This window comes from Thermobia domestica, chromosome 7 (genome assembly GCF_964235325.1).
Source record: "Thermobia domestica chromosome 7, izTheDome1.hap1.1, whole genome shotgun sequence".
In the NCBI taxonomy this organism is placed as follows: domain Eukaryota; kingdom Metazoa; phylum Arthropoda; class Insecta; order Zygentoma; family Lepismatidae; genus Thermobia; species Thermobia domestica.
In genome coordinates, this window is record NC_137460.1 from 234,588,879 (window position 1) to 234,642,577 (window position 53,699).

Here is a 53,699-nt window from a genome sequence, read left to right on the forward strand (position 1 = left end):
ACTTAAGCGTTTTCCACAATTTCCTTGAAAAGGGTTGACCGTTCTAGTGCATTGAGTCCCTGATTTGATCACAGCCAGCGCCAGGTGAACGTCGTGGATAATTACAGTGTGCATCGGTTTTTATGGGTTCTCTCGTTTTCTTTCCAACTCATCATCACAGTATTTCTTAGCCTCGGTTCATAATTACAGGACATTAAAAAATATCCCAGGTTTGCATCCTAGTCATGCACTTAACTCTCTGTGCATCATTGAATTCGCTTCTACTAGAGCATTTGGTTAAAGAGTGGTTGTTTCCTCTTTTCGTTAATATAATTAAAAAGATTAGACGCAAAGTAATTGTGAAAATACACCGTGCTTTCAGAATATGAAATGTTATTAAATAAGTGGTAATCACACATAGTACTCATTTGATAACACGAATCTTACAATTTCCTCAAAGAAGCTGTTTAGAAATAACGCTTAAGGTTTTGTATTAATTTTTCACCAACGCAGAAACTTTTTGAAACACCACACTTAGTAGGGTAATGAGACTTTACCGAATTTGAATAGTCTGTCACATAGGTTATTATTCGTATTATCATTGACATACAAGTGACGAAGACGTTATACAAATCTTTTCTATAAATCTAATCTTCTTTCAATAGAAGTTATACTATTGACTTCCCAAGTTTATGTACTTCCTTATTCCAAAGCACACGTCTGTTGAATATTTGATATATTCTTAACACTGCATAGTTCTTATTATCATTAAGAGTTCGTATTGAATAACTGTTATGCTTTCGTGAGCTGCATACAAATCAGAATGCTCGCAAAATGATATCAGCAAGTCATCATAAATAAACAAACGGAAGAAATGTAGCTGTAATTCAAACTTGATATCCTTATCAGAAGGTTTGGTAGGATTACACTCATACTCGGAAGAAGTACGAGATCCCTTTCCTTTCTTTTTTTTAAAAGAGGATTTTGTTTATCGCAACATACGCCGACGATACCACCTTTTTTACAAGTAGTAGTTTACTTGCACAGTGTTACGTATATATGCAACGTCAATTAGACGGTTTTCAGGAATGGGCAAGACGTTGGAGAATTCATGTCAATGCCGAAAAAAGTTTGTTCTCTCAGCCACAGTAGAAGACGCATCCGTTCCCCTCAAAATGTAATCTAGGACAACGCACACATTCCTCACGCCACACACGCTAAATATTTGGGTGTGACTTTAGATCGGGGGCTAACTTTCGCCTCACACATCAAAGACTTAAGGCAACGAGCATGACACAAAATCTCAGCATTGTACCCCATCTTTCGCTGTAGTTTAACTTCTCATGAGGTCCGCGTGCACATATTCAAGATGATAGTCTTGTCCACACTTTTGCATGCCCTGTTTGGAAGCGTGCTACTAATAATCATCTTTAAACACTCGAAAGTGTGCAAACGAGAGTCGGTCGTATCATTACTGGTCACGACAGGTATACACCCAACAACCAAATTCTGGAAGATTTAGAGCTGCCCCTTGTTAGGGAAGTTCTACGGCATTTCCCACATAAGTTCTAGTATATTTTACCAAGATATGATAAATCAGCTATAGCTACTATCGGCACCGAATGCGCTCTACGCAACGTTCATCCTACGTTACGCATTTAATATATTTCCATAGCTCGTAATGACATTATCATCAGCTACTCTGCGACAGTTGCACATGAAGACCTCCAGACATTACAAAACAATAGTAATAACCAACAAGCTAATTGCACATCAGTATATATTCTTTACGCCATGTTACTCATGGAGTCTGAGACTTCGGCCCGCTATTCTTCACAAAACTTCAACATTACCGTGACGGGTTTGTTCTTGTACTTTCCTTTCTTCTTTTGTAACGTACATTAACTGATATAAGGCACTCAGCTCAAACCGAAGGACCTGAACGATTATGAGAAATATTTTGAAACTTTACCCCCAAGCGAGCATCACTTTCTATGGGATTGTAACCATACGCAATTAGCAATTTACAGCTTGCAAACACTTCTCCTTCCCAGCTGATTCTAGTTTTGTTATGGCATATACCCGATTTCTCACTACAATCGTCTGTCTTTTTCACCAAATTGGCGGGAATACGGAAGAGAAATGCTGTTTTCGCTCACCTTTTCTTTTGAAGCCAGCACAATTTTCTTTATAGTGAAATTGAAATATAAAAATTCCATATGATGGACTTTTTTTCAATTGAAATACTACAAGTTAAAAAACTGAAATTGAGAACACTCCGAAGGGCGCAGCATACTATCGTTTAAAATTATCCAAGTTAAATGTATATATTTAAATACAGCTACATTCACACACATTTACCTGCATAGTAAAGCGGATTTTGATAATAACTATTTGAACTAAAAAGAACAAATGCAATAGCTGTAATAAGGAAAACAATTATGATACACAAGCACCTCTATAGTTGTAAACCATACGAAAAGAGCTAATACTTTGCACCATGCAGTATATAGACGTCAAGCATTTTAATTCTCTAGGCTAGTTGATTGAGTCGATTTCAACGTCCCTTTAGCAGCGAGGCTAGAAACGGGAACTACTGATTAACGTAGAATCTGAATCACGTGTTTCCGCCCGGAATTGAACCCAGGTCTCCCAAGAAAAAGATTTTCTAGGCTAGTTTAACAGAAAATATGCTAGGCATTTATTTACGAAGAACATTTTAAGTATGTGAAAACAATAGGTAAAATCAATAAATATTAAAGCATTTTATATAAACAAACAAAGCAACTCCCTCGTGCGAATCAAGATATTGTTGTTGCTGATGTAGTGTAATTTTTTTTCCTTTCTTTTCTCTAGACACTGTTGCAAACACGAACACAATTTTGCTATTTGCTGTAGGAAGAAACAGACATGTATAAACTAAAACTTTAAGGAGTCAAAAAGAAGATGGATTTATTAGAATTTGATCTTATGTTATGGAATAGTTCTTTGACCATATATATGTAAAATGAAAATCCAGCATATACACAGAACTGTAAAACTGTCCGCATATGAAAAATATATCTTCCTGGTTTGTGAATAGATATTCCTTCCAAACCGGATTACACCACCAATGCTTTATCATATAATTCTGTACACTTGATTGCCATTGTGGAGCCTAATTTGTAGCCTGTAATGAGAATCAAGAGTTGAAAAATATAAACAATTCTTAATACTTAAATCTATTTTTATTTAACCAGCTTAAAATTCGCTTTTAAATGTTAATACTGGAATTAATGCGTTGTAACACTTTTATGAGTCAAAGTGTGTTTCTGCAAATTGCACTTTTGGGTGAACGCTTTTCCACAGTGATGACATAAATGTGGTTTATTTCCTGTGTGGATAAATGTATGCTTTTTTAAATTACTTTTACGAGCGAAAGTTTTGGCACAATACATACATGTATGAGGTCTCTCACCTGTATGTCTCAAAATATGTTTCCCCAAGTTAGACTTATCCCTGAACGACAGACCACAGTCCTTACATACATATGGTTTTTCTCCAGTATGTGTTAAAGTATGTTTCTTCAAATCAGATTTTCGATCAAATGTTTTTCCACAATCGTCACAAGAATGTGGTTTCTCACCTGTATGCGTAAATATGTGTTTGTTTAAGTTAGATTTGTCGGCAAACATTCTTCCACAATAGTTACACGAAAATGGTTTCTCACCTGTATGTGTTAGAGCATGTTTCTTCAAATCAGCTTTTTCAATAAACGTTTTACCACAATCATGACAGGAATGCATTTTTTCACCTTTGTGCCTTTGTGTATGTTTGGTGAGAGAAGACTTTAGAACAAACGTCTTTCCACAATAGTCACACATATGTAATTTCTCAATTGCATGTATTAAAGTATGTTTCCTTAAAGATGATTTTTTAATAAAAGATTTGCCACAATTTCTACAAACATGTGATTTGTCATCTACAAGAGTCGGTACATGTTCGTAAGTGAGCATTTTGCTACTCTCCAGAAGGTAGTTGCGGTTTCCATAATTATTATTTATAAAATGCCCTTGTGAATCAGCAGTGCTGAAATAATTTGTGTCGTTGGAACACTCAGTTGGAATAGTAGACCTGAAAGTTTGGAGAACAATCGATACATACAAAAATGTTGACTGAAAAATGCAATTTTTATTAAGGGACTAGCTGAAATACCCATTCTTCGCATGGGAGCTGTATTCGAAAATCAATGTCTTTGGGAGTATCACCATTTATCTCAGAGACCGCGAAAACTACGGATATGACACTAAATGTTGATTAGGTTGATAAATGTTAATGTCTAAAAGATAAAGTTAACAAAGACATTAAATTGTGATAGGCACCGGAGTGTTGTACAGGGCGCTCTTTTAGTAACTTTTTAGCAGCCACTGATAAAGACTATCAAAATCCATCGCTACCAAGTTCCGATACCAAAATTCAACTAAATTTCATGTAACCTCACTCCCTTTTATCTTACCTTCCCTAACTGCGATTTATGCCAGAAACTAGATCAGGTAAACGAACATACAGATCAGGAGAGAATAACACAAATACGACGGAGGGTGCAACTAATATATCATTTAACATGCCACATTTGACGAAGTATGCGGGACACAGGCACGAGGACGCCGACAGGTTTTTCATGCCATTTGATCATATGGCAACCATGCAGTCATGGTCCCCAGCTAAGAAGGAAATTTTACCGATATATTTACAAGACACAGCACTAGATCTCGCGCTGCAGCCTCAAAACCGAAATCAATTTATACGATGTCCTACGATGATTTAAAATCTAAATTAGTAGTATTAAGTGGGCCAAAGGTCCCATCGTATAAAGCAGAACAGGAATTATTCGAGGACCAACAAAAAACGGATGAGTCCATAGACTCATACTTTTTAAGTAAACTCCGAGCAATGACGCAGTTAGTACCGGAGGCGACAGAAGATCAAAAGATCCATCATTTATCCTTGGGATTACAGAGGGATTTCCTTAATAAGATAGCATTGCAAAGGTTTGCAACAGTAGACGCCTAGAGACTAAATTTAACTCTTTGGAAGCTGCTAATGACCTTTTAAGAAAAAGAGAGCTTGCAGAGCTATCACAAAACTTACACATGCTATACGGCCAAAATCATAAAAATAACCTGCAAAATATATCATTTGGCTTACAACCGAACCAAAGACAATGTCTCCTGTACAACAGTTACATCACAATACCTATCCTATACAAACGCAAACAGTCACACAACCAATGCAAAGCTAGAAGAAAAATTTAGAAACAGCTTTACTTTTGATGTGACATTTATATTGCTCCCCGTATTATTATCTTATACAAAAAAAAAAAAAAAAAGATATGTATAGTCAAAGCAAATCTAAAAATAGTATATTTTATAGCTATTCTTTGCAGGAAAAGGAAAAGATTCGAACATGAACCAGCAGACTTCTACGTCAGAACGACACTCACTACGCAAGATATTTCACATGTTGCACTCCTGCGATAAAATTTAAATATTCAAGTGCTGTTTACATTTCTATTGTGTGAAAATAAACATATAAGAATGTGAATCTCTCATTATGCCAGATATTTCATGTGCTGCACTCCTGTGATAAAATTTCAACATTCAAATGCTGTTTATATGTCTATTATGTGGAAGTAAACATATAACAGTCTCCTTTTTTTACTTCTTACACTATTGTGTTATATGTTGTGCAGAGCGTATTTTCAAACCTAATATATTTATTTTATCAACATTTAGAGCTTTAAAACTTTTAATACAAAGAGTTCAATACTTATGAGAACTGATTTTGCCACACCTTTCATTACTACAAAGCCAAATATATTGTAAAGTACCCAAAATTCAAACATGTATTTTGGTAATTTATTTTGATTATCGCTTCCTTGTTTTTGTAGCACACATTCTGAAAAAAGTCAGATAATATCTATTTAGACTAAGGTCATATGTACTCACTTTTATTAAAATACCTCCCCTAAGCGGGCGCAAGGAGTTTTATTTACGAGCTCACCATGTTAGTGTGATGAAACTTGATGTACAAATTCCTTACTAAGAAGGGGGGCGCGGTGGCTCAGTGGTAGAGCGTTCACCTCTGGCGCTTGGGGTCCCGGATTCGATCCCAGCCCCCGCCAAGTGAACTTTGTGGTGGACAAACACCGTGCTCGTGGGTTTTCTCGGGGTTCTCCCGTTTCCTCCCACTAACTTCATTCTACCATTTCACTCATCTCTCATCACTGTCTCCTTTAGCCTAACCGGCATAACCGTGGGACGTAAAACTCAAAGATTTCATTTTTTTTTTCCTTACTAAGAAGGGGAGATGCCTAAATGTTTTCGAGAATTCTGCTTTTAAGGGAAACGGAAATGTCCGATATTTTATTCAGTACATCAAAAATTACATAAAGATTGTCTGTCTGATATTCATGGGGAAACGGGTGATACGTTTGACTCATTTTTTAATTGAGTTAGTGCTTGGCTCTGGTTGAGTTTATGTCATACCATTTTTCGTGAAGTGCATGTTTTGTATTTAGAAAATGGCCAAAAAGATAACAGTTGAACCGTTTAAAAATGAATATTTGATTATATACCTAGTTAACACTTGTGTCCACTTGGGATTTTATACCTCGACAGAAATGTATATCACAAGAAAGCAAGGGTGTTTAACTATAGCTTTGAAATGTTCTCCATATATCTTTCCTTTGCCTGGGAAGTACGTGCATTTCAGCCAGTTAAATAAGACTATCCAATTTTTTTTACACATAAAGACTGAAAAAGATCTTTTACTTGATGGTTTTGAAAAATTTTGAATTTTTTTTTTTTTTTTCAAATTAGTCAATTGCGTTCCTAAAGTATCAAAACTAAATACAATGGAAAATATATGAGTAAAAGTTACTAGAACTCGTCAAGCCAATTTCCTTGTAAATTGACCAAGGAGAGTTGCTGGGAAATAGTACTTAATGCATGGGAAGAAGTGGCACAAACACAATGATATGTTGCCAGCTTAGTTAAACTCCGTACCAAGGCGACTAAGAGCAGCAATAGAACAACACACGATACTAATCTTGAACAAAGTCACAGCCAGCAGCAAAAGTTCTTTATAGAGGTACCTCCTTGCATCAATTTCAATTGAGACTTAAAATTTCCCAGCGTATTTCTACATTTAACGACTACTTACTACTAATTGTCAGATTCAGTGTTCTACGTGGAAAAGTAGTTAGTGTTCTCGCTTTCAATGCAATAGATCTAAATTCGATTCCCTGTGTTTTTTGTTCTTATTAATAAGTAACATTTTTTCAAAATCATTCTCTCATGTGCGGAATACTTGTAATGACAACATAACAACGCATCAGGAGAGTAATCATATGTTAGCGTTCCTTAGAGTAGACATTGATATCGATACCATCAACAAAAAATGCAAACTAGTAAACAATAAAAAAATGTAAAGGAAATGAATACAAATACACAAAATTAGATGCAAATAAGCACAAAGTTGTTTAAAAAATGTCCATTTGCTGTACCAAGAAGATACAATGGTATAAGTAATTTTTTCACTTATATACTTGTCAATCATCTGAAAGAATGTATCGTCTGCAGAATGCTTCCTAATGCAATCAAAAAGTTATTGTAAGTTATAAAATGCATCACTGCTATGAAATGTCACCTAAACAACATTTCAACTCTATGATGTACACTCTTGAGCAGAAAGCAATATAAAAAGACTAGCTGAAATATATGTTCTTTGCACGAGAAAAACAGATTTATGCAAAATATTTGACAGATATAATTGAACTATTTTCTTCCCCTTAGGAGGCGTATTTGAATCGAAATGAAATTATAAAAAATCCAGTTCGACTCAAGTGCAACATGCTACTTTCCAAAATTCATCTGAAACATTTCAAACATTTTCCTGTGATACTCAAGGGACAAGGTTGATACTGATTTTATATATTTAGTAAAATATTATAGAAATTGTCCCTTCTCCTCTTCCTCTTAGAAACGGAAATTTCTCAGACGTTCGGCACGTCCATTGATGTAAAGAATTTATATTCCAAGTTTATGAGAGGGCTCATGAGATATTCTATTCCGGTATACATTTTGAACCTTTTCCTTACCCTCAGGATACACATTTTCATCAAAGATAGGTGACACAAATTCCGGCTCGATGTATAACCAGAGTGACATCAGCTTGTCAATAGTCCTCATCGGTTTATCTTATCATCCAACCAACTTTAACGTAACTTTTAGAATCGTCCGACGCATCTTATGAGTATTTAGTCTAGTTCCTCTAAAATTCAAATAGACGAACGACTCGTACCTGGCTTTTTAAATCAGTTGCTTGAATTTTACAGGGGATTATTGTAAATGATCTAAATAATTGAAACTAAAAAAAAAACATTGCGCTTCCTTTCTAGTGCGACGTCGGTGGAAGTAGACCACATCCTTCAAATAGCTCATAGGAGAAATAATCGGATGGTGATAAAATGTGGGAGCGTGAAAGCAAACCAAAGTCTTCAAAACGAGAGAGACTATTCATTAAAAGCAATTAAACATGTGTTCCAGTGTTTTCGAAACTTCGCTTCTAAGGAGGAAAGGTGTATCGTTTCTCTAATATTGAGGAAATAACGAATGTGAAAATTCGCGTAAGTTGGAAGTGTAGAATTTGGCATATTTACAACAATGAAATATATTCCACTGTTTTAGAAAGATTAGCTCCTAAGTGGGTCATTTCTATATCCAAATTTCCCTTTCTTGCCTTTATTTGCAAATTGCCCAATGTAAAGATTTGTTTTACATGGAAGTGTAAAATTTGGTAATCAAATTTTTAACAAAAAATATTTAACTAAATTTTAACTTGAATCAAATTTTCAACAATGAACCAAATTATGAACAATTTAAACAAGCTCAAGTCGAAAGTCAAATTGCGTATATGAACTATTAATTAAAGGTACGGGAATACAAAAATGAAATGAAATCTTTGAGTTTTACGTCCCACAGTTATGCCGGTTAGGCTAAAGGAGACGGTGATGATGAGTAATGAATGAAATGGTGGAATTAAGAAAGTGGGAGCAAACGGGAGAACCCCGAGAAAACCCACGCACACGGTGTTTGTCCACCACAAAGTTCACATGGCGGGAGCTGGGATCGAACCCGGGACCCCAAGCACCAGAGGTGAACGCTCTACCACTGAGCCGCCGCGGCCCCCAAAAGGGAATACTTTCCGGATAAAAAAAAGAAAATTTCTAACACATTCATATTTATCTTTCTTTATTCCGAAAGTGCTCAATACAGGGATTGGCTTAAAATTTAGTGTGCTTTGCGGTACACAATCTATTCATTAAAAATATGTGATTGAGCATTTAAAGATTGTTGTTGTTGATTTTAGTGTAGCGTCCCTTTCAGCAGCGAGGCTATATGAGACGTGGACCTACTGATTAACGTGGAATCCGAACCACATGAGCTCCCGCCGGGAATCGAACCCGGGTCTCCCACGCCAAAGGCGCGTACGCTAACCGCTTAGCCACGGAGGAGCTCTGAGCATTTAAAGAATCCACACTTCAAGTGTAAAAAACCCCTTTCTACAATACCCAAAATTCCGGTTTTATATTTATTACATCTCCCTTACGGTGTTAATGTTGATAAAAGTTAGCGACCGTTTATTTTCTTACACAATTATTTCCCCTGCTGGCTGTAGACATTTCAAGTTTTTGCATGGGTGGGGTAAGGTGGGTAAGACTCTCCGATATAGAAGTTTCACGTTCAATAATAATATATTATTATACTCTTAATCAAAATTTATAAACACAAACTCAGGGTGGCAATTGCCTGCTCGCCACCCAGAAATAACGCCCATGCTTGCGTGAAGTACTAAAGAATTAGTTTCTAGGATGAACATTTTTCCATATAGTTTTGCGTTCAAAAGTAAACATTGAACTGTGTTGTAATGGAGTTTAGCGTGCCTCTTAACACCGAGATTATATAAGACCTGGATATATTATTTGTGTGAATCCACGAGAGTTTACACCGGGATTCGAATATGGGTCTACCATGCTGGAGTAAACGCTAGTGACTAGAGGATATCTGATTTTGTGTAATATATATATATTGCAATGTACTCTATTGCATAGCTGTAATATATATTTATAAATTTCTTGCATTCAAACATAATTGCTCTTTGTCAGTCAAATACAGATTATTGAAAGTAATCTAACCATGTTTCAAACCCATTTTAAAACTAAATATTAGCACATAAATCCATTATGTTATGCACTACCAAGAGTGCATGACTTTAGCCTTTTCCGTTTGTTTCTGTTACTGTTGGTTGACAATGTATTTTCCACAGTCTTTAATCTCGTATCATGTAGAAGATGGGAATGAGGAAAACTTCATTCAGGATGGCTGGCTTGAAGAAGCTTTTTACACTTTTTCGATCGAGTGCCCCAACCGGGCTAAGGTCTATACTGCAGTTAGAAATCGTTCTCGTTTGTAAGCAAAACTTGTTCGTTTAACGATGAATACACATTGATAGGTAGATAAGATTTATTCCCGGTACGGAAGGATTCCAGTTTGTGGTTTGCTAGCTCATCTTCCGAACGAACTATTTCGGAAGTATACATGTGTGAATGAAGATTATTTCGGAAGTACAAATCTGTGAATGAAGACTTAAGTTGTTTCCTGTTAATTAGCAATAAGCTAAACACTGAACTATTGTATCAGTGAATAGAATCCTAAGCTTCTTCCAGAACGCAAAACAATTACGATTTCTTAGAAATAATTAACTGGCAATTGATGATTTATCAGTTCAAATTTATTTTAATATATATATATATATATATACTAACTACTGTGTATATTTTTTAATACCGTAAATATTTATCGTTCTTAACAATTTCTGGAAAAAATTAAAGTAGAACCTACTATTGCTACAGACCATTTACTCTTCCTAATATTCCAATATTTATTGTTTCTTATTTTAACTCTTGCCGTTCTGCGAAATACCCAACGATGTCACACCCACTATTCGTACTTTAGTTCATGGCGGTATCAGTGAAACTGCTATGCTTGATTCCTTACAGTAGAATTGCCAATAACCAAAGTATATCCTTCGTGGTTAAGGTCAGCGACAATTTTAAGACACTTTACGGAGATGATTATAGGAAAATATACATATTTCTCTGACCACACTATGCAATTCAGAGCCAAAAATCATGGTCAAAGAACAGTTTCACAGAGGTGATTCAAGAATTTGTATAGAAGCATAGGTGAGCTCGATTAACAATTTTTGTTAAGGATAGCAAGATTAGGCAACTCCGACAATAAAAGCTACACTAATGCCCAAATATTCGTAGAGTTGTTTTGTTCTTTCAACCGTGAGTAATCGAATATTGGTGATTGAGACCATAGAATGCACTTTACTCAATCCTTGAGAGAAAAAGGCAGTCGTAAACTTACGAATAAAGGCTAAGAAAAGGAAACAGAAAAATATAAAATTAAAAACGTTAAATTTGATTCTTAGGTGACAAAGCTTTCTGAGCATTATGTTCAAGCCATTTGTAAATTTGAACTTACAGTGTTAAGTCTCACCGGATTACAACTTAAAGGGAAATAAGATAATTACAGTGTTCTTCTTAAGGCTAAATTACATTTTGTAAAGAAAGAAAAAAAGAAAAAATATGAACAGCTGTTTTATAATAATGTAGAAAAGTTTAAAATAAAACATTACCTTTCGGGCCCATGATCATTTGTACTATCATCCTTATCTTCTATAGCGTTATTCGAAAAAGAAGCAGGAAAATGTGAAGAAACATTGCATTCTTCCACTTTATATTCACCATCAATTTCGTTAACTTCGTCAATTTGACATTCAACTTTTACTACATTAGGTAAACTGGAAGTCGAGGCACAACTTACACTATCATACACCATAGGATTCTTTTCTGTGAGTACTGACAACTCCACGTTTTTCGCATCCACTGTTTCTTCCTCAGCAGAAAAATCATAATTTTCAGTTTTAATGAAAACCTGGTACCCCATACAATCTGATTCATATTTTGTGACATAATTATCTTCCATTATTACACTCAGTTGTGGTACATAATCAGAAATATTCAGTACAGATTTTGAAATTTATTTCTATCGAAGAGTTAAGTATTGTTTAGTTGCTGTCTTGCTTTCATGAAAACAGACTTCTCTCACACACAACCTGAAAGAAAAGATAAATCGTAATCTTATTCTATTAATTGGAAAAAAGGAGTAAAAGCTAAATAATTCTTTTCTGTTAGCACAGTAATCCGAAAGTAGAACCTTCAGCTCAGCATATTGATTTTGTAACACACACTTTCTGCAACTTCCATACTAACTGACCTAATTGCTTATAGCAATATCACGGTAATTCAACGAAGATTAATTAATGTTTTAAGACTGTTTTTTCATATACGTATACGAAAGTAAAGCAGGCAACTATATTAACTGCAAACTGAATTAGATATTTAATTATAAGAACAAAATTGAGGGTAGATATTAGCCAAATAGAAAACAACATAAAAGCTCCCAGGATTACAGACCAAATATGATGCATTATCATCTCTCGTTTACTGTTCTTTGGACGATTTTGCAAACATTCAGAAATTTAAATACCACTTACGATTCCTCGTTTGTTCATATTTAGTCTAAATTTCCTTCTCTAACTATTATACTTCGTAAAGTCTTTTATATTTATAACCAAATATTTCTTTTCTTACCATGTTGAAAATTAATATTTACGTGTTTACATCTACCTCTTACATATAATTTTAAGCAAAAATGTGCACTCCTCTAGAGCTTAGCTGAGCGGTGATTTTTTGATGTTCCTAAAGTGCTGCATTTTGGCAACGAGGTTTCGAACGGGAAATCATAGGGAATAAATGAAATGAAATGAAATCTTCCGCGATTATGACCTTTAGGCTAAGGGAGATACAAAGCGAAGAATTCACAACAAACCTCGTTATTCGCGTTGTGATTTATTTACCTTCTCTTACCAATAGATACAACTGAAGCGTATTTCTATAGATGTTTGGACAGTTATCTGTGTTATTTCTTTGTCCCGAATCAACGCTTTTCAACCTGGTTCCAACCCCGTTGGGAAATTTTCCCGTCTCCGCTACTATTGGGCTACAGTTACTGATTTCTTACTTGCATTCTTCAGAAAAGGCCTCGCTCTAGAAACTTGCTAACTATTCACCTTTTTTCTTTGACGATTTTCCAAATATTAGAGGACTGGAGTTAATGGCAGAAAATATTAGAGGCGGCTGCATGTATCGGATGACTCGATGTTGTTGGGTTTAGCCTGAACAAATAGACTCTTTATGAAAATTGTTGGATTGTTGTGAGGTAGGTTTAATATTTTACAACAAAGACTTCAGGATGATCTTAAGTATTAGGAGTTCAAGAATAACTACGAGTTTAGAAGATTGAGGACTAAAGGTCCACAACGGTTATTTGGGTTTTAAGATTGCGTTTTATTGTAAACAGATATAGTACAATAAAGATGAATTCTATTACTCATACAGAAATATCTTTCTGTCGATTCCGTGAAATAGCCTGATGTTAGTATTACATATGTGTCTGTCAATTCCAGTTAGTTTAAGAATCTTCTAATACGAAAGTTCCACCCTCCCAAACACAGCAAAGCTGTCAAAAGAAACTAGTTTACGGTGAATATTGATGTTGGAAACTCATATAATTTAAAGTGAAAATATAGTTACCTTGGTGATGAAGCAAACAGTTACAGATAGACAAACAGAATTGTGTGATTATTCTATGGAAAAATGTTTATAAGTATATTAATCCTGTTTTCATTAGTAGTTTGAACCAACAGGCGGTCAATGCATGCAGTATTGCCATAGGTATCATACTCTAATTGGTAAGTAATTTTTTGCAAATTTACGAGCTCCTGTGTACCATTCTTCCCCGTTAAATCTTCGTTTTCATGTAAGAAATATCCTCTTGAATATCATCTACCAATTGCAATCGCCTTCCCTCTACGTTCTCTGCCGTAACTTCTATCAGATCTGTAATAAGTAAATTGACCAAATATTATACTAACAATTTGTCTACCTTCTTCTAATTAGCTTTAATATTGTTCGCACCTCTCTACGCTTGAGAATGTGTCAACATTTTCCCCATTTCACTTGGCGGAATTGTGAACCCTATCAGCTATTTCAGTTAATCTCTCCACGCTACTCTTGTGTAAAATTCAATACTTAAATTGCGAACTTTTGCAACTCTATGGAAATGTGTTGAAAGTACACTTGTGAGAGGTCGATCTCACTATCCTCCTTCTTCCTCACATAATAGGGTTTGGTGGTAGTTCAATTAAATTAGCAAATATGGTAAAAAGCTTACATTACAAGGGTTAGGTCATAATTTATGTTTCCCTATTTTCTCTCTGTTTCTCATCTTCCAAGTATGTCAAATGGAAAATAGCATTTATCGCCAAAAGACTTTCATTGCGATATAATGGCTTTTACCTGAGAAATTTCCTATCTGGGACAACTCAATCACTACTAGTTTCTCTAGGTGTGTTATTAACTTATTTATGAATTTTCCATTTGAACGAAGAATATTTTCTCCTGACAGAATAAGTAATAAATAAAATGTACGAAGAAAAGATACGCCTCTATGCTTTTGGTTCTATCTTTTCTATATTTCATGTTATGTAACTCCTGATTATTTCTTAGGAATATTAATGCTGTACACATTTTTATTTAAATGGAAAAGCGAAATATAGAAAACAAGATCAAGAGCAAAAGTGTTAACTGTGCCTTAGTGACGTTTAAGGTTTATAACAGTGGTTCGGAGTTCAACGTTCAGTTTGAGCATCGAGACTATATGAAACATGAACTTTGAGCTTCCCGCGGGATCTGAAACACATGGAAAATCAAATGAAACCTTATGTTTGACGGTTATGCCGGCTAAAGGAGACAGTGATGAGAAATGAATGAAATGCTGAAAAAGAAAGTGAAAGGAAACGAGAGAATCCTGAGAAAACCCACGCACAAACTGTATGTTAACGACAAAGCTCAACTGGCGCGAGCTCAGATCGTACAAGTCCTATGCACTAGAGGTGAACGCTCTACCACTGAGACACCACGGCCCCACCAAAAAACATGAGTTAAAACCAGGAATCAGACGTCGGTTTTCTGCACCGCGGGAGCCTCTCTTAATCATAGTTACGATGGAATTTGTGTTTCATAATGAAAATATTTTGCTAGGCGTTGTTGGTAAATAATTTTTAGAAAAATTTTCTTAGTATACATATTCAACAACATTTGCACGAAACAAAAGATTAGATTTTTATTAAAACTGCACTACTTCTTACGTCACGAAACGAAAAACGTAATATACACATCTTTTCTGTACATATTTTAAAACAGAACGTTAGAAGAAACAGACTGTGCGACTATATATAGTTATTATTAAATATTTTGACTTTTTACAGGTTCTTTGACTAATTATTCTTTTTTTTTTTAATTTTACGTTTGGGCCTGGAAATGTTTCGTCCACGTTTCTAGATTTTCAGCTTTCTCTTTTAAGTCCCTACATTTTCTTTTTTTTAAACCACCGATCAGTTGTGTTTGTCTTTCTTCTATTCCTTACTCTTCTATTTTCTATTGCGGTATGAAGAGGACACTTTCTTCGTAAGATGTGTCCAATCCAATTGTCCATTCTATGAAAGATTCTAGCTAGAAGCGTCTTCTTCTCTCCTATCCGCTTCAAAACATCTCTATTTCTTACCCTATCACTCTACCTTCTTCCTCTTCCTCCAACATTTCGAACCTCTCAAATTATTTTTTCTCAAAGTCCTGTAATGATCGGAACTCTGAACCAAACACTCTCATGTTCCACACATAGCATTTGACTAACTTCTTCCTTAGTCCAATAATAAGCCTGCTACTTAAGTGTTATCTTCTTGAATGCTTTCTTCGCTGTAGTAGTTCTTGATCTGATCTCTTTGATACAGTACGTGCCTCTCGTCAAAATTTTCTCCAGATTCTTAAGAGTATCGACCTCAGGTCGCGTTTCCACGGGATATTTTCTTGTCTTTCGATTTTGATATGTTTATTTTTTGTATTATAGGCTATATATTAGACACAAAAAATTTTCTTGCTCGCACTAAGTTCTCGTATAGCTCATATAGCTCGTATACTACACCCTTAATGTAGGAGAAATTTTAACACAAGCAAAACTTTTAAGCTGAGTGCAAATTTATGTACGGATTTATATACAAATTCGTTGTGTATATAATTCTATTTCATTAAACCCACCTTCAGTATCGGTACGTTAAACAATCATTTTTCTAGTGTGGTCACCCACTCTTTACTGATGGTTCATTTTAGAAGAGCCTCAGTGTGCGTATGCCATAAAAACTTACAGAAAACGCACTAACCAAATTGTGCTTGCCTGCCACTCAAAATTACTAATGCCACCTAACCGAGTAAGGCCAGGAGCGCAGTAGAGACGCTCACGCGTCGCGTGGTGGTGCATGTGTAGGGAGCAGGCGCTTCAGTGACGGCGAAGTTACACGCAAATGAAGATGGCACAAAACGTTGTATATGGCATAACAAACTTACTTTACGTGCTATGTCTGTACGTTATTTTGGACATCATATATACCATTCCGAGATGTTTCCATTGCTTCCAAACTAGTTTCCTAAAAATAATATGACATATTACCTAACTAAATTCCACAAAAACACAAGGATCCCTTAACTGTCGGACACTTCTATAGTTCCGCATTAGTTAGCACAGTGCCTTCAGATACTTCACTTTGTATATTGTGGTTAATGGCTAGCTGTCTTTACATAATAGATTACACTTTGAATAATGTATTTGGATTATGTGTCGCAGAGTAGGTCTAGGAATATGGAACCCATCCAAAACTAACCTAACCCAACCTAAAATATGCTACACTACCTTAAAGTATCCTATCCTAAGCTAGTCTACGCCTGAAACATAATGGAGCTACTCTGCAGCAAAAAGACAATGTATTTCTACGTAGATAAATATTTTACAGGTAAGACCTGAATATATTTTTATTATTTACATTGTTATATTAAAATATTATTACAAATTTCCTCCGTAGATTCTAAAAATATTGGTCCATGCACTAAACCCTTCTTTACACGTATACACTACCTGCAAAAATTAACGGAGGCTAGGTGGAATGACCTCACGATATGTCTTATTTATAGCTTTGGTTGGTAGTGTAGTTTTGGCGCACAACAGGTAAAATTCAATACTTTGAATGAAAACACATGTTTATAAGGAATAAATTTCTGCAGGTGATACAAAGTATTACCGACATGGATATTATGACGATATGGCTTTGAGTCCATCTTGAGTAAAGGAAAACACAGCTTCCTTACAAGGCTGGCTAGAATAATTATTATAAAAAATAAACTAGAAAAGCAACAGTTTCGGCAGTATAGCACTTCATTCCTCAAACTATACTCTACAACTGAAATCAGAAATAAAATTATATACAATAAAGAAAGAAGATCATTAGTTCTTCCCACCAATCAGGAATCACTACTCATTAAAAGTTCACTTTTCATTTATAGCACTACCTCTCGCCCGGGGGCGAGCATAACTGACTTTCACCTGGCAAAAATGATGAGTCAAAACAACGAACAACGATGAACTGATAATAGCCGGAAACAGCTTTCCAACAATTAAATTTGTTAAAGCAAGACCTTGGAAACACCTGCTTGAAATGAAGACCTGAAAAAATTCAAAAATTATGAAGCTTGTGACCTTTTAATAACATTAACAAAATGCAGAAAACCATAAGTAAATAATGAAAACATAAAAAGAAGTAAATACCTAAATAAATACAGAAAAAGATATAAAAGAATACATAAATCAAATAAACATTATAGTGTACTTATATTTTACCACTTTTCTTTCTCCGTTCTTCCTTTTTCAAAATGTCCTCCCATTCTTCATTAATACTATAACCACTATTCCAGTTCATAGCTTTATCGGCTACCTCTTTTATCCTCTTAGCTTCTTTCCATTTCCTAACCAGTTGTCTCCACTCATACTCCACTACCCTTGATCCCTCCCAGTTCACTTCATAGTCGGTATCACTGACGCGCTTCAAAATAACATTAGTGTTTCTCTCCAATCTGACATCATCTTTATGTTGCTTAAACATTCCTGCATCCTCTTTTTGGTTTCCACTACATGGCACTTCATACATAACCCCCCTTTTACACGATTTCACCGAAGTTCTCATCTTTTTTCTAATGATATGCAGTACCATCATGATATCCAGTATCGAGTATCTTTATTAAAGTATTACCTTTGTATTTTAGGTCTAGAAGTGCAGGGATACTACTTTAAAATCATTACAAGTGCTTTACAACGGATAAAATAAAAGGTTGCTAAAGATAGATGATTCTATTATATGCTATTTTCCACTGCCGCTATACTTGTGTACAGTGCACAGAACCTGAATTTCTTATTTAGAAGTGGAGTGTTTCCAATACGAAACCGTAATAAGCACTAGTCAAAGTCGTATCGTTTCGAAAATCAATGTTTTCAGTGTCCACACATAAGCGCATACCTATCACGATGACGCGCCTACTCCTAACGGCGCGTTCATTTTTACAGCGTCACTGTGACAAGGTTGGACAGCATTTGTACACTTTAGTGGCCACTTAGAACAGGCTGCTTCTTTTTTGTACTGTAGCTTTTATGCCACACATCCGAAAACCGTATTTATACGCAAATCATAAAAGAATTGTAATGTTTCAACATGCTTTTGGTGGCTCCCTTTTATCTATGGCAAGAAAGATATTTTCATGTTACTCTGTGGAAACCTTGTAAAGAACAATAACATGGTGTCTAGCAAATAACTCTCAGCAATTCCCCGACTTTTTCCAGACTTTTCCCAGTTATTTCCAAATTTATCCCCACTCATTCTAAAAAAATGTTTTCGTAAAATTAGGAAAGGTAGAATGTAATGGAAAAGTGTACAAGTTCTTACCTGATCATAGAATGTCTCCTTCTTCATATATGGAATGAAACAATCTAATCATGCAATTTTTTGATCTCCTCCTCTATGGTAGCAACCTGTTCTGACAACTGACTAACGACTTTCTGTTTCAAGTTCCTTTCGTCTTTTTTCAGCGGCCCTGGGATCTTTCTCTGATATCACTTTTCTGCGATGTTCTTCGCCTTCCTTGAATCTCGCGTATGCGATTCTCATTGATAGAATTATCTGCTTTGGGATAGGAAGCGCTTGTATGCCACCAGCCTCATTGACAGCATCATACACTACACGCTGCGCCACTAAAGATTCCTCTGACAAATATTCAACTACTATTTCCCTGTTTACCGAAAAAACCCTTTCTAATGCTGCATTACCGTGGGAAAGAATTAGGCATATCTTTACTATTTTGCACAGATATACCTCATTTGGTGGTAACACATTCATCCAGAAGTCATCAAGTCTGTGTTCATTTCTTTTGTACGACTCCATTTTCTCCCGTACATGTGTCTGATCTACTAGAGTATTGTATTCTCTGTCTGCCTTTTCTGCATCAGACGCTGAGACAATATTACTCTGCACTAAAATTTCGAACGTTGCTCTCATTTGTTTAACAGCTTCTTCCTGTGAATGACCAACGGTTAAGGGATTAAGAAACGTCAGCGCTTTTGTAAGAGAATATTTTAGCGGGGACCTCTCCTGCAGCTCCTACACTAAATGTTGATAACATTCACATACTTGCTTTCGGATACACAACATTTCCTTTTCACTAACTTCTGTACATCTCCTCAGTGCTGACCTAGTTGCATACCCAAGGTCAATTTCCTTGATACGAATTAACCTAATATATAAGTTTTCACTTTTCTCCATAACATCAATAGCATTGATACTCTTCCTGTCCATTATTTCTTTTTAACGAAACGAGACATCAATACTTTCAATAACTGAGTAAGGCTACCATGCAAAAATGGAGTCACAGGAGTGTCTGACTGATATTCAGTCAGGAAAGTCTCTCAGTCCACAGCAAGAGATTGAAAAAACGCTAATTTTGCATAGAGCAACTTGTCATTCAAATTTCTAGCTACTATTCTGAAACTGTTACAGTTGGGTTCTTCGTCTGTTCCCTTAACTGTTTCAACATACTTTCTCACATGCGGTAATATTTCTTGGCTTCGCTTAGCTACCTTCGCATTTTCTACCCAACGAATATGGCAAAATGGAAGTGGAAACAATGACGAACATGTTATTTCAGAATGTTAGGCATTCTTTGCTGGTACCATTTCGTACAAGTTATACAAGGCTCTAAGAAAAGAAATCAAATTCCATCCAGTTTTTTGTATGCGTCTTAAAACCACCGTGAACAACGTAAAGACCACACGAGCCAAGTTCAAGGAGCTGTGGAGCGTCTGTACCAAGGGAGGCACAACGTTCCTCTTTCATTAGCCGTAAAAGCGCCCAACTTAATTTGGCCCATCCATTGAAACGCAAAAGCTTAAATGGATCAAGCGATTGCAATACACTCTGCAAACCTTGTAGTAGGTCTGTAGCTGTACTATGATCCATAAAAACAATTCAAATACCGTGTTCTGACTCTGTTCGTGTTGTCTCAAAAGCGTACACTTACATCTTTTGAGTTCTTTGCGCAACACTATTTAAACTTTCATCAAATCCAATGACATAATGTTCGCACTCTTGTAATACGGATTTAAGTTCACGTTGAAAGTATGGACACAATCCGTAAACGATGTTATATGACACTTTATCCTTTGCAATTTCATCTCGCTAGCAACTGCACTGTCTGGAAACATCCTAGTGAAAAGAAGAACACTACTTTCAGCCCTGCATAAAGAGTTGTGATTCATCACCTCGTTTATACACCACAAAATCTCCGCCTGTGTGACTCTATCTTTTAGTTCATATTTGTCCATGGTCGAAGTAGACCTACGAGTGGGAGAGCATGTTTCGCTGGATGAGCGTGGAACAGGACCAGTGCTGGTACCAGGTTGATCTGTATTTAATGAAGACGCACGAACATCTGAAATTTCCTTTATGTTTTGTTGGGAAATGATTCATTGCGAAAGTCTTCTGTCGAGTCGCTGCAAGGTTTTGATGCAAGGAACACTTTAAAAAAAAAAACAATGTAACCGTACTATATCGCGATGCATTTAAAAACGCGAGGTTTATCGGAGTCCAAATTTAATTCCATTTTTCCCGACTTTTTTCGTAAATTCCAGACAAATCCCCGAATTCCCGACCATTTTTTAAATTTATGACAAATTTCCGACTGCTAGACGCCCTGAATAACAAGAAAATGGGTTTACTCGAGCAGTTCTACAAAACAAAATTTATACGTAAAATACGATGTGAAACATTTTTCATGAAGGAATGAGAATGTGAATATAAGTGATTACTATCTGTGCATAGCATATTGAAATGAATTTTGAGTAATTATTATCGGTACGTATAAGTGTGCTCTTCCACTATCTTCGTTTATGCATATACACCCTGTCGCTGACGCGCCTGTTCTTTATGGACTTACCCCTTCGCTTGCGCTCGGTAAACCAACTGCGCTTCTGCCATAACTCGGTTAGATAGCATCCGTGCTTTAGTGACCACCTAGCCCAAGTTTGTTCCTGTTTTACGTACTGTAGTTTTTTATGCTATACTTCAACACTGTATTTATACTGTTCATTCATGTAGTTAATCTGCAACTAAAAATGGAGCTCCTAATTTAGTGCATGTTCTGCTAAAACAAATACATACAAAGTTATAGCCTGACCTGAAACCAGGGTTGGCAAAAACCATGATTTTTATTGAAAAACAAAAAAACTTTCTTTTTGTATTTAAATTTTTTTTTTGTTTGTTTGTTTTGTTTTGCTTAAACCAAGTTTTATTCGGTTTAAATAATTTGCCCTATGCATTTATATCACATATGGACACAAATAATTTTGTTTCAGTTTGGTGTTACTCTGCACCAACCGGGTAGTGCTGGAAGGGGTCAAATAAGCTTAAAGCGGAGTCCAAACCGTTTCTCGGCTTACATCCGAAACAAATTCTCCTTCATTTGAACTAGACAACGGGACTAATTGGTCGTGATACGTCTGCCGAGTGACTTACGAAGGATTCCTGATTCGTTGTACTAATCTTTACATACTTTTAATATAATTGTGAAATTGTCAAGAGTCATTTGAGAAGGACAAAAAGATAAAAAGTTGCACAAGTGAAACCATTATGCAGAATTACATATGGACAATTTCAAAATATTGCAGAGTACAGAAGAACTCATTAAGAGCAAGATAGTTCACAACTTAATTCGCATATCAGTAAGAAAAGGAATAAACGTAAGAATTATTTGAGTCCACTTTGGCTCCGACCCATTTATACATAAATAGAAAACATACTTCTGATTTCAGTAAATGCCTCTCATGGGGCTTGTATGACCCCCTCCAAAAAAAAAGTACGGTATTTCGATGTATTTTATCAATAATAAACATTATTAAAGCGAAACAATAATTAGAATTTTTTTATTGCAATTGCATAACAATAATAAAAACAACAAAAAAACACATAAGAAACATTCATGAACTTATATATGCAGAAAAGTTGATTTTGTACTATATTCTCGTTTTAACAACTACAAGCAAATTGACGTTTGGAGAAGCACGTAGTACGCTGTTGCCACTTTGTCTGCACCGCGGTGAGCTCCGGGAACTGTCTGTGAATCTTAACGAAAATCTATAAATATTGGTTTGTTTAGATAGATGAAAGGATATGTTTGTCGTCCCAGTTTGTGCATGTTGGGAAGGGGGTAGTACTTTGTGTGTGTGGGTGTATGTGTGCTTGTGTATGTGACAAAGAGAAAGAGAGGAGAAATAAGATCTTGCTTGTGATTGTAAAGAAAGTAGTTTTTATATGTGTTTTCTTTAAACAACAGAATGCTTTTAAATGCCTATAAGAAAGAAAATACATGAAAAATTAAACAAATCATGAGGATAAAAAGAAATTATAAAGCACTTCTGAATGTCCGAGTTCATCTGGAATTTGGAGCTGGGGGAGATATGATTTTGTTAGGTATTTGTCTACAAATATTTACAAATAAATTGTCTTGATTTAGCTTGATTCTGAAGTTTCAGTGCCGAGGCTATGTGAGGCTCAGGTGGAATTTACTGCCTGTTGGATCAGAACCTTGAGAGGCAAGTGGCTCTCCGAGAATCAAACTTAGAGACCGCGTGTATCAAGAAATCGTAGTCATTGGCGTCTTGGCTGCGAAGAGAAAAGGTTCATTTCTAGAGTTTAGCGTCCAATTTCCCGAGTATATATTACTTGTGACTCCACAGTTCAACGTAGAATTTGAAACATTCTGTCTTTCGGGAAGCGAACCCTCGGTCTCTCACTAAAGACGAAAAATCACGTCACCAAGTAACTCATAATATATTGAATATACACCGTTTGCAAATGTTGACTACTATTGAATTTTTCGAGTGAAAAGCTGTAAAATCTAGAAATAAGGATGATGCTTGAAGCTAACAGCCTATCTTATTACAGCAGGGTTGCAAATAAGCAACAAAATTTTATTAGCTCAAGAAAAAAGCTACAAGTCCACATCCTAGTCTTTACTGTTGGAATATTAAGAATTAAATTATTAGGAATTAAACGATAATTAAATGATAGTGATATTAAGAACTAGCCAACACCGATGAGTCACTCGCCTTGAACGAGTAGTTATTTGCCTCCCTGCATTACAGGGATGAATATACATAACGCAAAGGAATGTATTCAAATCGTTACTATAAACCGTAATTACATAACATTTTGTTTCCAGTATCTATTAAGAGGAAATAATTAATACACTGAGTAAACCTGCTTGCAAGAAACATATATTTTTTCAATGGGATGAGTATACAATTTTTGCTTTATGAAATGAATTTTCTGAGTTTCATGAGTTAGGCCATTTTGCATAGAGAATGTCCTCTAGTTAACTGGGCATTATTAAAAATATGTATTCGTTACATATAGTGATGGGTAAATTCCCGGGAAGATATTTTTTGGGAATATTCCCTGGGAAAATTACGAAAAACGGTAATATTCTGGGAATTTGTGTACAAACACAAAAAAAAAGTTAATTCTATTACTATATTACGATTTCAAAGACAAATTCATTTCTTTTCTCCGTATACTATTACTGTTATGTCCAGAGGAGTCTTCAAAATGTATATTCTTAACGGTATTATGTTGTTTTATTACTATTCTATTATATGTAGAGAGTACGCATAAATGTATATTTACTTACAACATATTGTATGCAAGTAAATATGTGAAAAAATGGTATAGTAAGTCCACATACTTTTACACCGCTAAACAGTTTAAATTAAATGTAAGTGGATTTTCTAAACTTGACTCTAATATTGATATTATAAACATATTAAATTTTTAAACGTTATAAACAAATTAGGTTGGCTAACTGTCAGAAGACACACGTCTCACCATGCATTAGAATTCACATTTGCGCATATACATTTATAGCCACGGAGAGCTCTTTTCACAAATTCGAGTCAGAGACAGAAGACAGATTGACGTCTATTACTAACGGTGGTTCGGGGTGCATTGATAGTACTTCATTTCTATTTCTACTTAATTTGTACTTAATTCGTACATTAATTTACAAACTGACTCCTTCTCATCATTTGTAAATTAGTACTTTGCTACTTTTCAGTGAAAATTGAAATATAACTTAAAATATATTATTATTTATAAAAAGTACTGTCAACGAATTTTATTTTTAATCTCCAAATTATTTAAAACATATAAGTAAATAATAATAAATGAAAATACAGTAATTAGACACATGGTTCTTATAATTTGGAAAATAAAGTAAAGAAATGGAAATAAATTCATTCCCAGGAATTTATATGCCAGGGAAAAACCCGTGAATATTCCCATTTCTTCTTTTCCTTCCCACCGGGAATATTCCCACTGCCCCCTACACAATGTGTATATACATAAACGTAAAACACATACACTAACACATGATATATACAACAAAAGAACTCACATATACAAATATAATTACAGGATTGTATACGCAGATAATACTAGTATATGTATGAATATAAACAAGTAAACTAAATCTAAAAATCACTTCCATGCACAAAGAAACGAAAGAATAAAACAGCATCTTTCCTTCTGAAAGCACGTGTTTACAAGCGCCAACATTGGAATGTTAAGGTCTGTTGACAGGGAAACACTTCATCCACTGTTACTTAAAGGACGTTTATAATTCGACCTTCGCTGAGTAACCGCAATAACTATGTGATGTAGATTCCCCACTTCGAAACAAATCTAAACGTGTTTTTGGGCTGTCAATTTGTTTCTAGTTTTGAAAACATTTTATATCTCTACCTGTACAGTGAAACCTCCCTTAACGGACACCTCTCAATAACGGAGACCTCTATAATACGGACAGATTTTTCTGTCCCGGCAAAAACATATGTTCTCTTACGGAACAAAACCCTCCCTTTTACGGACACTCTCAGATGGGGATGCGGACAGTTCTTTTTTTTTTTTTTTTCAAACACTTCAATAACCTCTTCATAACAGACACAAGGTACTCTCGGATCTGCGATACATAAACACACACATGTTTCTTCTGCAACCGTACTGAGGATTCTCAGTGGACACTTGCTAAAGAGTTTTATTACCCTTGTAGAAGAAAAAGCATGGATTTTTCGCTAAACAAAAGAGTTTCGCCGATTAGTTGGTTCCTAACGCATCTTTTCAGAGGTTCTGAGAATTTGAAATAAATGAAAAATGCTTACAATGTGATGACATGTATTTAAGAAAATGCATTATCTTTTTCAGTATACGAATATATTAATACATCTTCCAGCAATAATATTATTTAACAGAAATGAATTTCTGCTTCACTTTCCCAGTAACTCAAATACGTACTAAATAGAGTATTTCCATATTGAATTTTACGTATTCACGCTAAAAATAATGTATTTTCTGTATCTTACTGCATAGCATTAACGTTGTGAGAAATTAAATTTCTGTAACCTCTCTGTAACGGACAAAAATTCATGTCCCATTGGTGTCCGTTGTTCAGAGATTTCACTGCATTATAATCTGATGCTTGAGTAATGAATGGGGAATTTAGATCTCGATATAATACGAATAATAAGCGGAAGTGACACGCGATAACCCGCGAATGTGTGTTTATCAAGATTTTACGAACACCTACACGTTTATTTATTTATTTTTTTATTTTTATTTATTTATTTTTTTATTTTTATTTATTTATTTATTTTTATTTTATTTATTTATTTATTTTTATTTTTTTTAAAAAAAGTTGCTTTAAACGAAGGTTTAAACCAGCCAACCCTGCTTGAAACTGTTAAGAAATGAGTCAAAACTTGCTAGAACCGTCTTCTCGAGTACTGTCAAGGAATTTAGTGAACTATAATTTTTTTAAACAATTCTTTCTAGTGCTGCGGAAATATACCGCGGTGGAAAATTGTTTCTAATTGTTATCATTCATATGTAATCACTTATTTTGTCTGCGCTAAAGCAGTTGTAATGATTTTACATTACTAACCCTACACTTCTAAAATACAGGTATAATATTTGTATTTAATTTTATTGCTTGGAGAAATTTGGGGGTAGTTTTGGAACTGGGAATCAAAGTCAGGTAAAATCACGATGTTTACAGAAGAAATCAGTTGATGTTCCGTAAGTGTAATTACTTAAGTACTAGCATACCTTCAACCTAACCTAACCTAAACCAACAAAAACACAGAAAATGACGTACGAATTTTAAGCAAAGAATTCTGGCTCCCTAAATCCAAAAATCCTAATCAAACTTAAACCATTAAAAATTACAGAAAATATGGCAATAAAGCACGAAATCTAAGCAAAATATTCTGGTCCCAAGTTCCAAAAATATGCCGAAATCTGTTCTTTATAAACATGTCTTCTCAAGTAAAGCATTGAATTTCTCTGTAGCTCTTACAAAATGTGGTACGCCAAAAATAAACCAGCACCCAAAATTGGTTTCTGAAAAATGAATTACTTGTTATTTTTTTAAATTAAACTATCTGTAAATCATACCATTAACGATACACTTATTTTTTGATGTGCTTTTCTCAATTGTTTGTTGTTTGTAGAAGCGCCACGTAAGTGGCGCAAAAGACCGTTGCCACAGTCTTGAAAAAGACTTATCTGCAATTTACAAAGGTAATTAAACGTGTAAAGTGTAATGATTTGATTAGTGGAAAAATGATAAAAAGTAATGAGTACAAAGGTATATGACATGTACAAAGTAATAAGTATGATAAAGTAAAAAATACGTGAAAAAAGTAATGTCATAATCGGGAAAAAGTCAAATCAGGAGAGAAGTATGACACAATAGGGTAAAGGTCAAAATCGGGAGATAAGTTCGAACAGTTAAAGAGGCTGAAGGCCAAGATGGACAGGGCAAAAGGCTTTTCTCAATTACGTACCATATGGTGACAATTTTGTGCAACGGATGCAAAAGACATGTAAACAAGTGGAATGCAGTGCAGTGATGCCAATTCCTTCAGAGCCATTTTCCCTTCACAAGCTTCAGAATTTCCCTTTTGTGGACAAAATTTCCCTTCATCCAAACCGTTCAAGTACTGTATTTAGTAAACGTATTTTTAATCGTTTACGCTTCCACCCCCTCACTGCAATCTTATAACCAGATACAAGCAGATACCTGACAGCCTTCCTTTGAGCTTACACAGAATTTGAACTTGATTTGTTGATTAGGTATCTAAGGCGTCGCGATAGAGGAGGGGAAAGGATATGGAAAGATGTAGGTCGGACCTATGTTAAAGGTGCAATCTCTGTATTTTCCCGGTGTGACTGAGGAAAAACCCTATAAATACCTCGGTCAGGACGGACAACTGAAATAAATCATAAAAAATATAAAATAAATATCATGTAAATTTAATTTTTATCCTAGATATCATTATAGATTTTAATATTAATGTAATCTAAGGTACAAAGAAAATATTAAGTGTATATTTGGTATATATTTAATTAAGAACAGCACTCCCATATTTACTGAAGCGAATACAAACAGTTACAAAGAAAACTCTAGCTGCTACTGCCTTTGGCTGTACACGAGGAATGTTCTAAGCAGAATACAAACTAAATCAAAGTTTAGAGATGCGGAATTCTTAAGAATTTATAATTCTGTGCGCACAGTTACCAGAAAATTTGTAAACTTACACAAACACACATACACTAATGACCCAGTATTCGCCTATATTGAAGAGAGGTTCAAATTTCCCTGCAATATTGAAAGATTGCAAGCAATTTCCCTTTTTCCTTTCTCTCCAAAATTTACTCAAAATTTCCCTGCGCCAAGGGAAATTTCCCTTCAATTGGCATCACTGATGCAGTGTGACCACCCACCATAATATTTCATACAAACCTGTGCAGAAAAAAACTACTAGATCTGGGGAAAAGGACCAAAATTTTATCTCCTATTTCACCCTATTTATGAATTTTACAATATTAATATTAGTGAATTTTCTAGTGGTAACCCGTGTGCAATTTAATGGTAGAGTATTGTGAATTGTATCATTTGTTCCTTATAAGATACGGAATTAGAAAAGTGGTGGTGGGTATGTTAGACCCGCGATTGGGAGGGGTTGGGGGAATGATGAGTCGTCACTCGCTAACTCCTTACAACTTCGCTCCAAATGATTCGATTTTAATGCTCTTTTTTTTAAAAAGAAAGGCCTAAGTACGTTCTACATAGTGTGCGAATTAGGTAATTTATATTGGGGGGGGGACGTAGAATCTGCTGCTACAATAATTAAAAATGAGACAATAATGCCTTACCCACATACACATAATGATGGGTGAATTCCCGGGAAAATATTTTTCGGGAATGTTCCCTGGGAAAATACCCGGGAAGATTACCAAAAATGGCAATATTCCGGGGATCTATGTACAAACACAAAGAAAATTGAATTATATTTTTATATTATCTTTTCAAAGGTAAATTCGTTTCTTTTCACCGTACTTTATTACTGTTATGTCCAGACGATTCTTTAAAATGTATATTCTGAACAGTAGGGCCTATGATGTTATTTTATTACATTAGAAAGTATGCATAAAAGAATATTTACTTAGAATGGGCCTTATGCAGGGTCGTTCTGACACGTGATTAGAGCTATACTAAAGAATTCGACTAACATATGTTTCCTGCAGTAGTCAGACTTTTAGTATGACTAATCATTCGTCAAGATAACTCTGCATAAGACCCAATCCTCCTTATGCAGAGTCGTTTTGACCCTTGATTAGCGTACTACTAAAAACCTGACTGGTAAGGTAAAACAAAAAACGAATAGACAAAGAAAACAAATATCTAAAACGAAAAAAGCACAAATTAAAATTGAATTCCCAGATCAGAGTTCGCTTACATGTTTAACAGTATCAAATGACTACACGATCAATCCTAAAAGAATTATCATATCTGAAATAGTTCTACTGTTAAAATTTTTTATTGTTGTCATACTGGAAATCAAACCCGGGACAAACATCAACATGTAACTGACCTACGATTCTGTAGTGGTAAAAAGAATAAATGAAGTTGATTTCTAACTGTGCTGAGAGAATCATTGTAGTAAGCATTTTTCCCCTCACACTGAACTTTGAAACGCATGACGAACATGAAACGAAAACAAAATCTCATGCGTCTGCTTTATATGCACTCTATTTCGAGCTAGGCGCTTAGCGTACATGCCTCTGACAAGGAAGACTCGAATTCGATTCTCGGCGGGAGATCAGATCAAACATTAAACTGAAGGTCCACGTCTCACTGTTAAAAGGCACGTTGTAGGGGAACAAGTTCATGCGTAGTTTTTTGAAAAACTAATATTTTGTAATTTTAAAATTACGTTAATGGTAACTTTCAGAAACTGAACTTCCTCATAGCTAAGTGGTTAGCGTTACGCACCTCTGGCCCGGGTTCAACAACCAGTATGCGCTCAGATTCAACATTAAGCTGTATTCCTAGCCTCACTACTGAAGGGACGCTAAACCAAAATTAACAAATCATACCATTTCTCGTGCTTACTCCTAATGTGTGAGATTCCTAATTCGAACCCAGGCCAAGTAAGTGAGGGTACTCCCACTACTATCTGCTTTTCGAAAAATGTGTTTTTAGAGGAGCTAACTACTGGAAGAATAACTGTAATATACAGGGGATAGACAAAAAATCTAAAAACACTTCATACAGGACAAGTAAGTTTTGCCCTCCACTGTACAACACTTGTTGCGGTTGCCGATCTTTTTTGCTTTCAATGTGTCATGCGGACCTTCCTCTTCCGTCAGCAGTAATCAGTTCACTTGTGAGTGTCGTGGGTGTAAGTGGTGCGGTAAAATGGGCGACCTAACAGACTTCCAGAGAGGCATGATCGTTAGTGCCCGTCTGGTTGGAGCTTCAGTGGCAAACATTGTGGGGGTATCGAAAGGCGCTGTGTCCAATGTCACGAGGGCATACACAATTCATGGGCAAACGACGTCTGCAAAGCACAACCGTGGTCGAAAGACAATCCTGTCAGATAGGGACCAGAGGTCATTAAAACGGATTGTAGCACCTAAAAAGAAGACAACTGCAATTAAAATTACATTTGAACTCAATTCCGGCCTATAGAGCCCGGTTTCATCAAAAGCAGTGCGACGGGAACTTCATAAAATGAAAATACATGGTAGGGCCGCTATCGCCAAACCCCTGGTCACAGCAGTAAATGCGAAGAGGCGTATCCAGTGCTGCTAGGACCACAAGGCGTGGACTCATGAGCAGTGGAAACACGTAATGTGGTCCGATGAATCGACCTTCACCTTTTTTTCAACAACCGGTCGTGTTTACATATGGAGAACACCGTCGCAGGACAATGATACAGACTATCTGCTCCCAACTATAAAGCATGTGGCTGGTTTTGTTACAGTACGGGCAGTGATATCGTGGTTTTCTGCAGGTCCCATCATAGCCCTGCATGGAGTGATGAATGATCAGCGTATGAGGCCATTTTGGGCTACCAGGTTCTACCCATGGCTTAAATATTGTTCCCTGATGGTGATGGCATCTAGCAAGATGATTTGGCACCCTGTCGCGCTGTAAAAACGGTGAAATCATGGTTTGAGGAACATGACCAGAAGCTATCACACCTCCCCTGGGTCCCACAATTACCAGATCTGAACATCATTGAGCCATTGTAGTCAGAGTTAGTAAGGCGTGTTCGGTCTCATTACCCTCCACCAGCATCCCTTAAGGAACTGGAATATGTTTTGGAGGAACAATCTTACAAATTCCACACACCGCGATTCAGGAGCTGCATAGGTCCATTCCACGTCGATCCAAGCTGTTTTGGACGCAAAAGGAGGCCCCACACCATACTAGGTATGATTTTCACACTTTTGCAAACGTTTTAGATTTTTTGTCCAACCCATGTATTGCAAATTATTATATAAAAATTTGAATATAACTATGTGTGTGTGTCTGATCATCATGGCCAAATTGCAAAATCAAATGAAATGATTTTTGGTATATAGTTAGACATTAATCCAAACAGGGATGTTATATTGCTTTCATTATAATACATATCCTAAGGAGATAGTGAAAATCCATTTTTTTTAAATGAGTACCTCGCAAGCCGTTAAAGTTACGGAGCTGAAATTCAGTGTATTAACTCTTTATTGAAAATAAACAAAATGTGGCCTAGCATTTTTCAAAATTCTCCTTTATGGGTAGTATGAATGTATCATAGTTATACAGCAAGTACAGTATGTGTAGTTCAAGTAATACAACTTTTTCTCTAAAAATAATAAAATTCCTCATTTAACTTTAGCTTTATTAAATATAAATCAAGGTATACTTAGATATAATTTCTATGTTACTATATGTAAGGGGACAGGAGCTAGGGGAATAAAATATCTGAAAAAGGGAAATTTTTGAGGGAATTTCCCGAAAATCCCTCTGTTACGGGAAAACTGTGCGTGATGGAGAGAAACCGAGTGCATATTCGAATTCAGCGCAAAAAGTTCCTTTAAGATCAGGTGATTTTTCTCATGTAACAAACAAAAAGTTTAAATTTGTTAACTAGTGTAATTTATGCATAAGATTGTCTATCGAAGGTGTGGTAGATGAAGTTTCTGTTCTCCATGAGTCAGATGTGTGGTGATATAGAGGTGATACTTCTTGCTGAGTATTTCAAAACTCGCCGAGAAAAATCGTTATCAGACCAGGCCCGTAGCCAGCCCCAAAATGTAGAGGGGGCCCGGTAGAATTTAGGGGGGCCCGAGCCAACCATATTATATTTCACCAAATAGTAACATCACCAATTCATCATATCTGCTCTTGAATGTTTAAGTATTTTGCTTCTACTTAATTCTATTATCCCCCTTACACACACACATTAAGTTAACATTCTGTGATCTACATGGAAAAAAAACTTGAATTTTATTAATTGGGCATTATAAAATACACGAATTAGAATTAAAATATAAATGTTTTAATAGTCCCACATGTAATACTAACATTAAGATCAAGAACGAGAGATGATCTACTGTGAAATAAGGAAATTCAACTTTACTTAGGCTCTTGTTTAGGGTAAACTTGCGAAGTTTTGAGAATTTACCTAGAAGAAATTGATACTTTGATTGCTTGTGTGCTTGATAGCATGTAAGTGAAGCGTAATTTATGTGTAATACGTTTTGATAAGCAGTTATAAAGACGGGACTAATTCGCAAGTAGAGGGAACTACTTGTCTCTACGTTCAGGACGGTTGGATTGTGGATAATTTTCGAATAAACATGCCTGCAAGTGTCTTTGCGCTGGATGTGAGTTGACAGTACTAACATTTGTAAAACATGATGTTGATAATGAGGTTAATCTTTTGAATATTCATGGCTCAATTAGTGAAAGAACAAAGACCACCAACAATCGTTCACGAGTTTCTGCTTGAGATAGGAGAGCTATACAACTCTAAGTACGTACTAAGGTAAGTGCGAAGCAAATATAACCTAACCTAAGTAACCTAGTATTTCGTTATCCCACGTTACTCCGGCTTCTCGCTTCGCTCGTACTTCCCTCTCAACTCCGCACTTCCCATTAAGGTGGGTCACTAGGTGTTCTCGGTACTATGCTAAATGCTGCTTGAATAGTGTGGCATTGCCAGATGGTGTCGAGTGTTTACTGATGCCAGATTATAAAGGGAGTAATAATGGAATTCTGTTTAGATACTTACTGGAGAAATTATTTTTCGACCCTTACCGCGATTCCTCTTCTCGAACTGTAACGCTAGAATCCAGGGATTTTCTTATTTTGACTACTACAGTAAACGTACAAATTTGGCAACAAAGCATTATGGCGTTCTGCGCAAGTTTCTTCTCAAAATCTATTTCCTTATATGTAAATTATTATTAAAATAAAATATGAAACATAACACGAAAAACGGTCAAACAATATATATATTTCATGATAAGATTGTTACTTTAAAATACTTTACACATACAAATAAACATTTCATAAAATTCAGCACTTCTAGTAAGATCTAACAGCAAGTGACATCTTGTGTGCTCGTTGTAAAACGAATCAAACATTTTCTTTTATTTGTTAAATTTTTCGATATCAAGAGACACAACAAAATGAATCGGTGTGTTGTGCCGTAGCTGAAACAATACTCTAACTTATAGTACAAAATTTATAATATGTAACGGTCCATTGCGCAGTAGTTAAGGAAATGAGCTAAAATATGTATTGACTTCCGGGTGGTGATCCTACCCACAACCGTGCTCCACGTGGCCCTCCAGTCTCCCCTTTAGGTTAATAATGGATTTCCATATGTAATTGTGGTTCCTCGCCCGTACTCACACCCTCGAGGTAACGTAAAAGAACATAAAATGAGTAAAGTTTAAGTAGAAATTGATTATTGTGCATTTTATTATGTTTTTTTGTTGAAAATTAGGTGGACGGGTAACTTTGAAGTAATTCCCTTGTTTACAATTACAGTTGTATTTTTTAAAAATATTTTTACTAAGTTCTTTTTTAAAACCTAAAATTAAACTCGTTTTATATAAATGAATCACCTGCACACTATACCAAGAAAACACATACCAAAACAGCTAAAATAAACTATAATGTTATTCAAAGCTACACTGAGAAAAAAAGTACGTGGCGTACGAAATATCGTATGTTACATTTGTAAATCCTATAGTTTTTGGACTTAACGTACAGCAAGCGTATAACTAAAAACGCATGTTTTATAATACTTTCTGTATAAGTGTTCCATCTATACATACTTTCCGTATGAAACAATATAGGCGGAAAGAATCTCACATACAAATGGACTATATAACATATAGCTGACGAAGGTAACATACATATGTGTATTTAATATAAGGAAGACTGTTAGACATCAGACATCCTGCAACGGCATGATGCAACTCCTAAGGGCAGTACCTATGTAGCATACGGATAACGTATGCTCCGTTCTGATTTTTGTAGTAAGCAAGAGGATTCCGTATATTTGTACATTATACCACTATCCGGAGAAAATATTTTTCTCAATATAAGTAAAACGCTACACCTATCTAGTATCGAGTAAAAGCATCACTGCTTCTTTCATGTTGAATTACATTATTACGCGTACGCGACTAAGAAATAGTTCCATTTTACAACGTTTTTATATCAAAACAAGCTACTTCCACGGGATCCTCCACCCCAAGTACAATACAAATTATGTTGCTACTTAATTTCTCTTCTAAATCTTGTAAACTTTTATTCCTGGCTCCACAACCCGGAATTTAATCCTTAAACTTAAACGTTAAATATGTTCACTTGCTAAGTTACTCATCTAATTAAGGTAATTTAGCTTAACTTTATTCTTCTACGAGAAAAACATATGGAAGTCTTTGCAACCATTACTTTTTCGGTGAATGTTCCACCACAGTTCTTGTTTAACATATCACACCACAATAATTTGGACGCTGCCGACCCTACTAGAATCAATCGCCTTTAACAGAACTCGGAGCTCTTCATTCAATTAACAACTAATTGTTCCTCAGTTACTCTAAGGTTTGCTGTTGACGAGGATTTTGGAAAGCATGTATATATATACAAATACACAATAGAATAACAATAAGCTACCGCCGTTACTGCAATCGACAAAAGATAAACGCTTTGTTCCTGCTCCTGTTTTTATGATTTGGCTTGCAGCAAGCACTTCATACTTCGTCTCCTACCTCCCAGATCGCTATTACAACTGTGGCATGAAGTATTATGAACATATTCCTTGTTTTCGTAAAAACTTCCTTCAATATGTATTGTGTCATTTCATATCGAGATCAAGAAGACTGATAAACTTTACTTTAACTCCTTTAAAATATGTTTAGAAGTGTTCATCAAATAGTTAAAATGGAAAAATTATTGGAATAATCTCTTTTATATTGCATTTTATTCTTAGTGTTTACACATAGAATTAATTGAGATTTTTTTGCAAGCCTTCCATGAAAATTTTAGGGAGGCCAAGAAAATTTTAGGGGGGGTCCGGCCCCCTCTTGCCCCCCGTGGATACGGGCCTGTATCAGACTTAAGTCTAACAAGTAGATTGTCGATGAGGAGTTGCAGAAATTTCTACGTCGGGTAGAAGTATTATCAATTTCAACGACAGAGTGCGAACGGGGATTTCCCCTTATGAATTTAGAGATGACTGATATTAGAAATAGACTAAGTGCTCAAACACTGTCAAATTTGTTGTTCATCAATGCTAATGGTCCACCGCTAGTTATTTCTTGGCTGAAAGATGGACATAATTCCGCTGATGATGATTTACCACGAAAAAGTTCTGAAGGCCAACAGAAAATAAACCCGATTTCAGATTTGTTTTAAGGTGGCAAATGACGAGTTATGGAAAATGTATACTTGTATTACTAATGGCTCATTTGTCTTATTCAACTTTGCACCTAATTTTTAATAAGTCTCTTCTTTGCTTTTTATGAACTAGGAGGTAAAATCTTTTAATAAATATTCATAATAATTGCAATTACGCGTGGTGTTTAATGATTACGCAAATTACAATTATGAGCATACTTTATGGAGGTGCTCTCACAAAGGGTACCCGAACACCTCTATACGTTATCAAAAACTGATTTTTCAAGTCTTTTGTCAGAAAAATACTGTGAAATGAAAAATTATAACCTTTTCCATATTGTACAGTTGTATTTCCCTGCGATTAGAAGTTTCTTTTGGAATGCACTGAGATATTAACACTTCCAAGAATACTCTCTTAGTATAAGTATATTTTAGGCACACACTCATTTTCCACTACCTCGACGTACTTCAATTTCCTCACTGACAAACACTTTACCATTTCATATTGTAAAGGTCAGATCCACCGTTATTGTAACAGAATGGTGCTTGAGCGACTGACCGTAGAAACTTAGTGACAGTTTCACAGTCTTGTTTTATTACAAGTGTAAAATATTTAGTCAGCAAAGAAGAGGCCGTGGATCATGTGTGAGAGTTGATGACGATGGATTTTGGTGAATCAGAGTAGGTCACAGTGGATGATAGTAGTTCATGGCGGGTGGTGGGTCAGAGTGGGTCACGGTGGATGGTGGGTCGTGGGCCAAGTTTTCATTGACCCACGCCAACTCTGCTGCTCACTACGGACGCATCATCAGCATGTATGTTCACGTATAGCCACGAGAAAATATTACCCTAAGACGGGTTACTTTGCATAAAATATGGAAGGAGCTTCACAGTCCTCTGTCGGCAAAACAATGGACAGTTAAGAGGGAGTTCCTACTGCCATCGTAAGATAGAACATATAACTGTATTTTGGCTATAATGTTGGCGGTTAACATCAGTTCTAATTACTGGGAGGGTTCGTTGTTGTAGAGGTATGGAAAGCAGTCATTGTAAATTGCGCCAAAATTTGAAAGGTATTACGTACAAGAATTTCCGTCAAAGTCAGTTTCATACAATACTACTGTGTATAATGGGACTTCGATGCAATAGTTGCAATTGAAATGTGAATTGAATTAAATTAAGTTGAATTGAAATGCTCTTTACTTCAGCGGGCGAGGTTCAGCCGCAGGCTGCTCTGCTACCTAACCCTTGTCATCATTACAAAGGAAAAAGAAAAAACAAAGATACAAATAAGATACAAGATACTAATAACAACATACCATGATACATTCAATAATTCTAAGGATCAACAAAACAATTAGTAAATGTAAATGTAAAAAGAAAAAGCTGTACTCATACTGCTAGTCCAATTTCATACTGTAGTAAACCTTTCATGTGTGCCAATGCTTTGTCTCTGATCTCGAAGTAATAATGTTTGAAGTGATGATTTAAATGAATTGTACGGTTTGTCAGTGATTGACTTTGGTAGGGAGTTCCAGATTCTAACTGCCGAAATTGAAAATGCATTCTCTGTTATTTTTAAAGTATGCCGGGGCATATTCAGTTTATTACTTCTTCGGGTATTGTAACGGTGAATTTCTGATCTACATGTTATTTTATGATGCAAGTAAGGCGGTATTTTACATGATGTATTTTGTATAGTAAACAACAGGACCGGAGATATCGTCTTCGGGACATGGTTAGGATATTGTTTTCATTAAGTACCGGCAGAATATGCTGAGACTTTCTGTAATTGAGAGAAAGCGTAGAGCGTAGTTCTGTATTTTCTGTATTGAACTAGTATTTTGAGTAGAGAGAGAGCTGCCATATATTGAATCGCAGTAATCGAATAGAGGCAAAATGAGAGTGTTAACAAGATATAGTCATGTTTCTTGCGACAAATAGCCTTTAAATTTATAAAGCTGTCGTAAGATGCGCTTAGCTTTAATACACTGTTCAAAAATGTGCTATTCCAGCTAAGCCCTTAGTCTATTATTAAGCCTAGATCTTTTACAAAGGGAGAAAATGGAATTTTGGAATTCACTAAGTAACTTTCAGGTCATCATTGTTGACTCTGCTCAACTGATGTGATGTTCCCAATACAGAGAAAACAAATTTTAATGGATTAAGTAAAAGACCATTCTTAAGGCACCAGTTACTAACATCTGAAAGATCTCTAGTAAGTAACTCTATTGTGTCCATAATATTTTCAGGTGTACTACTGATGAAGATCTGTGTACCATACGCATAGAAGCGAACTGATGAATGTTTTATGACTCAGAAAGATCTGCTGAAAAGAGTGAAAATAACAGGGGACCTAATATTGGACCTTGCGGAACTCCTGCCTTTATCAGGGATGCGGTAGATACCTGGGTCTTTTCTTCGCTTAGTATTACTTGTTGCTATCTACAAGAGAGATAGCTGTAGAACTATTTAATAACTGATTCTGATATTTCATTTTGGCCAGTAAGAGTTCATGATTTACCAGATCGAAAGCCTTCGAAAGATCCAACAATACCAAAACAAGATCCAACAAGATCATTTTTACTATGAGAAGCCTAGACCCGAGGACCACTTACATTTTGTTTAAACTACAAAGACATTTCTTACAGTTTTAGCACTTATCGTCAGAGGACAATTATATAGCAGACGTACTCAGTAGATATCTCCCTGATCTTTCTGGGGATAATAAACACCTTTCAGTAAACCTTTTACCTAACCTCCACTTTTCATTTTTAAATCGTGAAAAACTTTTTGAAGGCCAGGCGGAGGATATTTTGTCAGAGAATAAAGTCATCGCTTGTTAATTCATCTGAATCTTCGAATTTTCAAGAGTATCAAGGTCTTCTATATCGTAGAAATGTCCAAACAAATAAATGGGTTTAGTAGTTAGTGACTCAACGTCTTATTGACTGTATCATCGAAGCAGTTCATCTGCGTGGTCACTTCAGTGTCTACAAGTGTTTGTCTCTATGTCTTAGACCTTTCTACTGGCGTAATCAAAGAAATTCTATAAAAAAGGCATGTGAAGGATTGTACTCGCTGTGCTGAAAATAAATTTGTCAATTGGATCATACCTAAAGAATATTTCAATTAGAAGATTAAGCACCCCACAAGAAGTTAGGAATTGATTTAGTGGGGAAGCTACCATGTAGCCATGGGTATTATTATCTTCTTCTTGTTATCGATATCCACTGTAGATTTATTGTCTATTTAGCATTTCGTACTGCGCATGTGAAGGAGACTATTACTGTCCTCAGTAATAAATAGTTCCATTCTTTATCGCATCCGCAAATTATTATCTCTGATTAAGGTTCTCAATTCACCTCGCATCTCTGGAAGTCTTTTTGTCGACAGGGTAATATAAAACATCAACAAACGTGTAGATATTCACCAAATTATAATGAAGTAACTGAAAGATCTTGGAGTTTAGCAGTGAACAATCAAATTAGAGTTAAGTCATTAAAATGGCTCAAGGTCTTCTCAATCATTCACTTTGCAGTAGTACGGAGAAGGACTCTTGCTGAGTTATTCGTTTCGTACTCGGCGACCGAAGCCTTCAAACGGTCATTTCCTTGGCGTCCAAAATTAAAGAAACGGAAATTAGTAGACATATAGTAAATTATTTATATAATCCTAATAAGGAACACAAGAGAGTGTAGAAATCAGGAAGGGAAGTACAGATAAGGGAAGAAGATGGTCAGTCTGAGGACTCTACCTTTCCTCTGCCATCAAGAAGGAAACTTATTAGTATTCAAATTTTTTGTCCGGCCTTATTTGGTTTATAAGATTTTAAAGAATAGTGTTGCATAACATGTTGGGTGAGTCCGTAGGCACCCAACATTTTCAAAATCTAATAGTATTTCACTGTTTATCTGAAAAAGGAAGTGAACTATTATAGCGAGCTTTCCTAACAAAGATATAAGTAGGGCCTGGAAGTTGAGAAAAATTCTCTTTTTTATGAATGCCCAAAGGCGAGGCTTAACATATGTTCATCTTGGGTCGTTGTGGGCCATTGGGTCATTGGATTTTATTTGTCCTTTTTGACTTTCTTGCCGTTATTTGTTTATTCGTCTTTTTTGAGCTTCTCATACGTCTTAACGTCTTTTTTGCACTTCATCTTTCCACAATAAATTTACTGGCCATCATCTCGAATCACCACCAGCTCTTAAACACTTTTTCTTTTGTCAAGAAAATTCAAAAGGTAAGACATTCTTCAACGACTGGGCTGATAAGACCAGATCTGCAACAACCACAAGTCAGATGAGGAGACGTAACAATGTCCTCCAGCAAGGGGGTGAAAGTGGAAAAGTTTTTTAGTCTGTCTTTTAGTTTGTGGAAGATGCACAGACCATTAACCTACCAGAAGCTTGTATTTCTTGAGCATTATACTCATTAAATATGTAATTCCAATTATTTTTTATTTTTACGTCCTTTTTCCAATTTTTAGCCTTTTTTTCAGATTTTTAGGTCTTTTAGAAGTCCTTTTTAGGCAATTTTTTGGCCTTCAACTTTCGAGCTCTAGATATAAGTAATTCTTTGTTATCAAGTGTCATATTCATTTTGTGCCTTTCTTTAGTTATACTGCTTAGTTAAGTTAGGGTCAATAATATATGTCTTTCTTGTGTCTTTTGTATTTATATTTGGGTATTTTCTTAGAAAAAATATTTTTTGACACACGGGGAAAACTGAAACGTACCTTTTTCGTTACAGATCGGTTGAAAAGTGTCTTAGTTACGAACATTTCTCTTGTTCTCTTATTTACCTAAGATTTGTTATAACTTACGTATTTTGTCTTCTATCTATTCGATATCAATTATTATTATTAGTTTGTCCTCTTTGGTTGCGTATTAAGATGTTTTCTCTGTGTCTCGCCGTTCGACGTTCTTTTCTTCATAAGTTGTCAGTGTTGTTTCTCATTTATATACTTAGTCAATCATAACCAGTTACACACTCAGAAGATTCGAATGCGTAGGAGAGGGAACGGAATGAGGCTGTATCTTGTATGGAATGAGACAGTACTCTATATCGTTTTATTTTTGTTTCTTCGTCATTCTTTCCTTTCCTATTTCGAATTTCTTATATTTTAGGTTAAATTAATATGTACGTTTCATAATTTAGTCTTATTTTAGTGTTTTGAAAGTTTTTGAATAAAATTGTCCTTAATAGGAAAGGAAAACAACCGATTGTATTCCATATCGATGTCTAGGTTTTTGTAAGAGTAGTCTGTCTTATTGCACAAACAAAGAAGCAAGATAGAATAGCTACTAAATATTTACACAATCTCTTCGTAAAAATAAAAATATCAGTACTTGTCACGCCGATGCAAAATAGTTTGTGTTCGTTACAAAAATATCCTTTTGGGGGGGTATTTTCTTCCCTCAAGTCCACGATACGGAAATGCAAGTTATACCGTTCGAAAGACCGATTCATTCCGAAAAAGACAAGGTTCGATTCATGTTCCTACAATGATTAGTCTTTATGCTGAAGCGGATTGGATAGAAATTGACTGAAAATGTATTATCGAGGGAAAATTGGTAAATTGGCTATAGCGTCAAGACTATTTTCCTCGTACATTCTTCGTTCTTCATTATTTTCACAATGAAGCAAAGTTTTTTTTGGTACCATTCGCATGTGCGTGTCATATACCTGAGCGGAGAAATTCGCGATAAAAGAGGATTTTTCAAAAACCCATTTTTCCCACTTTGAGCGGGAATTTCTCGCATTTGGTACGTAATAGGGAAATTTGACTGATGCAGTTAGAAACTGCTTCATTACAAAAAAAAAAACGAGGTACAAGCCATGATCCTAGCGTCAATAGTGTTGCTACTGTAGCTGCTTAACGGAAAGCCTAAAAATTACCTAAAAACCCCAAAATTTAAAAGGGTTAAGGGGTAGTTTACTCTTGGAGTAAGTTTCTTTTTAGCCTACTTTCTCGTAAACGACTAAGGCGATTTTGATCATATTTCACAAATATTTAAATAATATTCTTATAATGTTGCATATGTAACTTGTATCAAAATATCCACAAGGGGTAGTTTATTCTTGGACCGAGTTTCTTTGTAAAAATTTTGTGAAATATGAGCTACTGCGATTTTACTTTACATGCAAATATTTCATCAGTAACTCTAAGGTATTGTATTAGACATTTTCGTATCGAGAAATCTACAAGAGTCGACTTTGGGGATGCGTTTTCTTTGTGTGAAATTGCGCGAAAACGCGTTATAATTTTGATTGTATTATCACAAGAAAACGTTTCATTAATAACTGCAACACACTAAAATATGGTTTAAGAAATTGGAGCAAGAAAATTTAGTCTAACTGACAATATCTTTTATTACTATAGTAGTTGATTTTCTCGTTTTCTTTCTCGCAAAGATAGAAAAGTCAATAACGATTTTCAAAGTTACTTTGTACTGAATGTAGAGTTCGATCCTAATTCTTCTACTGATAAAGAAAATGAACATTTTCATAAGTGAGTTATTCAACAGACACAAACAGTGGCGGATCTACAAGGACAGAACTGAGGGAGCACCCAGAACCCAGACTACGATTACCCATTAGTTTATTTGAAAATTAAATGAACAACAGCTTAAATTAATTTTGTCACTCAGAAAACTGGTAGGACCTGGACCCCCCGAACTCGGGCTAGGTCCGCCACTGGAAACAGTTCTAAGTAAAACGACGATTTCATATTAAATCCATTGTGTTTCAGTTATACATAAATTTTACAGGCAACAGTTGCACTCAAATACAACCTGTTTTACTTTAAAAAATATTCATAAAGGTCGTTATTTATACCATAAAAGAACGTTCCACTTTAAAACGACATTCTAGGTTAACATGGACTTCTATTCCCAATCTCCATTAGCTTTCTGTACTTTGAGCCTGTTCCACAGACAGGACGTTCATCCTCCCACTTTTCACGAGAATGTATTGCTGTTTCGTGTCATTTGTAAGCCAAGACTATCCTACCACTGAGGCAATAATAATGTTACAAAGAAATCCCAACAACCATTTTTGTTTCGTTTCGTAGATCCAGATAATTCATGGCAAACGAGAAAATTTACTTTCTAAAATGTAGAAAAAGAATTCACACGCAAGCTACTAGCATTCCTTGGAAGATACTTTTACTAAGGAGCATTGGTATCAGCAGCACATAAACTTTGGGAGGGGCAGATTGCCAAGGAGACTGTGGTATGTGGAATAGTCCATAGGAACGTGGTGGGTCCGGCGGTCCTCCCTGGAAAATTTAGAAAAAAGATAGTCTTCGTACATTGTATCTAAAGCATTTTATTTGACTTTAAAGCAAACAAAAAATTTAAAATTTTGTGTTTTATTTTTACCTTTGATACTGTAGTTTTTTTTTTTTTTTTTTTTTTTTTTTTTTGAAAATGTGATATTAAAGAAAACATACAAAAACATTTTACAGTGTTTCGTTTATTCAAACAGTAAAATTCAACCTTGTTTTCTTCAATATAAAACTTAACTAATACGCGAAAAGAAAAAAACGTTGTAATACTATCTAGCTAACCAAAGATAGTAAAGTTATACGGCACAAGAAGGGTATTGATTTCGATAACGGAAATACAATGTATGTTTCTAAATGTAATATAGTTTACCTAACTTGTAAGTATGATGATAGTGAACAACATAGGTGATAACCTTTATTTTTTTTTCAATGGGTCAAGATAAATTATAACGTTTCGTAATTTGTATTTCTTTCAACGTTTCGTTTCTTTTTATATTTTTTAACAAATTCAATACTCCACTGGTTTCCAAATTGGGAAGACGCATGAAAGAAATCAAAGACGGTACAGATTACTGAAATAACATGAATTGCTAAATTATTTTAACACTCTAAAGTCGTCAGATTTTTTTTTCAACCAAGATTAGCTAATCATTGTATTGAACAAACTTCCAATTAAATATTGAGATTTTATTTTACTGATTCCAATATGTACTCTATGGAACAAAAACATGGACACTACGCAGAAGCGATGAAAAAAATATTGAGGGCTTTCGAAAAAAAAAAAAAAGGAGAGAATTAGCTGAGTTGAACGGAAAACGAATGAGAAGGTGTTAGAAATACATTACTAGCAGTAGGAGAGAAAAGAAGAATTTTAGATATAATTAAGAGAAGGAAAAGGAATTGGTTGGGACATTGGCTGAGGAGAAACTTTATTATGATGAGGGACATGCTAGAGGGTATGGTGGAAGGAAAGAGAGGGAGAGGTAAAAGAGACTGTACTTGAAGGAAAGTATTAAAACATGAAATTGCTACTCAAAGTTTCTGAGTTGCAACAAGTGACCTGCTAATAATTGCAAAATGGCTATGATGATAATATGTTAGCAATATTGACAAAAAAAGAGAGAGAAAATTAAAGTAACAACTATTATAATCAAACCTCTTCATATTTTAGTATAATTTGAGTATAAACTGAAAACGATTCCACTGTCCATGTCTTTTGTGTAAACTCAATTCATATAAATACTTTTGACCCAATACAAACTAACGATATCAAACTCCAAGTTATTTGAAATGACTGTACAAAATCATTCTCACTTGTGAATATTAATTATTTATTGTTATATAACGTTATATCGCTATAAGGTGGCTAAAAGTTATACTGATAAACAATTATTCAACGTATAAGCATCCGCCCATGAAATCAAACTTGCTGTAACCTGCAGTAAGTTTCTGTCAATGTGATGAAAATGTTATTTCGATATTAATTTTATGAGCACACATTAAAGATTTCTAAAGGATGCTTGTACCATCTAAAGGATGGTACTTGTGCAAGACTTGCGCAAGAGTCTTGGTCTTGGTCTTGGTCTTGCATGCAAGACTCTTACAAAAACGGTCAGACCAAGACTCTTGCGCTCATCACTAATAAACCGGAAATAACTAATTTGACAACGGAAACCAAAACCGGAAATAACTAATTTGAATCACTTCCAGTACTAAAAGAGAGTTAACGAAGCAAGTGGAACTTACTCTTGAAAAGATAAATCGTTTTCAAAAAACCGCTTTTCGATTCGTTACCCTTTTCGTTCTATGGCGATAAACGTTGAAAGGAGAAGTGTCTAAATTGAACCACTTCCGGTTTGAATAGAGGGTTAACGGAGGAAATAGAAACTATCCTTGGTATGCTCAATCGATTGCACAAAATCGCATCTCGATATATCTTGCCGTTTTTGCTCTGATATTTGTCAACAGACAGACAGCACCTCTTATGCATAGTATAGTTTGGAAGTCTAAAAGAGCAATCAGTGGGAAGTTGTCCACCAACTTCATTTTGTAAATATATATCGAATTGTTTTTCGAAACGAGCTTTTTTTTTTCAAAACTGTCAATAACAAAGGATTGATTTTGGTTTTGAATCAAAATTTGAAAGGGGAAAGGCTCCATACACATATCAAAATACCGGTATATTGTTTTTGATGCATTTATTTTTATACAGTCGTGCAACAGCTTTATTTTATCATTCTGTGCAAACATATAGGCCTATTCAAAACTGCGAATAAAATGAAAAGTTACTCCATCGTATGATGTATACTGATGCTTCACTCTGCAGTTGATATAGTCCTATAGAACATTTTTTTTTCGGTTGATTGGTTATAGTAAGAAGCGTGAATCTACGGCTTACGTGGAATCCAAACCATATGAGCTCCCACCGGGAATCAAATTCGGGTCTCCTGCGCCGAAGACGCTTACGCTAAGCATATAGGCAATAGCTTATAGACTATTTTGTGTTTACCTAGCTTAGGCATACAATATCTAAATTACTACTTTGAAAAAAATGGATACACTGTAACAGCTCTTTTCTCCATAAATACAACACTGAGGCCCACCGCTATTGCTTCATTGCATGTATTTACGTTACACGCTTTCTTAACAAAAAGATCGAATTTACACCTTTCATTTTTTTCTGCATCTCATAATGCATAGGAAGGGAGTTCATATATAAAAACATAGTCTCTAACATGTAAGCATATAGTTTTTATATATAACAATAAACTTAGCAAGAAATCTCACTATACTTGTTTCCTTCATCCGAAAAAAATAATAATAATAATAATAAGTACGGGTCTCGTTCCCCTTATATTTCCTGGATCTGAGATAATGGTAGGTAATGGAATACACTGTGAGGATCGATCTTTCATGTTGATCTATGTACTAGCCAATTACACAGCACCAGGCCCGTATCCAGGGGGGTGTTGGGGGTCCGCCCCTAAAATTATCACAGTAGGCTTGCAAATGAACTATAATATGGTTGGATCGCCCCCCTTAACTTCAGCCGGGCCCCCCTAAATTTTTAGGCTGGCTACCGGTTTGCGCAGCACTCAAGCCCCATTTGTGGTTCGGAATTAGTAGTTGGTTCCGTCCTTTATAATTTCTAAGTTGCATTGTTGCATAAGAACGAAAAACACAAAACTTCAAACCCAAACCGATTTTTAAAATTATATCAGGACCTGCTGCAGTTAATACTGGAATATTTCTTACGAAATATGAACAAAATCATAATAGACGTTTTTGGAAAACTACTTCAGAAAAAAACTCACCCTAAAGTGTATACTACTCCTTTCCATGGAAAATAACTTACGTAATATTGTAGGGAATCTAATGAAATATTTATTTACAAAGTAATTTGCTATAATTTATATATTGATATTTCGTAAATAAGATGCCACTCTGAAATGGACTAACAATTTAGCCACTTCTTTCATTAATTCCAAATATTTGATAATAACTATTGTATCTTCGTAAATACAACACTACCCTCTTGCTAATCTTGCTGTTAAAACTATTTTTCCATTTTTCTCTCTCTTTCTTATATTGCCTTCATCGCTAAATAACGTTATGACTCCACACTGACAGTACATGAAGTTTTAAAGAAGTACGCATTTCAAAACTCCTATACTGGATAGAGAATTCAAATTTTTGTACTTTACCCGTTAATATATTGTACAGATCAATGGCATACGATATGAACTTGGGTGCTTGAACTCCTCTTTATAACGTTGTGTGTACGCCACTGGAGGTTCTTGTGTTCAATTTGAGTTGCCATTTATGACATCTTTGATTAAATCTGTGCTGAGCAAATGTATTAAATTGCATTTCCAGTATCACGTGAACAAAGACAAGTAATATACTGCAAATACCAAAAAAAAAATGTGCTCTCAGCAATCGACATTTTCGCTATTCATCGTTCTTTACAAGAAATGGAACGATTAGCTTCAAACTCCTCTTCCGCACAAGCTGCATATTACTAGACAGTGGTCAGTGGTGTCAGGTTACTTAGAGGGATGGAAGTATCGAAAAAGAAAATTCCTACGAAGGTCGCAGACAAACGATATCCCACACCCTCTACCCCATCCTTCGCGAGGGGAGGTGGACTTCTAAGGTCTTGTCCTGTCTTCCAAATTGGGTTCGACAACACTGACATCTACTTTTGTAAGTTTCCTAAAAACTGAAAATTATGGCCCCTGCAAACGTAAAATTGTACTTCTTTCTTACAACACTATTTCATGGCTTTAGACTAACCTTAAGAGCGCCATTTATTCACTAACATAATACGCATGATTCATGTGCGACTAACATCATTTTCACTAACACTACGCGTACTTCTCTGAGTGATTTTTACTGAGTGATACCAAAATTGCCAGAGTTGTTCCCTCGTCTGTCCCCGTGCGTGATCTACTAGCCTTGGATCGATCTCCCACAAATCTGGTTTCTTTGAATTTCTTTAGCACTTTGAACACAGTACCATTCCGGACGACGGCTATTGAAATTTTCTGCCATCACCAAGGTGTTTTCTCTCCAAAGATCAGCATGGTCTTAATGCGCTTTGCATGTGCCAAAGCCTCTTCTGCTGTCGAAAATGAAATGAAATCTTTGAGTTTTACGTCCCACAGTTATGCCGGTTAGGCTAAAGGAGACGGTGATGATGAGATATGAGTGAAATGGTGGAATGAAGAAAGTGGGAGGAAACGGGAGAACCCCGAGAAAACCCACGAGCACGGTGTTTGTCCACCACAAAGTTCACTTGGCGGGGGCTGAGATCTAACCCGGGACCCCAAGCACCAGAGGTGAACGCTCTACCACTGAGCCACCGCGCCCCCTCTTCTGCTGTCGAGTCACCTGCAACGATACAAAGAAAGTCATATCTTCGTAATGGTTAGCACTAAAGAAAAAATAACAGTACCGTTCAATTTACATACGTAAATTTAAATTGATATATAAATGTGCTATGGTTTCCATTTAGGATATTACAAAAAATTCAAGATGGCGGACGTCATTATAATATGTTCTTAAATATTTCTTCCGGGTGACATCCAGAAGTCCTAAAGTGCAGAAGTCCTAAAATGCAGAAGTCCTAAAAATATGGGCACTAGACCTAAATTTTAGGACTTCTGCACTTTAGGACTTCTGCACTTTAGGACTTCTGCATTTTAGGACTTCTGCATTTTAGGACTTCTGCACTTTAGGACTTCTGCACTTTAGGACTTCTGCATTTTAGGACTTCTGCACTTTAGGACTTCTGCCTTTTAGGACTTCTGCATTTTAGGACTTCTGCACTTTAGGACTTGTGCCTTTATCATTCACTTGCTTTAGTTCTGAAATTCGCCACCACCACACGAAATTGGGACGATGCAGCAACTAGTTGGCAATAATGTTACGAACGTATCTAATTCCAACAGTAACAGCTATATTTGTACTACTAAGATCGTTATTATCACTATCTGTTCTGCACTTATACACGAATTACATAATACAACCTATTTCATTCTAAGAATTAATTACATAATTTGTTAAGAAATTCGTTTCTTTCGAATGGAGATACGAGAATCCCAAGACAAATTCCTAAAACAAGAATAAATAAATAAATAAATAATAAAAAAAATGTTTAAAAAGAATATTTTACCAGACTTCTGAAACCAAGCAAACATTCAGAATTGCAATATATACTGTGCGGAGCGTATTTTATTAAGAGTAGGACAAAAATCCACCAAAGTTTACTTAATTAGGACAAAAGCACACTAGACATTTCACGAGTGAACATTAAATACCAACTGTATACATAAAGAACGCAGTAAATTTAAAATTGAGCAAAGAACATTTATTATGCAATACAGTGGGTGACATTAATAAGTCTTAAATGGCACAAGTCCTAAAAATATAGGCATTAGACCTAAACTTTAGGTCCTGTGCCATTTTTGCAGAAATTACTACATAGTCATTTAGTGGTGTAGCCTGCAAATTTTTCTAGGGGAGCATGATTTTTATATATTAAAAGCAAATCAAAAGTTTATTTCCAGATTACGAAAGCTTCAATAAAACAATAAATTTATACATATTACACATGTACACAAATACATAATACAGTACAACCCCTCAAATCCGAACCCCGGAAATCCGAAAACCCGGCAAATCCGAACACGTTCTCAGGAGAAAAAAAATAACTACAGCTGGAAAATGAAAAAAAAAGATTTAATCACACAAATTTAGTTTTTTAAGGTTTTAACATTTTTAGACTTAATGCTTATTCAAAATCATTAGCTAATTATATTCTTACAAGAAGACAGTTATAGATATGCGACAATCATTTTGGACATGAGTGTACACCCGCCAGTCAAGGTCACTGCCCTTTCGACCACTGGGCCACCCTGTCTAACCTCAGTCGTTGTTTTACCGCCAATTCAGTGACGAAATAAGTACGTAATATTATTTCCCGGGTAATCCGAACCCCCCGAAATCCGAACAGGCTTCAGCCCCAATTAGTTCGGATTTGAGGGGTTGTACTGTATTATTATATTTCCAGTTAGTTCCTTTTTGAAACCTGGACCTTGACAGAGCGTAAATTTAAAATCACAGCTTGTGGGAAATGTACGAATCAGGTAGTTATAAGAAATCGGAAACTGTTCATGGAAATCCATTTGTTTGACTGTATTTATCTTCTGTACTCTTATATAAAAGAGTAAAGATGAGTGATTTTTTGGGCATACTACTACAAGTAGAGTCGTTAAATTTTAATTATAAAATATAATTTTCTTATGAAAGCAGGACATAAGAAAGAATTTTTGGAACTAAGTATCGTAAAACGGGTGGGGCACGATTTTTTTAAAGGGTAGTGTATCTCGCAAGTTTCTGAAGCTAGTAAAATGAAACTTGGCATATAATCTTTCCTGTTAAAAAAAAAACTGAAAATTGAACACATAAAAAGGAAAGAGCAAAGGGAGCACTTTTTTAATGTTCGAATTCCCCATTACTTACTCAGAAAATATGTAAATAAATTAAGGAAGGATTTGTTTAAGCTAGATGCGTGAAACTCGGTATTTGAACTTTTAACTAAAAGTAATAAAATACTATATGTTTCAGTATTTTGAAAATTACACTTCTAAGGGGAAGGAGGGTCAATTTCTATAATATTAAAATATCCCACTACTTATAAGATTTGGGCAGAAAACTCTTTTTCCTTCAGGCCTCGGTTATTCCAGTTAAGCAAATGAGAGTACAAAGTGGCTAATTAATTAGGTTCTTTTAATTATTTTAACATGTTGACGTAGTTTAATTCTTTTAAAACTGTATTCTTTCACATTCTATTATAAACATCCTTCATTTGCTGTAATTATTAAACACGTTTAAGAACAAAAGAGTAACTCATAATAGAAACAATTTCTGCAGGAACAACTGGTAGGATTCAGCCTCTTGTTGTGTTCTTTAGGCCGTTAAAAATTTTCTTGAGACATTTTTCTGACACTGTCCTTCTCTACAACTATAACATGAATTTACATCTCCGTAATAATATAATTAAGATCTCATCACTGATTCATAATCAGTTTTCTTTTCCTAGATTTGCTAATCTTATTGGGTATGCATGATATAAAAGCGGTTATTGGAAGAAAAACCATCTGTGTTTGAAAATTTTCTTTCAAAGATTGTGCAGCATTTTGCGATTTGTGCACAGTTATTGCCGTAATAAGGTGTGTGTGGTGTACACAATGTTTATGCATCACACACTTTTTTACTATATATCATTACCGTAAAACGTTTTCCCAATCAATTAATAATTATAACATTTGAGGATATAAGAAGTTCTGACATAGAGTGAAGCGAGGGGACTCACTATAAATAAGTAACCCTTGCCAATTACAGGAACATTTAATTTTTATTTTATTTATTAATTTATATATTCTACTTCGTGAATTTATTTCTCCCTAACGAATAATTTTCATTTTGAAGAGTGGACGTTTCGGTGTAAACATTAGAACTTTTACACCGAACCAGCCTGACCTTAACCGGCGAACGTCCTTACACCGAGCAATCCGTACACCGAAACGCCCTGCACCAAAACGTCCTACACCGAAACAGCCGTATCCCAGGAGTAGTTAATTACGAATATGACAATTATTTGCTACAGAAAGACTTCTGTACAAGAAATATATGTGTAAAAATAATTTACTTCAAAACAACACAAGGAAAGCAAAATTTATGACGTACATAACTAAAACACAATATTATGTTACTAATATGAAGTCAATGGTGTGGAAATAGAGAAAAACAGACATTATGAAAGATCTGGGAATCACATTTGGTAGAAAGTTAAAATTTTGTCAACATAGAAATATATCATGGAAAGAGTAAGAAAGGACAATAGGCTTTATTTATTTATTTATTTATTTATTTATTATTTCAGAACGATAGAATATGTATTTATACAAATAACTTGTAAGAACTAAGGCTCTGTAATATGAAACAGTATATCTAAAACTTGACAGTGTTCTTCTTACGGACGCGATGGTAGCGCCACAAGAGATTTTTAGGACTTCTGCACTTTAGGACTTCTGCCTCGGTATGATTTTTAGGACTTATGCCTTTTAGGACTTCTGCACTTTAGGACTTCTGCACTTTAGGACTTCTGCATTTTAGGACTTCTGCACTTTAGGACTTCTGCACTTTAGGACTTCTGCCATTTAGGACTTGTGCCGCGAAATTATTTTTAGGACTTGTGCATTTTAGGTCTAATGCCGTTTAGGACTTCTGCATTTTAGGACTTCTGCCATTTAGGACTTCTGCCGCGTCCCCTTTCTTCCGTCTCTTTTTCCCACTTTCATTGTAACTTTACTTATATTTAGGTACGTTTACTATTTATTAGAATGTTTCCAACTTTCGGACCAGATTTGAATTAATATGATCAGAGCTGTAGCTAGAGATTTCAGCGCCCGGGGCAAAGTAGAATGCGGTGCCCCTTATACTCACCAAGCTTTTGCTATTTTACTTTATTTTATTTGTTCGTTTTACATATAAGAGAAGCAGCTTCTATCGTTATGCTATGTTGAATTTTTATCAAGCTGCTTGGACAGACCATTGCAACAGCTAAAAGTGATCATTATATATTCTTTTACAAATAAGAGCTGTTTTCAAGAGGCTTATTAAGGATTTTTTGGTAAACTTGTCAAAACTCCCTTTGATTGTATTTCAGGTCCACTTGGAGAACAGTTATGGAAATTTACAACTATGTACAACATTTCATCCCAGATAGCAAAAATTACTTGCAACAAACTTGCAGCAGATTTGCAATTCGAGTCTGGCAAACTTGCACCAGACTTGTGATGCAAGTCTGCAAGTTTGTTACAAGTTTAATGCAAACTTCCTATGTGACGCTCTTCGAACTTGCAGCACGCCTGCAGTGCAAGTGTATGGAAAGTTTGCAAAGAAAGTTTCTGCAAGGAGTTTATTTGCAAAGCAAGCCAAATGCAAGTTTCCACTTGCACTGCAAGTGCACAGCAAGTCGGCAGCAAGTTAGTACAGGTTTGACGCAAGTCTCTGCAAGCATATCACGTGTACTGCAAGTGCACAACAAGTTGGCAGCAAGTTTGTGTAGGTTGAAAGCAAGTCTCTGCAAGGATACCACTTGTACTGCAAGTCCATAGCAAGTCGACAGATAGTTTGTAATAAGTCTTCTGCTAGTATATATTTGCATTGCAAGGCTATAGGTCTTCATCAAGTGAGAGTAGTAAGTCTTCTGCAGATATATACTTGCATTGCAGGTCTACATTTTTTATACGCATATAAAGACATATTCTGCTGTAGAAATTGATTAATTTTGCATGTCTTTTGTATTTTAAAAACCGAACATTTTCTGTATACGAACATACACACAGTATATTTTTCTCAACAACTTTGTCAAACAATACACGTTTAAAATATAAATTATCTCTACATACTGGATAATGATCAACTTGTTTTAATGCTTCACACACTTTGCACCTACTACAAATGGCGGCCTGGCGTGATTTCTAAGATTAGACTTTTGTGCCACCTGTTGGTAGAAACTAGAACTGACACACTTGCTACAAAGTTGCAGCAAGCCTCCGAGGCAAGTAAAATCTAGCAAGTGAAAATCAAATTACGACATTTGCAGGTAACTCTTTCAAAAAGCCTGCAGCAGGTGTGCAGTGCGCGGAAAGTCTGGCAAGTTAAAATCAAATATAGTGAAAGACTTGCTGCAAACCAACATGCTATTAGGGATACTATCGATAATAAATGAAATTTCAATAGCTTAGAAACTATGTGCTTTTAAAATGTTCGAAATGAGTGACAGCATTAATTTCCAGTAGATATAATAATTGTAAAGTTTTTAAATTTTATTCTGTATGTGACCACACAAATAGCATTTTAATTTCGATTGTTTTAGGGTTTTTTTTTTTT

General features: G+C 35.4%; 1 protein-coding gene across 8 annotated transcripts; it reads right to left on the reverse strand.

Annotated features, from left to right (window-relative positions):
- Positions 1-2,634: 2,634 nt before the first annotated feature.
- On the reverse strand, positions 2,635-27,625 carry LOC145690749 (uncharacterized). 8 transcript variants are annotated; one of them, XM_081765958.1, is made up of 4 exons: positions 27,537-27,615; positions 17,646-17,765; positions 11,728-12,207; positions 3,185-4,092 (listed from the first exon to the last, which is right to left on the reverse strand). In XM_081765958.1, exons 3-4 carry the CDS (start codon positions 12,075-12,077, stop codon positions 3,252-3,254), a joined length of 1,191 nt encoding a protein of 396 aa, XP_081622084.1. In that variant the 5' UTR covers positions 12,078-12,207; positions 17,646-17,765; positions 27,537-27,615; the 3' UTR covers positions 3,185-3,251. The 8 variants fall into 8 exon arrangements, with proteins under 8 accessions (XP_081622091.1, XP_081622084.1, XP_081622085.1 ...); XM_081765959.1 differs by lacking the exon at positions 27,537-27,615 and adding an exon at positions 27,145-27,475; XM_081765965.1 differs by lacking the exons at positions 3,185-4,092; positions 17,646-17,765 and adding an exon at positions 2,635-3,148 and having other exon boundaries at positions 27,537-27,625.
- Positions 27,626-53,699: the final 26,074 nt, after the last annotated feature.

Bases quoted from the DNA above. Each gene is read 5' to 3' on its own strand.
- LOC145690749 (XM_081765957.1), bottom strand. From the start codon at position 12,077: ATGGAAGATAATTATGTCACAAAATATGAATCAGATTGTATGGGGTAC. The intron at 4,093-11,727 runs GTAATGTTTTAT...CCAAACTTTCAG, and splicing joins AATGATCATGGGCCCGAAAG to GTCTACTATTCCAACTGAGT.